Here is a 72089-nt window from a genome sequence, read left to right on the forward strand (position 1 = left end):
TGTTCAATCACTGGCCCAGGAACTTCCACATGCTGTGGGTGCAACAACAAAAAAACCTTGAAACCCTAATTGTGAAAGGTATAAATACGTACATAGATAAAGAAAGAAATACTTTGTACTCATGTGGGTTTTTTTTAATTGCAAAATACAAACTACCTCAAAGGAGGCACACAAAATTTAAAACTATAAGGAAAAAAAGAGCTTTATTTATGTACCAAGGTAAACTGGATCTGGAGAGAAAGAAAAGAAGGAAATGTCGAATTTTTCACTTACATTGAAGAGACAATAAGGCAAGACTTCAGATTCTGGGCTCTTCTTATTTTTCTAATTAAAAATATTCTAAAATAGAATGCCGAAAAGATGTATATACCAACTTGCTGGGGAAAAGTTTAATAAGGAAAATTATTGGTGGTGGCTTTGCTTCTGCCTTAGATAAATAGACTACTTCTCTCTGTGTGCTCTCCCACACTGTGCTGTGTCTCTAATAATAAACTTTGCACCTGCTTTTAGAGTCTTTGCCTCCGTGCAATATTCTTGCTTTTAGTGAGGCCAAGAATCCCGGCAATTCTGCTTTGAGCCTCTAGCTGGTCTAGAGGCTAGGGCTCCTGGTTTTCATCCAGGCTGCCCAGGTTCGATTTCTGAGCAGAGAATTAAGCTCTCGCTCCAAGCCATTACTCACTGCTGTCTTTCCCGGAGCAGGGGCAGAACGGACGTTGACGAGATGCAAGAGCAGAGGCGGTACAAAAACCGGTGTGAATCAGAATCAGATGGGAAAGGACGAAATATTCCAGAGTCCTGTGACCTGAAGTTTGGCACCTACCATCAGCCTCTACATGGATTCAGCTATGAGCCACTGCAGCTGCCGCCCCGCAACACCCCTGGAAGCAGAGCTCAGGGTGAACAGCCGGAGCGAGGCACTCTGTGCTCTGGGAAAAGTGGAAGAACAGGTCTTCAGAGAGTTAGGTATTTTTAGAAGATGTTATGTGCCCAATTCTTGCATTTCTTCACATGTAGAAAAACATTAAAATCCTTCAGGCCGATGTCTGCTCCTTGCACCGTCAGGTGATCAGCAACAAACTGGTGTAAAATATATGTGCGCTGCATGCACCTCCCCCTCACCTGTATCATATCCCAATAAGTCCCCCTTTTCCTTCATGGGTGGGATTTCAGCCCCGTCTGTAGTTAAGGATAAAGAGTGTCACGGTCATCTGTGAATGGAGCCACCTCCAAGGGTGAGAGCCAGTGAGTCCTGCTGGCTGTGGAAACTCGGGATACTGGCCCTGACAGTGGAGGTGGATATCGATGGAGTGATTTCAGTGAGCCTAGGCCTGTTTTGTTCCTGCTCCCTGGCCTTTGCTGCAAAAACTCCTATGTATCCTAGCTCCCCTCTCAGGGCTACCTGAGATACTGTCCCAAGAGCTTAAGTCCTAATTTTGCCCCAATAAAACGTAACTCTCAACTTTCAGGTTGCGTATTTTTTTTTCAGTCAATACTACCCACCTCTTACTTCTGGCCTGGCCTGCAGCTCCAGGAGGCATGCAATACCCTCCTATGAAATCATGACATCATGATATTTCAAAGAGTAACCCCATGTCTGCAGGGAGAAGTTGTCTGCGCAGGTGGATTGTATATAAGTGGCAGCCTCTCTGTAGGGCTAGTAGGAATTATACACACGACAACAGAGACATTGGCAGGCCTTTGACTTTGAGGAAGGGACACTGGCTGTAGCCACTTCGCACTGAACTCATGCCAATGGGTTGTGTCTCTTTCTCTTTTTTTCTAGGGGCATATCTGTGGCATAGGGAGGTTCCCGAGCTAGGGGTCGATCAGAGCTACAGCCACAGCAACACGGGATCCAAGCTGCATCTGTGACCCACACCACAGCTCACAGCAATGCTGGATCCTTTACCCCATTGAGTGAGGCCAGGGATCGAACCCACATCCTTATGGATATGAATAGGGTTTGTAACTTACTGAACCACGATAGGAACCCCTGGATTGTGTTTCTAAGGGACCTCACTCTAGTCAGAGCTGGGGCACCCCAGAGAGGAAGGAGGCAGGGAGGGGGGAGTATATGTCTCACTAAGCTTCCAGCCCTGCAAAGAGAAAACTAAAAGAAAAAACCTAGAAACTTTAAAAACTCTCTTCCCCCCTCTGAAAGAAATAACAAAGTCAAGTGGATGAGATGAAATAAACTATGGACAGTTCGGGGGTGGTGGGAGATTGAGGAGGAAGGACAGAATAGGTGATGCAGAGAGCCTTGGCCCATTCAGCCACCCACAGGTCCCAGAGGCATTGGTCAGCCTAACAATCAAGCAGAGAATAAAGAAATAAAAAAGTGCTTACTGCTGGAAAATGACATCCTTGCAGGGCCTCTGGTTCCCTCTGTCCAGGAAAAATGTGTAAAGGGGGAAAAAGCCACCAATAACCACATCTCCATCCTTGCAGATGCTGGGTTTCATTCTCAAACAGCAGGTGGGATCAGCCAAACTGCCCACAAAGGGAGGAAGCTGCAGGAGCAAGAAGATAAAAATCAAAAGGAACATGTTAGACGCATTTGCAAAGCCCTAAGTCTGCCTGAGCAGAGGAGGAACCCACAGCCTTAAGCTGATAGACATATGTCATGTACACATACACCCCCGCACGCACGCACGCGCACGCGCGCACATACATTATTTTTGTGGACTGGCAAAGACACTCTAATATCCATCCCCCAACTCCTTTTAGCAAAGTCTCTTCTCCCTGGAAAGAGGCAGACCCGCTTCTGCCCCAGGGCTCTGCACCTGTGTCCCGGCGACAAACAGAAGTTGGAAAGTAAGTCTGAAGATCCTCCAGCTCCCCGGCGCTGTGATTTCCTCTGCGTCCCAGGATGGCAAGCCCCAAGGGAATACCCCGTCTTGTGAGAACTTGGTTCCAAGCTGGTGTCAATAAACCACTTGCACAAACCACCTGCGATGACACAGGGGAATCGAAGATGTGATGTAAGATGTAAAGTGAGAGAGAGAGAGACAGGCTGCGACCTGGGACCCTTTGCTGCAGTGGCTGTAGTGTTTGCACTTGGACAAACATCTCCAGCAACAAAATACAAAGAAACAATAAGGGACTAAAAATAACCGTGGACATGCGCAGTTGGGGCAAATTATAGGCAAGAAGATACAAAAAAACTAAAAAACCCAACCGCCGCTTCGGAAGAGCAGAGAGCAAAAGCAGGGTACTAGGCATGGCCCCCGGCACACCTCACCACCAAAGGGGTGGGCAGACCACCTAAACCACCCCTCTGCCCGACCCCCTGGACCCGCCCCTACTCGCCCAGCGGAGGGAACCAGCGGCCCGCCCCTGCCTGAGCTGCAAGAGTGGGAGCAAGTAAGGGAACCTGTTGTTATCGCATCCCCTGCTGCAGAAGGGGCCCTGATAAAGCCTTGCCTGAATTCGCCTGTCTGGCCTCTTACCAATTTCCATTGATTAAGAAAGTCAAGGAGTCCCCATCGTGGCTCAGCGGTTAACAAACCGGACTAGGATCCATGAGGATATGTGTTCGATCCCTGGCCTCGCTCAATGGGTTAAGGATCCGGCATTGCCGTGAGCTGTGGTGTAGGTTGCAGACGCGGCTGGGATCCCGCGTTGCTGTGGCTCTGGTGTTGGCCAGCAGCTGCAGCTCCCATTAGACCCCTGGCCTGGGAACCTCCGTGTGCCTCCGGAGTGGCCCTAGAAAGAGACAAAAAAATAAATAAAACTGGGTTTAAGCCCCAATCTGAGTTTGGCTAGGTTCAAGTCCTGGCATGTGGGTTCAAGTCCCAGTCTGTGTTCTGGCTATGTTCAGGCCGTTAGTGCTGTCAGTTTCACAACCATCATCACCAAGTTATTTTAGAGCATTTTCATCCAAAATCCCCCCTCCCTGCCACCCCCTGACACACACCTGTCCCCTTTGGTAATCATAAGTTTCTTAAAGTCTGTGAGTCTGTTTCTGTTCTGCAAATAAATTCATTTGTATCCTTTTTTTTTAGATCCTACATACAAATATCATATGATATTTGTCTCTGTCTAATTTCACTTCGTATGATAATTTCTAGGTACAGCTATGCTGCTGGCAATGCCATTATTTCATTCTTTTTTATGGCTGAGTGATATTCCATTGTATATATGTACCACATCATCTCCATCCATTCCTCTGTCATGGGCATTTAGGTTGCTTCCATATCTTGGCTATTGTAAATAGTGCTGCAATGAACATTGGGGCACATGTATATGAGTTCTTTTAACCATGTTAAACCCAGGTATCCATATCCATGGTGATCTATCTCTACACTTAGAAGACTCGTTTGTTCCATTACTAATGCTGTTGTGATGTTAGGGTATCATTGACTGGAACCACCCACCTTGGCCAGGCACCATGATAGTCACTTACATGAGTTGTCTCAAAATAAGAGGCCCAGATAAGGAGCAAGGTGCTGCCCCGAAGACTAACTGGGAGGACATGGGAGGGGCCGGTAGAGGGGAGGAGATGACCAATGTCCCAGAATCCTTGGTGCTGGAATCCATCTTGGCCGAGAGATGCACGTGCATCTCCAGGAAGGACCCTGGGCCAGACCAAGTATGGCTGAGCAAGACGATGGACAGTTCAGCCTGGAAACTAACCCCACTCCCATAAAACCAGAGACTTTGAGCCACATGGCAAAGCAGTTCTGGATTCCCTTATCCTGCTGCTCTCTGCCCACCACGGCACCCCTTCCCAATAAAGTCTTTTGCTTTGTTGGCACGTGTGTCCCTTTGGACAATTCATTTCCAAGTGTTAGACAAGAGTCCATTCTTGGGCCCTAGAAGGGGTCCCCCCTCTGGCAACAGTGAGAAAAGGTAGCTCTAGGGGAAATACATTTATGTTTTCTTTCTTTCTTGATGCTTTTTAGGGCTGCACCAGAGGCACATGGAAGTTCCTAGGCTAGGGGTCGAATTGGAGCTGTAGCCGCTGGCCTACGCCGCTGTCACAGCTATGCCAGATCTGAGCCACATGTGTCCTACACCACAGCTCATGGCAACACTGGATCCTTAACCCACTGAGTGAGGTAGGGATCGAACCTGCATCCTCATGGATACAAGTCAGATTCATTTCTGCTGAGCCATGATGGGAACTCCCTATTTTCTTACCTTAAAGCGGAGGATAATACTTAGAAAGTACTCCTCTGTTCCCCGTGACCCTAAACGTTGATGGCAATGGTCACACCTATAAATATATATATGGCCCTGGAGCACAGGGAATTTTTATGACAACAAAACAATTATTCTGTATGATGACATCATGGTGGGCACAGGATGTCTTTCTCAAAACTCGTAAACAGTACAACCCAAAGAGTTAACCCTAATGTCAACTATGGACTTCAGTTAATAATAATGTATCAATATTTTTTCATTACTTATAGCAAATATATCATGCAAATGAAAGATGTTAATCATAGAGGAAACAGTGGGGGGTAGGGTGAAAATGGAATGTGTGAGAAACCTTTGTACTTTCCATTTTTGTGTAAACCTAGAACTGCTCTAAAAAGACAGTGTATTTTAATGTCTTTTCCCAATCTGGTAGACACTAGCCACACATTACTACTGAGCATTTAAAATGTGTCTTGTCTAGAGTTCCCGCTGTGGCACAGTGGGACCGGCAGCATCTCTGGAGCCCTGGGACGCAGGTTCGACCCCTGGCCTGGCACAGTGGGTTATAGCATCTAGTGTTGCCGCAACTGTGGCTTAGATCTGATCCCTGGGCCGGGAACTCCAGAAAAAAAATAAAATAAATAAAATAAAATAAGGGTAATCCTCCACTTCCAAGGATGAGCCGATAAGCTCTGAGGGAACTCAGGAAGGACACAAAAGAATACCTGCCATCTGGCAGCCATCAGACTGCAGCCACTCCTAATGGCAGGAGCCCTGAGGAAACTCAGGATGTGAGAACACAGATACAGGCCCCAGAGAGCTGAGGTGCATCTCAAGGGAATGAGGTCAGTTGAGCCCCGTCTTTTGCATCTTCCCATACATGGAAAAGTGCTAAATTCCTTAGCTTGAGATGCCGAGTTTTCTGTTATTACCAATAATCCTTTGTTCCTACTACCTTCCCTTCATTGCAAAATTCCTGTATATCCTACCTCTGCACCCCCACCTCCTCAGAGCAGTCTTAGGGTCACTGAGTCCTCAGTTTTGTCCATGGAATAATACATAACTCTCAGTAAATAAATAAATAAATAAATAAATAAACTGTGGCTAATCCTAATAGTGATGGGCAGTGCATGTAAAATAGACAATGGCTAATTAATATGTATTAATTAGATGAAAGGATGAAGAGAAGGGATAGATGGAGGGATGGAGAGAGAGAGAACGATAGAGAGAAAGTGGGACAATGGGAGGAGTTGATGGATGGATGAATGAATGAATGAATGAAGGGAAGGAGGAGGAAAGGGAGTGGATACAGGAACAAAATTTTGAGATCGAAGGACCGAGTAGGGAGATAAATGGCAACCCTGGGTGTAGAAACAGATCGTGACACTGGACAAACAGGGAAATAACTGAATAGATGAAAGAATGTCCGTGTCACTGTTGAGTTTTGATATAAAGATAGACCCAGGGACTGCTCCATAAATACTAGTAACTACAGAATTATTATATACTTTGGGTTTATTTTGGTTGTACATAACAGAAAACCAAACTTAAATTGGCTCAACAAAAACAAGACCTCTCCAAGTTATCATGCATTCTGCACAAACCATGGAATTTAATCTCTTCCATGGCCCTAATTGGGTCACATGCTCCTTCTGGATCCATTCACTGCCCCAGGTAGAAAGGAATCAGGTTAAGGCGGAAGAGCTCCTTAAGGATGTGGTCGGTCACACACGAACCACATCACTTCTACACGATGAGAAAGAAGTAATCCTCCACTCAAAAATCTGGAAATCTACTCAATACTCTGTAATAATCTCTATGGGAAAAGAATCTGAAAAAGAATGGCTATATGAATATGTGTTACTGAATCACTTTGCTGTATATCTGAAACTAAAACAACATTGTTAAGTCAACTATATTCCAATGAAAAAATCTGGATGTCCTAAGTGGAATAGAAGGTAGATGACATGTAAAGAGACATTTAACAATTGTAACCACAACTATGTTTCTCTATTCTAAAATTCTCACCACATCAGAGTTGCCTTGGGGCGCAGCAGGTTAAGGATCAGCATTTTCACTGCGGAGGTTTGGGTTCTAGACCTGGCCCGGGAAATTCCACATGCCACAGGCATGGCCAAAAAATAAAAATAAAACAAAATCCCACCACGATATTAATGTCACATACCGAACGTAACTGAAGTATAGCATGTCATACATAGCTCGTCTGTCATATCAGGACCAAGTCCACTTTGCAGAGAGAACTAAAATCAGAACCAAAGACACCACATAAAATAGGAGACTGTTCCCAATCTAGGGGAAAAGGCTCTCAACGAGTGTACCCAACAAAGACTTGTATGCATTCTATATGCTCTTTTCCCCAAAACAACCCAAGTAAGTGTATAATGAACTCGAACAACTTCTGACAGGTGATATGAAAATGGAATAAACACAAGGAAAGGTGCTCATTTTAAAAATGACAATGAGATACCTCATTTTACCTACAAAAAAAAGAGCTAACCATCAAAGAACTGATACTATCAAGTGGTGTCGAGGATGTGAAGGAACTGGAACTCTTGTATATTTCTGGTACTTATAAACTTATAAACATTTTGAGGATCTGTTTGTCAGTTTCTTTTCAAGCAGATCATTAACTTCATATATGACTTAGCAACTCCACATCGAGGTATTTACCCAAGAAAAATGAAAACACGTGGCCATATATACACATACAAATCTTATATAAGAATGTCTGTAGCAACTTTATGATAGAAAAAATGGAAATAACTGAAATATATATCAACAGGACAATGAATAAGCAAATTTTGGTATACAATAGTGTGAAATACTACTCAGCAATAAAAGTAACAGATTGGCAACATATGCTTGAAATGGATGAATTGAAAAATCATCATGATGAGCAAAACAGGACAGACACCAGAAGAACATACTGTATGATTGATTCCATGTATATGTATTTAAAGAACTGGCAAAACTAATCTGTTGTGATAAAGTCAGTACCAAATGATTTTGGGGTGGAAGACCAGGAATACATGATTTAAAAAGATCATGAAGGAACCTTCAGGAGTGATGCAAGCATTCCATATCTTTGTTTTTTTTGTTTTTTGGTTTTTTTTTTTTTGCTTTTTAGGGCCATACCTGCCACTTATGGGGGTTCCCAGGCTAGGGGTCTAACAGGAGCTACAGCTGCCAGCCCATACCACGGTTACATCAGGTCTGAGCCACGTCTGTGACCTAGCCCACAGCTCATGACAATGTCAGATCGTTACCCACTGGGATCGAACCCGAAACCTCTTGGTTCCTAGTTGGATTCATTTCCGCTGCACCACGACGGGAACTCCAAACATTCCATATCTTGACTTGACTTGATTGACATAGTTGATAGATATCCATGTACATATATTTGCAAACTCATCAAATATAAAACCTACGTGTCTGTGTGTAAAATACTTGAACTGAAAACATAGAAGGCTGTTAAGCATAACACTGCACAAAAAAACTACTCAACAAAAGCCTACATTCTGCTAACAGTTCTACTAATATGATGAAGCCATTCTCATGGATATTTGAGTCAGATGTCTTATTCTTTTTCCAGGCTAGTTGGGATGATGGACATGGAGCATCCTGTAATTTTCAGAGTGAAGTATTGCTGCTGCTTCTTGGTAAATAGGATGATTTTTCCATCTACATATGTGAGTTTGTGGGAGAGAAATAAAGAGAATTAATGCTGAAATATTAATTAAAGCCACTTAGAAGTCACTTGTTGGGAATTTCCCGGCAAAAGGATAAGATTCATATTAAAGTGTGGATCCCAGGGTAAGTCTGAATGTTTTTCTTCCACATTTAATGTCCTTAAGTTTGCTTTTTGTATCAGAACATCCAAGATCTCAAAGTAAGCATGGAGCCTGGCTTCCTTATCTCAGAGATGATGACGCTGACCTCAAAGTCATCCCAAATTAATTGCATTAGTAGGACTGAAACCTAGGTCTCTCTCCCTCTCTTTTTTTTTTTTTTGGCTACGCCCATGGTATACAAATGTTCCTGAGCTAGGAGTTGAACCCATGCTATAGCAGCTATTGGGACCACTATAGTGACAACACTGAATCCTTAACCCACCATGCTACAAGGGAAATCCTAGGTCTCCTAATCTTAAATCTTATCTAAACCCATCTTATTTATCCCTTCATTCATTTTTCCTTCATCATTATCAAGTAAAAGAAGAGAAATAGTTTGAAATGTCTTATCTCTTTCTTCCTGTACAATTTTGCCTATGCCAACAACCCTTAAAGTTTTTTTTTTTTAAAAAAACACTAATATTCCATAAAGTATCAAGATGTTTTCTACAGGAAAAAAATTCTCAACCAAAGTGTTTGGTGAGTTCTGAGTCCTGTGGCCTGGTTGGAGGGTTACAAAGCCCATGCATGTTGAAGGCTCAGAACAAAGCAGCAGAAAAACACCTGTTTGGCAAATTTGTGAAACTCATGAACCAATATCATTTAACTAAGAGAGAGTTTCATTCATGTTTCTATAACTCTTCAATTTGGACTCAGAAACCAATAATTCCTAGAGTTCCCCTGTGGTACAGTAGGTTAAAGACTCAGCATTGTCCCTGCAGCAGCTCAGGTTCCTGCTATGGGGCGGGTTTGATCCCTAATTTGGGAACTTCTGTATGCCACAGGTGAAGCCAAAAAAAAAAAAAAAGGCAACCAATAATTCCAGAAAATCATTTGGTGTGCAGATAGTACATGGGTCTGTGTAGGATCACCCTGCCCTAGAGATGCACTTTAAGCTGAGACAGAAATGCTAACAGGTTAACCAAGAATCACTGTGTGGTTCCATCACAACTGGGGAGGCAGACCTTGTTGCAGGCAAAAGAGAATATCTCAAACTAAGACACAGCAAGGATGGGGAGAGTGATCATCTTACCTCCTGGGTGTGGGTGGTAAGGGCAGAGACTGTAGAGATGTCAAATCTGGTTGCTTTATTCATCGCCCTAAACCACTTTATATATTCTGCTTTCACCTGAAAAAGATTAACAATGAAAATCTTGCCTTCATTTTATATATATATATGTGTGTGTGTATATATATACATACACTATATATATATATATAGTCTTTTTGCCTTTTCTTGGGCCACTTCTGCGGCATGTGGAGGTTCCTAGGCTAGGGGTCGAATCAGAGCTGTAGCCACCAGCCTACGCCAGAGCCATAGCAACATGGGATCCGAGCTGCATCTGCAACCTATACCACAGCTCACGGCAACGCCAGATCCTTAACCCACTGAGCAAGGCCAGGGATCGAACCCGCAACCTCATGGTTCCTAGTCGGATTCGTTAATCACTGAGCCACGACAGGAACTCCCATTATTATTTTTTTAATTTAATTTGATTGGATTAGAGTGGGCTTACCATGTGGTACTAGTTTCAGGTGTACAGCAAAGTGAATTAGTCATGAATATAAATATAGCCATTTTTTTCCATGTAGGTTATTACAAACCATTGAGAAAACCATCCTGGTGCTGGACAGTAGGTTCTTATTAATCATCTATTTGATACAGTAGTGTCTATATGTTATTTACATCCTCCCAATTCTTCCCTCCCCCACCACTGTTTCCCCTATGGTAACCATAAGATTGGTTTTGAAATTTGTGAGTTTATGTTTCGTAAATAAGTTTTTTTGTACTATTTTAAATTAGATTCCACATATAAATGATCTCATATGATATTTGTCTTTTGTCTGACCTACTTCACTTAGCATGATACTCTCTAGGTCCATCCATGTTGCTGTGAATGGCATTATTTCATTCTTTTTAATGGTCAAATAATATTCCATTGTTTACATGTACCGCATCTTCTTCATCCATTCCTCTGTCGATGGATATTTAGGTTGTAAGCAACCTGAAAATCTTGCGTTCAAATGCTTTCTGGCTATCTGCACAAATGCTACAGAGGATGCCACCCCAAATAGGGTTTTTTTCCATTTATATTTGCAGATCTAGATCTAGGCTACATTAAAGAGATTTATCTATGAGTGTTAACAGAGATATTATTTATTGATCAGCTCATTAATAGTCATGTTAACAACAACACAGCATTTCTTTATCACTAAGGGCCTGAGAAATTTTCTGTAACCATTGAGAACTGCTACCTCTTTTTTTTTTTGGCCGTGCCCTCAGAATATGGAAGTTCCCAGGCCAGGGATCAAGCTGGAGCCACATCAGTGACCAGAGCTTCAGCAGTAATGACGCCAGGTCCTTAACACTTTGGGCCACCAGGAAACTCTGAGAATTGCTGCCTCCTCTTAATAAAGCAATTTTAATTGAAAGATAAGTAAGTAATGATTATAAGTTAACAAAAATTTTTGGGTCATTTTGCTGTACAGCAGAAAATGGCACAACACTATAAATCAACTAAAAATGAAAAAAATAAAAATTTAAATCTTGCATAGTGAAAACACTGACATGAAAGATGAGATCTGATTTTTTTTTTTCTTTTTAGGGCTGCACCCACAGCATATGAGGTTCCCAGGCTAGCTGCCAGCCACAGCCACAGCCACAGCAACGCAGGATCCTTAACCCACTGAGCGAGGCCAGGGATCGAACCCGAAACCTCATGGTTACTAGTTGGATTTGTTTCCACTAAACCACAACAGGAACTCCTCCAAGATCTGATTTTTTTCATTGCTTTCCTTCTGAATCTCATGGAACCTGGTCAAATGTATGGCCATTATTATTACGGAACCTTCATTTACTTTTCTATGAAATGACACTATGAGTTTAACTCCTTCAATTTTTCAGAGAAAATGCTTTATATGCACAGAGCCTGGAGCACAGCAGATGTCAATCATTTCATTGAATAGATATTGACTAAATGTGAATTGTAGTATATCGTGACTTTCATCCTTCATTCTGTATGCATGTATTATTCAAAGGGCCTGCACTAGTGTATTTTGAGTGTTGGGTTCTGTGCAGATCCTGGAAGGGTCCACTAACATGCCGCTTTGGCATAAGGATAAATTTGAGCTGAAGACAAGTGAGAATCAATTGGTGCAAGAGGAATTTTCTGCCTTCCTCTCATTTGCCTACAATTGGGGCATAAATCTCCTGTGTGAAGGTGGCCAATTTCCTATCCATCTCCAGTACCAGGAGGAGGAAAATGACCCCTATTACTGGAGATGGAGAGTCAGCACCAAGATGAGCTGAATGTATTGGGTTTTTTGGGAACACAAGTGGCAGGCTGTTTCTATGTAATGATTTTGAGCTAGTTTGACCAAGCTACTGACCTTACCACTCCTACATTTCCACTGTAAGATGCATTAATATTTTTGGGGTTTCTTGTTTGTTTGTTATTTCTTTTTACATCCGCTCCTGTGGCATATGGAAGTTCCCCAGCTAGGTGTCGATTTGGAGCTGCAGGTGCTGGCCTACACTATAGCCACAGCAACACCGGATCCCAGCTGCATCTGTGACCTACCCCACAGCTTGAGGCAATGCCAGATCCTTAACCCACTGAGCAAGGCCAGGGATCAAACCTGCATCCTAATGGATACTAGTTGGATTCTTAACCCACAGGAACGTAACAATGGGAACCCCCAGTATTTATGTGGTTTCTTGTTTCTCATTTCTCCACTCTTCAGAAAGCAGCTACTGGATCCTCTTCAGAAAGCAGCTACTGGATCCTCCCAAAGGAATAACCATTAAAATACAATTTGAATATTAAGCAATGGAAAACATCGTCCCCCAGACTTTAGTCCTATTGCTGTCAGACCCCATATGTGTGATCTGAGATGATGAAGGAGAAAGCTACTATCCGGTCCTCATGGCAGATTCATGTCTGGAAAACCAGCTTGAACTCCCTTGACTCAGAGGAGAAGGCTAAGAAGGGGAAACATGGGAACAAAGCATCCATTCAGTAGGTGACAGAAAGGAGGGCACAACTGTGGGAGGAGGATCAGCCATGCAAACAACCTGAAAGGACCTCAGGTGGGAGCTGGGGAAAAAGACACAGAGGGTACGTTACCTGCTGATTGAAAAGGCAGTGGACCAGGAAGATGTAGACCCCTTGCAGGACATTGGTGATGGTGAAAGCGTAGGCAATGATTGATATGAAGGGCTCCTTTACAACTTCAACGAGAAAGAGGCCTAAACACCAGGAGCAGCCCAAGAGGAAGAGCTGGGCAATGGCTTTAAACGTCAGCATCCTAGTAACACCAAGGAGGAAAGTCACCAACCTCATCACCTGCCCTCCTGAGCCGTGCATGGTCCTGCTTTCAGATACTCAGCTGCCTTTCTCCCCAGCGACTGGTGGACCTTCTCAAGCTGGACTGGACTTGGAGGAACTATGGTTCTGAGGGCAATCCTTGGAAGCAAGGACTATTGTTTTAAATGTAAAATCTCTAGTAACAGATAGATATGTGTTTATTCCAAGAGGTGTTCTTCTCCTTTTTTTTTTTTTTAATTTGGCATAAGTTTTCTTTCTTTCTTTTCCTTCCTTCCTCTCGCTCTCTTCCTCCCTTTCTTTCTTCTTTCCTTCTTTCTCTCTCTCTTTTCCTCTCTTTTTCTTTCTTTCTTTCTCTCTTTCTTTCTCCCTTCCTTCCTTCCTTTCTCTCTCTCTCTCTTTTTCTTTCTTTCTTTCTTTCTTTTTCTTTCTTTCTTTTTCTTTCTTTCTTTCCTCTCTTGCTCTCTTTCCCTCCCTCCTTTCTTTCTTCCTTTCCTCACCCATGGCAAGTGGAAGTTTCTGGGCCAGGGATTAAACCTGTGCCATGGTAGAAACCAGAGCCACAGCAGCGACAACACCAGGTCCTTAACCCTCTAGGCTGCCAGGGAACTCCCCATCATGTGTTCTGATACGAATGTTTACACTAGGATGGTATTTTACATCACTTTTTTTAAATGTGGAAAAACACACACACAATTTATGACACTTACATTTAAGAATACAGTTCAGAAACATTAAGCACATTAACACTAGTGGTGCCCCTATCCATCTACAGTACTTATTTATCCTGATGAACTAAAACTCTGCAGCCATTAAACAATAACTCCCTATTCCTCTCTCGCCCCAGCCCTTGGCACCCACAATTCTACTTTCTGGCTCTATGAATCTTCTCGTTAATTTTAAAGTTGCAAATACACATGATTTTAAGGTAGATCTTAATATGTTTTTGGCCATGCCCATGGCATGCAGAAGTTCCAGGGCCAGGGATCCAACCTGCGCCATAGCAGCAACCTGAGCCACAGCAGTGACAACACTGAATCCCTAACCAGCTGCACCACCAGGGAATTCCAGGTTGATCCTCATTTGACAAGTGGTTCCTAATATTAGCCAAGACTCTACAAAAGACTGTTTATGGGAGTTCCCGTCGTGGCGCAGTGGTTAACGAATCCGACTAGGAACCATGAGGTTGCGGGTTCGGTCCCTGCCCTCGCTCAGTGGGTTAAGGATCTGGCGTTGCCGTGAGGTGTAGGTTGCAGACGCGGCTCGGATCCCGCGTTGCTGTGGCTCTGGCGTAGGCCGGTGGCTACAGCTCCGATTCAACCCCTAGCCTGGGAACCTCCATATGCCACGGGAGCGGCCCAAGAAATAGCAACAACAACAACAAAAAAGACAAAAAAAAAAGACTGTTTATGAAGTTCATATACATGTCAACTAAACATATACACATAAATAGATCCACAAATTTTACCTTGTTCTTTAGAGCAGGGTTTAGCAAATTTTTGTCTAAGGCCAGATGGGACATTATTTTCAGCTACAAGATCTTTGTCTCAGCTATTCAACTCCACCATTGTAGGGCGAAAACAGCCATAGATCACACATAAATGAATGATTGGGGCAGTTTACCAATACGACTTTATTCATGGATGCTGAAATTTGAATTGCATATAACTTTCACATGTCATTAGATGTTCTATTTGTTTCCAACCATTTGAAAGCACAGAAATTATTCTTAGTTGTTTTGTTTTGTTTTTTTCTTTTTATAGTGCACATACGGTGTATGGACATTCCTGGGCTCGAGGTCAAACTGGAGCCACAGCTGCCAGCCTATGCCACAGCTTCGGGCAACACCAATGCTTAACGCACTGAGCGAGGCCAGGGATCGAACCCGTATCCTCACAGACACTACGTCAGGCTCTTAACCTGCTGAGCCACAATGGGAATTCCTCATTTTTAGTTTAAAGGCTGTATGAAAACAGATAGAGGGTCAGATCCAGTCCATGAACTGTAGTTTGCTATACATGAACTTAAAGGACTTTAGAGGAAAAAGGAAGACTCTTTATATAAAGTGGAAACCATTCTCTGATACAGATTGCTGTCATCCTTACCTGTCTTCTATCCCATCTGTACAATAGGATAAATATATCTACTTCCCATGTTTCTGATACAGTGCCCGATGCATACAGTAGGTGCTCAGTAACTCTTCCCTCCCTCCACCTATCCCCACTTATACTTGTCTCTCTCCTCAGACGCACACTCAGTTTCATGGATATCTGGAAAATACATATTGCATTGCCTACTTTGGAAAAAATCCTGTAGAATTGCAACTCATGGCAAACTCTTCTCACTACCCAAACCTATCTTACCTTGTGTTTTGTATCTTGGACACTTCTTTATTGAGGGACGAAAGTCGATCTCTCAAAATCCATAAGGTTACCAAATAAAAAACTAAGTTAATCTAAAAAGAAAAAAAAACCATAAGAACAGACTCACGGACATAGAGAACAGACTTAGAGAACATAGAGAACTTGCCAAGAGGTAGGAGTTGGGAGTGGGATGGACTGGGAATTTGGGGCTGATAGAGGCCAACTATTACATTTAGAATGGATAAGCAATGAGGTCCTGTTGTACAGCACAGGGAACTACATCCAATCTCTTGGGATAGAACATGATGGAAGATGGTATGAGAAAAAGAATGTACACACACACACATATATATATGTCTGGGTCACTATGCTATATGGCGGAAATTGAAACAGTATTGAAAATCAATAATACTTTAATAAAAAATAAAATAAAAAACAAGATACTGTAGAACAATATATACAGTTAATCTAGAGAGCACTTAAAGCCATGGGGAAAGCTGTGAGTTTTTATAGGTAGAATATGTCGAAACTCATTTGGACCAGACTGGAGATACTTGTACGATAGATACCACGTGCTGAAGGCTCCTGAAAGCTCACAAAAAAAGCATGGGTGGATAATTAGGTGGCATAGGGACTATGCAATGTGATGGCCCCATCAATTCCATTCCTTGTGCATGTGGCCCATGGGAAGACATTTCCCAGGCTCTTTTCAGATAGTCTGGGGCATGTGGCTGAATTCTAATAAGTGAGATGTTGGTGGCAGTGATGTATGCCTGAGGCCTCCACAGCTATAAAGAGCTACACTCTCTTCCTCTCCAGAAACAACCAAAGAGGCCCTGTGTCAAAATAAGAGAGTCACAAATTTAAATCTAAATCCCACATGGGGGAGAGCATCTTGATCCACATTGGACTTTGCAAGAACGACACACAAGAAAAATATTTGTCATGTTGAACCAATGAGAAACCAGGACTTATTTGTTGCTGCAGCATCTTTTAGCCTATACTGACTGATCATTGGACTAGATTCTAAGTAGAACAGGCATAAGAACTGAAGAAAATTTAAGGATACTTGGTGACATGACTTCCAAATCTCATTAATATTATCACATTAATACTTATCTTATTCCACATCAACTCATTCCTTTAATCAACAAATATTTATTAAACACATATGATATGTTAGATACATATGGAGATACAGAGGTGATTTCCTCTCTACTCATCAGCATTTAAATATGCTTGAAAAAACATTTTAAATACATAAAGAAATATGCTCAAACATCTGCTATTTAAAGAAAACAAATGACTGTTAAAAGAGTACCTATTTTTCCCTCCAAACTGTTGGTGAGAATGTAAATTGGTGCAGCCCCTATGGGGGACAGTATGGAGGTGCCTTAAAAAACTAAAAATAGAACTACCATATGATGCAGCAATCCCACTCTTGGGCCTATATCTGGAGAAAACCCTAGTTTGAAAAGATACATGCACCCCAATGTTCCTAGCAGCACTATGTAAAATAGTCAAGACATGGAAGCAACATAAATGTCCATAGATAGATGAATGGATAAAGAAGATGTGGTACATATATATAGTGGAGTATTACTTAATCATAAAAAATGAAATAATATCATTTGCGGAAACCTGGAAGGATGTAGAGATTATCATCTTAAGTGAGATAAGCCAGACAGAGAAAAAAAATCATATATCTCTTATATGATATTTTTTGATATATGATAGATTATATGTGGAATCTAAAATAAATTGATACAAATGAACTTACATATAAAACAGAAATAGACCCAGATATAGAAAACAAATTTATGGTTACCAAGGTGGAAAGAGGGGGAGGGATAAATTAGGATTTGATGATTAACATACATTACTATATATAAAATAGATAACCAACAAGGACCTACTGTATAGCACAGGGAACTATACTCAATATTTTGTAATAATAAATGTAATAATAAATGATAAATTAGGATTTGATGATTAACATACATTACTATATATAAAATAGATAACCAACAAGGACCTACTGTATAGCACAGGGAACTATACTCAATATTTTGTAATAACCTATATAGATACAGATATAGGTATGGATATAAATAGATGTATAACTGAACTGAATCACTTTGCCGTACACCTAAAATTAACACAACATTGTAAATCAACTTATCCTCCAATATAAAATAAAAATTAAATTTAAAAAATAAAAATAGGAGTTCCCGTTGTGGCTCAGTGGGTGGTGAACGCGACTAGCATTCATGAGGACGAGGATTTGATCCCTGGCCTTGCTCAGTGGATTAAGGATCCGGCATTGCCGTGAGCTGTGGTGTAGGTCGAAGATGCGGCTCAGATCCTGAGTTGCGGTGGCTGTGGCCTGGGCCGGTGGCTGCAGCTCCAATTCGACCCCTAGCCTGGGAACCTCCATGTGCTGCTGGTGTGGGCCTAAAAGACACAAAGACAAAAAAAATTAAAAAAAAAAAGTCATACCTACTTTGATCTTCAAAGGAAGCTGAATACTACATACTATACACACATAGTCTGTATACACACAGTGCCCATAGCACACACAAAATACAAACCTACCAAGATGACTGCAGCTATGGGTCCTAAGAAACTAAAGATAAATCCCTCCTGTATCCTGATCCAGCAACTGAAAAAAGAAAACAGTACTAGTAGCACTTAAGAAGGCAACGCAATACAATAAATGATGTTAATAGAGACTATTTATATAGCATTTACATTGCAGGCACAGTCCTGTGAAGTAGAGGGGGTCACTATCTTTATTTTACAGACGAGGAAACCTAGGAAAGAATGGAATTAACCTTCTCCCAGAGTCGCCCTGCTGGTAAGTGTGGGACCTTAACTTTGGAACCAGGCAGTCAAGCCCAGCATTCACGCTCCTTCATTGTGTTACTTCAGACTAGCTGTTCACCCTTTGGCTAAACCTCAGTTTGCTTGGTATACAAACAAAACGTGGATAATAGGACTTCCTTCCCCGAGGTCTCTTTCGAGAGAGATGAAAAGTTGTGCCTATGAACCGCCTCACACGGGGGCTGGGGGAGTAACGGTCCAGCCTTGTTATGATTTATGTTGTGTTTTCTGTCCTCCCTCCATGGACGCAGGTGTGTACACCTAGCCCCTCTGGCATGAGCTCAGCACCGTACTCACTGCGTAGGTGTGCCATATCCATGGGGTTTGAGTCCTGCAGACACAGCCACTATCACCGCTGGGACCCCATAGCCGAAAGGGTATATAAACCTCTTCTTGAATTTTCCTGCACTGGTGTAGTTGGCCACCTTGAGGTTCCGGACAGTGAGGAAGAGGTGGAGACCTTCGAAGAGCATCCAGGTGAAGGCGGCCAGGTAGAGATAATGCAACACACCTGCGATGATGGAACACAGCACCTGGAGGGGAGGGGGGAGCCATGGAGTGTCGATGGACAGAGAGATCTCACCATCTGCTCTACCCTGGGGTTGTCTCCAGATATGCTAGGTGGGGATGCTTGCTTAGCCTTCTTTGCCTGTCTTTCTTTTATTGAGAGCCTGTCTCCAAATGGATTGGAGGGCCCTCTTGTCTATTCCCATGCCTTAGGCTGAGTGTTGTTTGGGCCACCCAAGAAAAAATGAAAATGTATCATGTCTAAAGTTCAATGAGATCGTCATGTCTTATAAACCATCTTAAAATGAAGACAAGATTTGCCGGGGGTTGAGCACTCCAGAAGGTAAGGGATCCCTTTGCCGGGGGAAAGAAGGAGAACAAATTAGGAGTTTGGGATTAGCAGATATACACTGCTATACATAAAACAAATAAATGACAAGGACCTACTGCATAGCACAGGGAACTACACTCAATAGCTTGTAATAATCTGGAATGAAAAGGAATCTGAAAAGAGGAGTTCCCTTATGGCACTGTGGATTAAGGATCCCAAGGTGTCACTGCAGCAGCTCGGGCCACTGCTGTGGTGCAGGTTTGATCCCTGGCTGGGGAACTTCCACATGCCACAGGTGTAGCCAAAAAAAATTTTTAAAAGAGAATGTGGAGTTCCCATTGTGGCGCAGTGGTTAACGAATCTGACTAGAAACCATGAGGTTGCGGGTTCAATCCCTGCCCTTGCTCAGTGGGTTAAGGACCCAGCGTTGCCGCGAGCTGTGGTGTAGGTCGCAGACGCGGCTCGGATCCTGCGTTGCTGTGGCTCTGGCGTAGGCTGGCAGCTACAGCTCCGATTTGACCCCTAGCCTGGGAACCTCCATATGCCGCGGGAGCAGCCCTAGAAAAGGCAAAAAGACAAAAATAAAAAAATTAAAAAAATAAAAATAAAAAAGAATGTGAAAAGAATATGTATATAACTGAATCGCTTCATTGTATGCTTGAAATGAATATAACATTATAAATTAACTATACTTTGATTTTTAAAAGTCTGAAAGAAAGAAGAAAGAATGAATGAATGAATTGTGGCTAACTCTCTCACCTTGGGCTCCGTCCAGTCAATGCCTATGAGGAAGAGGAGGTGGGCCACGAAGAGGCAGATGGAGAGCTGCAGGTGGAGGGAGGTGCTGATGTTCTGGATGGGTCGACACAAGAGGAAGGTGAGGGCGGCCAGGAGCAGGCACAGCAGAGAGAGGCTCAGCCCCAGGTAGGTGATCACAGTCAGCACAGGATCCTTCTGGATCTATCAGGAGAAAAGAGATGCCAACACATTTTCATTTTGGACACTATGGTTCCTAATAATCCAGGCCTTAGTCCCCTCATTGCATGGTGTTCATTTCTTCCTGAGAGACTGAGTATCCAGAATGTGGCCAGATCACCTATCAATAGAGAACCTAGGGAGTTCCCTTGTGGCTCAGTGGGTTAAGGATCTGGCATTGTCACTATTGTGAGTTGAGTCACTGCTGTGATGTGGGTTCAATTCCTGGTCCAGGAACTTCTGTATGCTGCCAATGAGGCCCCAAACCCCCTCATGATGAGATACCACCACACACCTCCTAGAAACGCTAATTATTTTTAATAAGAAAAAAAGAGTAATTTTTAAAAGGAAGAAAAGAAAAGAAGAAGGGAGAGGGAGATATACATATATTACTCTGTAATAATTTTTTCGTCTTCCTTTTTTAAGGTCCCAGTCCCCTCACCCCATGCCACGCTGCAGCAGAGCTGATTTCAGTGACAAATGTGTTTATATACATACCTCCTCCAGCTCGACTGAGGCCACGAGGATGGCAAAGGTAGACAGATGGCTGCAGCTGCATATGGTATGATTTCTGTCATAAAAGATGTTTTGGCACCCTTCATTCGACCAGACCGTCTCATCCCAGTAGACACAGACAGGCTTCTGGCTTTCCTCTAGCATCTGGAAAGAGAATTCCTCCTTCATGAGACATTATTATTTATTTATTTATTTAGTCTTTTTGAGATTTCTTGGGCCGCTCTCGCGGCATATGCAGATTCCAAGGCTAGGGGGTCTAATTGGAGCTGTAGCTCGGCCTACACCACAGCCACAGCAACGTGGGATCCTTAACTCACCGAGCAAGGCCAGGGATCGAACCCGCAACCTCATGGTTCCTAGTTGGATTCGTTAACCACTGCGCCACGATGGGAACTCCGAGACATTATCATTTAAAATCAGAAGCTAAGCAACCTAAGTGCCCATCAACAGACAATTGGATTAAGAAGACATAGGGGAGGAGCTCCTGCTTTGGCGCAATGGGATTGGTGGCCTCTTGGTAGCACTGTGACTAAGGTTCAATTCCCCCACCCAGCACAGTGGGTTAAGGACTCAGGGTTGCCACAGCTTCAGCTTAGGTTCAGACTGCTGCTTGGATCTGATCCCTGGCTGGGGAGCTCCATACGCCATGGGGTGGCCAAAAACAGAAAAAAAAAAAGAGAAAAAACCAAAAAACGGCCAACCAAAAATGAAAAAAAAAAAAAAGATGTGGGGAGCTATATATATATATATAATATTTATATATTACATATTCCATTATATGTAATAATATTCCATCATATATAACAGAATATAATTATATGAAATTATGTATATTACATATTCCATTATATAATGGAATGTTATTATATATAATGGAATATGTATTATATAGAATGGAATATAATTTTATATATTGCAATATTACTGAGCCATAAAAAAGCATGAATACTGCCATTTGCAGCAACACAGATGGACCTAGAGAATATTATGCTTAGTGAAATAAGTCAGACAGAGAAAGACAGACACTCTATGTCATATCTTATATGAGGACTCTGAAAAACAGGAGTTCCCACTGTGGCGCAATGGGTTAAGAATCCACTGCAGCGGCTCTGGTTGCTCTGGAGGCACAGGTTGGATCCCTGGCCTGGCACAGCAGCTTAAAGGATCTGGCATTGCTGCAGCTGCTACATAGGTCGCAGCTGTGGCTCAGATTCAATCCCGGGCCTGGGAACTTCCATATGCCATGGGTTCAGTGTTAAAAAAAATAATAAAACAAATGAACATATACATAAAACAGACACAGACTCACAGGCCTAGAAAACAAACTTGTGGTTTACCAAAGAGGAGAGAGAAGAGGGCAGGGACAAATTAGGAGTATGGGATTAGCAGATACAAACTACTATACATCAAATAGATAAGCAACGAGGACCTAGTATATAGCACAGGGAACTATACCCATTATCTTGTAATATCCTACCATGAAATATAATCTGCAAAAATACTGAATCAGTATGCCATACACCTGAAGCCAACACAATATTGTCAATCAATTACATGTCAATAAGAATTTTTTTTAATTTTTAAAAATAAAAAATAGGAGTTCCCGTTATGGCTTAGTGGGTTAAGGACCCAACATAGTCGCCATGAGGAGACTGGTCTTGCTCATTGGGTTAAGTATCTGGCGTTGCCGCAAGCTACAGTATTCATCACAGATGCGGCTTGGAGCTGGTGTTGCTGTGGCGGTGGTGTAGGCCTGCAGCAGTAGCTCTGATTCGACGCCTAGCCCAGAAACGTCCATATGCGGCAATAAAAAAAAAAATCAGAATCTTGCACTCAAGGTCCTTACCATCCTGATTCATGATAATATTTTCTGAACTTTGACAGCTACCTCCTACCACGTTGCACATGTTACTTTTTTTCCCTTGACATTCCTGGATGTTTTGTTCTTGTTCTATGTGGAAGTCCTATAGCCAGTACTTCAAAAGGAGACTGTGTTTGGAGATGAGGTCTTTAAAGAAGTATTTAAGGTAAACTCAGGTCACCAGGGGTGGGCCTTCATCCAATATGATTGGTGTCCTTGTAATATGAGAATATCAGACACACACAGAGGGCGACCAAGACAGGAGAGGTCTTCTAGCACAGAAGGGAGGCTACAGAGTCAGAATAAGCCAACCCTGGCACCCCTTGATCTCCATTTGGCCTCCAGAGCCTTGAGAACATACATTTCTGTTCTTGAAGCCATCCAGTCTGGGGTCCTTTGTTATGACAACCCTGGAAAACTCACTAAGCTTTTCCTCCCACATTGGTCTTCGCTTAAACTAGAAGACTTTCCCAAGAGATTTTGTGGCAGGTGATCCAAGGACCAGGCCATGCAAACACAACTTGAAACCGTTTGCTGAGAAGGCTCCTCCAGACAACGACACTTGCCATCTGGGAAGGAGCAGTTCTGAGAGCTAAGCTGAGCCAAGTACAATCAGATGACACTGCCAGAGGACACGTCTACCGCCTGCCTACCTCCACAATTTAATCTCAGAACCATCTTATGGCATAGGGACTGTCCTTGTCCCCATTTCATGGATGAGGAAAGCTGAGGCTCCCAGAAGGAAAAGCATTCATCAGAGGTCCTACAATAGGCAAGATGAAGCTTCTGGCAATGGACCCTGTGCTTAAGTAGCTCCCCATCTATCATCTCTCATGACCCCTGCTCCATGGTAAAGGAGGTGTTGGTCATTTGCAGAAAGTCAGTGGAATGAGAGGTCAATTTTTGAGACTTTTAAAAAATTATGGCAACAGTTTGTGATAACCCAGATGGGAAAAAAAGAATGGCTGTATGTCTATGTAGAACTGATTCGCTTTGCTGTCCACATGAACCTAATACAATGTTGAAGTCAACCCTATTCCACTGAAAATTTTAAAAAATGAAAAAAATTATGGCATTCTGTTTTCTTTTTTTTTAGCTTTATAGTTGATGTACAAAGGACTACACGTATTTACTACGTACAACTTGACAAATTTGGACATTTGAAACATTGTGATAGTATTTCCACTGTCAAGGTAATAAACACAGGAGTTCCCATCATGGCTCAGCAGTTAACGAATCTGACTAGCATCCATGAGGATGCAGGTTTGATTCCTGGCCTTGCTCAGTAGGTTAGGAATCCAGCATTGCCATGATCTGTGGTGTAGGTTCCAGACACGGACCAGATCCTGCGTTGCTGTGGCTGTGGTGTAGGCCAGCAGCTGCAGCGCTGATTTGACCCCTAACCTGGGAACCTCCATATGCCGTGCACCCCTAAAGAGTTAAAAAAAAAAGGTAATAAACACACTCTCACTCAACCAAGAGTTTCCTTGTGTTCCTTTCTTTCTGTTTTGTTTTTTTGTTTGTTTTTTGTGGTAAGAATCCTTAGCATGAGAGCTACCCTCTTAACAAATTTTATAGTGCACAATACCGTATGAACTATATGCTTTGTTATAGAAAGTATTTTCTACTTAGAACTGGAAGCCCAGGGAACACATTTTAAAATTCTTCTTCAGTTAGTTGGAGGCTCATTTCTTAGAGGCCCCAGAAATCCATCATAATGTAAAAAAAAAAAAAAACTTTTAATATGACAAGCAATTTTTTTAAGGTCATTCTTTCATTTCCCCCATCTTTATTGAGGAGTACTGGCCAAATACAGTTGTCATATGGTGTGATGATTTGACCTAAAAATTTCTTACTGGGAACAACTTATGCATTTTCCCTTCCCAACAATAAACATGGCTACAGGTTGTATTGCTTCTTCGTCTGTTGAAGGAACAATTTCCAACATGTAATATTTTGGAGTAGCCGTTAATCAAGTACCTGGCTTGATTCCAAATCATAAGAGGGAAAAACAGCAGAGAAAGAAAGAAACGGAGGGAAAGGAGGGAGAGGGAGGGAGGAGAGAGAGGGGAGGAGGAGCGAGGGAGGGAGGGAGGGGGAGGGAGGGAGGGAGGGAGGGAGGAGGGAGAGAGAGAGAGAGGGAGAGAGTGGAGGGAGAGAGAGAGAGGGAGAGAGAGAGAAGGGGGGAGAGGCGAGGGAGAGAGGGAGAGAGGGAGAGAGAGCAGAGGGAGGGAGAGAGTGGGAGGGAGGGAAGAGAGAGAGAGGGAGGAGAGGGAGGGAGGGAGAGAGAGCGAGAGAGCGAGAGAGAGGGGAAGAGAGAGGGAGAGAGAGCAGAGAGGCAGAGGGGGGAGATGAGAGAGCGGGCGGGAGAGAGAGAGCGGGGGAGGGAGCGAGTGAGAGAGGGCGGGAGAGGTGAAGGTAGTTCTTATTGAGGAGTGGGGAGGGAGGTATGGCGATCGCATAGCTCTTTTGTATTCCGTTCTTCGTATCCTCTATCTAGCGATGTCTTGTCTGTCTATCTAGCCTCTCTCTCTCTCTCTCTCTCTCTCTTTCTTTCTTTCTGCTTTTTAGGCTGCACCTGCGGCATATGGAGGTTCCCAGGCTAGAGGTCGAAGCAGAGCTACAGCTGCCGGCTTATACCACAGCCACATCAATGAAGGATCTGAGCTGAGTTTCCCACACACACCACAGCTCAACGGCAACACCAGGTCCATAACCCACTGAGCAAGGCCAGGGATCGAACCCGCAACCTCATGGTTCCTAGTCGGATTCGTTTTTACTGCACCACGACGGGAACTCCATGATACTTTTCTTTTTCTCCTATTATTTTCCATCATGGTCTATCCAAAGAGATATGGTTCCCTGTGCTGTACAATAGGACCTCATTGCTTCTCTATGTATGACTGGGTCACTATGCTGTACAGCAGAAATTGACTCAACACTGTAAATCAACTATACCCTAATACAAAATAAATGTACAAAAAATGATACTTTTCCATTACTGGGTTTAAAGATGTCATAAAGAGAAATTTCCAGGTGTTCAAACAGCTTGATTTTTTTGCCCACCTGTACATGCTGAAACGTGAAGTTCACAGGTATGGTCAGAGAGCATTTCTCCTTACATCCTATGGAGGTGCTTATCACCTTGGAGTTCAGTTGAAAGTGATTCCAGTTTTCATCAAGAACCAGGTTTTCCTTATCCACAAACGAGCCATCTAAGATGGGCCCAATAGAATCATAAGAAATAAAGACCACAGCACCTGAAAGGAAGCAAGGAACCAATCAACCTAAGGAGGAAACTGGGGAAAGTCTACTTAGAAATAAGTTAAGAGAGGCGTTCCCGTCGTGGCTCAGTGGTTAACAAATCCAACTAGGAACCATGAGGTGGTGGGTTCAATCCCTTGCCTTGCTCAGTGGGTTAAGGATCTGGCGTTGCCGTGAGCTGTGGTATAGGTTGCAGACGCGGCTCAGATCCTGCGTTGCTGTGGCTCTGGCATAGACTGGTGGCTACAGCTCTGATTTGACCCCTCACCTGGGAACCTCCATATGCCTCGGGAGCGGCCCAAGAAATGGCAAAAAGACACACACACACAAAAAGAAGTAAGTTAAGGGAGTTCCCACTGTGGCTTGTGGCTTAAGGACCTGACATTGTCTAAGTGAGGATGAGGTTTGATCCCAGGCCCCACTCAGGTGGTTAAGGATCCAGTGTTGCCACAAGTTGCCACATAGGTCACAGATTCGGCTCAGATCCTGTGTTGCTGTGGCTATGGTGCGGTCCCAGCTGTGGCTCCAATTCGACCCTTGGTCAGGGAACTTCCATATGCTTCAGGTACAGCCCTAAAAAGAAAAAAAAAAACCTTAAGGACTTAACTTTAAAGTCTCTTATGAGTCTAACACAGAATGTAGGATTCTGAACTCTGCTTGACTAAACCACTAATCCATGAAAAATTGATTTGTAGTAGATTTCTTTTTTTTTTTCTTTTTGCCTTTTTCTAGGGCTGCTCCCATGGCATATTCAGGTTCCCAGACTAGGGGTCTAATCGGAGCTGTAGCTGCCAGCCTACGCCAGTGCCACAGCAACGCGGGATCCGAGCTGCGTCTGCGACACCACAGCTCCCGGCAATGCTGGGTCCTTAACCCACTGAGCAATGGCAGGGATTGAACCCACAACCTCATGGTTTCTAGTCGGATTCGTTAATCACTGAGCCACGACAGGAATTCCTGTGGCAGATTTCTGAAGTGTTTCCACTTGTAGGATGTTAAGGCTATTTCTAGATTCTATTAAAGAATTCCACTCTGGTCCTTGCAGCAGGATTTACAATAGCCAAGAGATGGAAGCAATTTAAGTGTCCATCCATAGACAAATGGATAAAGAAGATGTGGTATTTCTCCATAATGGAATATTAGCCATAAAACGAATAATGTCTTGCCATTTGCAGCAACATGGATGGGGAGGGAGACAAATGAAATAGGCGAAGGGTATAAACTTCCAGCTGCAAAATATATGTCACAGGGATGTCATTACACACAGGGAGTATAGTCGATAACCCTGTAACAGTTTTATATGATGAGGTGATCATTCCTAACGTGTAAAAGTGTCACTATGTTGTACCCCCGAAATTCATATAACATTGTATGTGAATTATAATTTAATTTTAAAAAGTGAAGTGCAGGGAGTTGCCTGTGACTCAGCAGGTTAAGAACCTGATGTTGTGTCTGTGAGCATTTGGGTTTGATCCCTGGTCTCGCTCAGTGGGTTAAGGACCTGGCGTTACTGCAAGCTGAGGCATAGGTCGCAGCTGCAGCTTCAGTTGGACCCCTGACCCAGAAACTTCCATATGCTGCAGGTACAGTCGTAAAAAGAAAAAAGAAAAAAAGAGAAAGTACATTTCCCCTTCCCCCCAACTCTAGAGACTTCTAGTAATCTAGGTAATTTCTGTTACCTCTGGTTTTTCCTCCAGTGATGACGGTGCAATCGATGTCCATGGATGCCTTTTCAGTTTGAATGTTAAATGTCACATTTTCTTCTTGGCAGCCATTCTTGATGGTCAGCGCTTTGATAGCTAAACAACAACAGCAAAGCAGAAAATCTGTGTGAAGACTGGATATCCTTTTGTCATTTATTTTAAAACAGAGTTTCATTGTCAGTCTTATTTAAAAAGTGACAAGAAGCTTCAAATAAAAACTGGAGCTTGGGTGATGGACGTGGAATGCACACATGGAGGGTAGGGTGTTGGCTTTGTTTGCAGACCCAGGCTCTCATTGGAGGGAAAAAAATCCAATATGGTGGAGTTGAGTGGGGCTGGTATGGGAATTTGTCACCTCTTCCAGCCATGAGACCCATGCTCTTTCTTTTTGACCATGCTGCCATTCAAGCGGAGTGTCTGCACTAGAGTTTGAAGCCATTACTTACTAATCAAACACTTTTCTACTTCTGATGCATGAGAAAGAATCACAAGGCATCTAACTCAGTCGCTTCATCTCCCCGACCCCCCCACTATTTCGTCTCTTCTGTTTTGAATGTCATCTACATATGAATCCACTTTTAGCTTCAGCCTCCCTCTTTCTCTCCACCTCCACAAAAATAAGGTTAAAAACTAAGATTTAACCTGGCAGCAAATCCAGACTCTTGGCCAGAGGACACACCCAGAATCTGATCTCGGCCACCACCCTGGTCTGAAGGGCCTATGGTCAAATCTCTCCTGGCTTACCCCATTCACCTCTAACTGTATTCATTGTTGCCCCAGAGCAGCCAGTGGGATCCTTTCAAAATGTGAATCAGATCACTAGTAAATCCTCTGCTCAGAAGCCTGCAGCATCTCCCTGAATAAAGGCCAGTGTGGTTACAATTCCCAGGAAGGCCCTACCTGACCTTGTCCTGCATTAACTTGACCAGTCACCTCCAGCCCCTCTGCAGGTATCTCCATTACACCAGAAATGCTCTCCTCAAGGCCTTTGCACTGGCTTCCCTCTGCCCAGGATCATTTTCCCCCAAATATGCACACAGCTCACTCCTCCTCTCCCTTCCGGTCTTCTTACAAATCTCACCTTCGCTCCAAACCTACTCTGATCACCCCAGGTAGCATCACGACCTGCTTCCCTGGCATTCGCTAGCTCCCTAACCTCAGCTCCAAGACGCATACATTCGATTCCATCAAGAGTGAAAACTTCATCCAAAAGTCTTTTAAACCAAAAATTGTTTCAATGAAAACCTTAGTATTTATTAAGTGAGAACCAAATAAAGAGTAAAATAAATTTTTAACTTTTAAAAAAAGCAAACCGGAGGTGCCTAAAACATCAATAGTCAATTTTAAGAGAATTCAAAATGCAAGACTAGAAGAGTACATATTGCTTTAAAGCCACAGCAAATCTTAGGATTTGGTGCTTTCACTGCTGTGGCCTGGGTTCAGTTCCTAGCCTGGAAACTTCCAAAAGCCGTGGGTAGAGCTGAATTTAAAAATAAATAAACAAAGCCACAGAAAATCTCAATTTCATAATATAAGCTTTTTCTAAGTGTTTCAATGGCATCGAATGTACCAAAACATTTTAATATGATAATTATGAAGACGGGAGATTTTATGGTATAAATACTTAAGTCCAGGTGGTTCCTTATATTACATAATAAGCAAGCCTTAATAATTCAACCAAATGACCAGTTAATTACTTTTGCAAGAATAAGCAAATATTAAGTGACATAAGAATTAAGATTTAAGGAGTTCCTGTCATGGCTCAGGGGTAACGAACCTGACTGGTATCCATGAGGACATGGGTTCAATCCCTCACTTCACTCAGTGAGTTAAGGATCCTGAGTTGCTGTGGCTGGGGAGTAGGCTGGCAGCTGCAGCTCCAATTCAACCTCTAGCCTGGGAACTTCCTTATGCTGTGGGTGCAGCCCTAATAAGACAAAAAACATATATATTAAGATTTAAAACCAACTCTTTTTAAAAAGTTTTCCTTTAAAGGGACTTTTTTCTGTAAGTCCTTAGATCCAAATTAAAAACACTTTTATGATATTTAAACAAAATTAAATAACAAACCACAGTAGGCAGAGGATGTTTAGAAACATAAATGGCATCCATAATATATAAAGAGCTCCTAAAGATCAATAAGATAAAGACTAAAAATACAATGGACAAGGAAAAATGGATAAAGAAAAATGGAAAAAGAATATGAATCAGAAAAACAACAGAAAAGAAACCCGATGGCCAGTATAAAATAATCCACTGGTAATCAGTGAAATTCACATACAACTATAGCAAGATAACATTTCTTATTCATCATCAGCAGCGGGGAAAAAGCCTGAAAACTCAAGGGTTGGAAGGTTGGCAACTGGAATGCTAATCCACAGAGTCAGAGTATAAACTGGTACAACTACTAGGGAAAGCAAATTAGCAAAAACCACAACGGTCAAAAATGCAAGTTCCTGGATTTCTGCTGTGGCGCAGCAGGTTAAGAAACCACTTAGTGTCCATGAGGATACAGGTTTGATCCTTGGCCTTGCTCAGTGGGTTAAGGATCCAGCATTGCCACAAGCTGTGGGGTAAGTCACAGATGCGGCTCAGATCTGGCGTTGCTATGGCAGTGGTGTAGGCTGGCAGCTGAAGCTCTGATTCAATCCCTAACCTGGGAATGTCCATATGTTGCAGGTGCAGCCCTAAAAAGAAAAAAGACAATAATGCAAGTTCCTAATATCCAGGAATTCTGACTATAGAATTTCCTAGAAAGAGTCTTCCACGTGTACACCAGAAGCACATATGATAATGTCCATTTAATAACTGTGCGCAACAGCCATTCAAAGAGCATGTCCAGGTCTAAAAGAGTAAAAATCAGCTTAAATTTAAAGAGAAAAAGGAAGCCCCACTCTCAGACACAGAAAAAGGCAGCTTCCATGGGAACAGGAAACATTACTCCTTTTCAGTTTGTGCAATAGCTGAAAAATGCCATGATGACCATTCCCTTGAATGACCACTGTCTTCTGACCAATGACTCCTCAGACCTGCTCTGCTATGTTCACTTATTACGAGGGACACGCATTTGCTAAGCCGTCCTTGCCTTACGGCAGCAACCGATCCCTAGTTAATCCTCCCTTCTCCAATCCTGCCTCAGAAATAGCAAGCGATCCAGGACTGACCAGTGCTTCACTATGGCCTCTTTAGGTCTCTTCAGCAGGAACCCCAATCCTGCAAAAGAGACTCCTATTCTCTTGCTGATTCAGAGGCATTCCACTCATCTTCTGGAATGTCCTCCCTTGAGTAAAATCTGACTGTCCCTGTTGATCTTTGGCTGATGAAGCTTTAATAGCCAGATACTAAAACGATCAAATAGCCAACAGGAGAAGAGGGGAGAAATAAATTGGGATTCGATCATGAGATGGACTATTACAGAATAAAAAAGAATAAACTAGGCAAGGAAGATAGATTGTTGACAACGAGTAGAGAAGCTAGAGTGCTTGTACCCTGTTGGTGGGAATGCAAAATGGTGGAGCGCCTGTGGAAAACAGGTTGGTAGTTCCTTGAAAGATTAAAAATAGAATTGCCATACGATTTAGCAATTCCACTTCTCAATCCAAAAGAACTAAAATCAAGATTGAGAAGAGATATATGCACATGTTGGTTGCAGCATTATTCACAACAGTTGCCATATGGAAACAATGTCAATACACCCTGACAGATGAATGGATAAAGAAAATGTGGTATATACATGCAATGGAGTATTTTTCAGCCTTAGAAAGGAAGGAAATTCTGCCATATGGGACAGCATGGATGAACCAGGATGACTCTGCCAAGTGAAATAAACCAGCCACAGAAGAACAAATACTGCATGTTGCCACTTATATGAGGTATCTGACATAGGCATCAAGAAACAGAGAATAAAATGGTCATTTCCAGGAGCTGGGTGAGGGGTACATCAGGAGTTGAGGTTCCATGTATGCAAAATTTCAATTATGCAAGATGAGTAAGTTCTAGAACTGTGCCCTACAATGGTGTGCCTATAGTTAATAATACTGTACTGTGCACTTAAAATTTTGTCGAAAGGACGCATCTTCAGTTCACTGTTCTTATCACAATAAAAAATGCAAAAAAAAAGGAAGTAGACTAATGAAAGCAACTTGGAGAATCATACGGAAATCTTATTTACAGAAAGTTATAAGCACTCCTAAGTAGTACCTATTGTTCAGGGAATATAAACATAAATATGTAATAAAAAATATCAACACACAGACTCAAAGGACACACACAAAATTGATGAGACTACGTTTCTATATGATAGGGCTGGAAGAAAAATATTCTGTAATATTCTATAACCTTCTACTTCATATATAGAAAATAGTATAGTTAAATATGGCAAAAGGCATAGTAACATTTGCTAATTCTGGGGGAGGTCAAATACATTGTTATAGTATTCTCTGAGATTTACTGGGATTTTTTTTTTTTTTGCTTTTTTTTTTAATCTTTTTTAGGGCTGCACAGGTGGCATATGAAAGTTCCCAAGCTAGGGGTCGAACTGGAGTGCAGCTGCTGGCCTACACCACAGCCACAGCAATGCCAGATCCAAGCCGTGTCTGTTACCTACACCACAGCTCATGACAACACTGGCTCCTTAACCCACTGAGCAGAGCCAGGGATCAAACCTGTATCCTCAGGGATACTAGTCGGGTTTGTTTCCACCGTGCCACAATAGGAACTCCCTACTGTGATTTTTTTAACCTAAAAAGGTGAGATCTTCTTCACTAATTGATGATAGGACCACAATTTTTTCCCTGTCCTTATGTTTAGCCATGCATTCATTCGTTTGACAATTACCAAGCCCTTCTAGGTACCAGACACTTTACTCACTAGGCGGTATTGATTTATTTATTTGTTTTTATTTATTTTGGCTATGCTCACAGCATGTAGAAGTTCCCTGGCCACTGACTGAACTCACACTACAGCAGTGATGAGGGTGGATCCTTAACTGCTAGGCCACCAGGGAACTCCACTAGGTGCTATTTATATCTTTTTTTGCCCATGGAAACCTTGTTGCCTCTAAGAGTAAAGACTGTTTTATCCTTCAATGTATCCTTGTTAAAGATTTGTACCTAACAACTACAAGGTGACACAGACTGAAAAATGACAGTACTATAGCTACAAAAGTTTCACTATGGAAATAGGTTAGACTTGACTGATGGATGGATGATTCAGCCAAATGAACTTTCAAGCCTCATCCAGTGCAAGCTTAGGATTCTAAAGAGAAACAGGAGGAATTCCATGGCAGCCTAGGAGTTAAGGACCTGGCAATATCACTGCTTTTGCTTGGGTCTGTGCTATGGCAAATTTTTGATCCCTGGCCTGGGAACTTCCACATGCCAACAGCATGGCCAAACAATAATAATAATAATAATATTTTTTTAAAAAAGATAAATAAAGAAAAACAGGATATTTTGTGTCAAGTACATACACAGGTCTCGCCAGTGTAAGAACAGAGAAAGCCATTTCCTGCCAAACAGTGGCTCTTGAATTTTAGCTCCACCAGCATTTCCTAAACCCAAATTAAATTCAAATGTCTGGCACTGCTATGTTCATAGCAGCACTATTTGCAATAGCCAAGACATGGAAACAATCTAAAATGTCCATTGACAGATGCATGCATTAAGAACATGTGGTACATATACACAATGGAATACTACTCAGCCATGAAAAAGAACAAAATAATGCCATTTGTAGCAATCTGGATGCAACTAGAGACTCTCATAGTGAAATAAGTCAGAAAGTGAAAGACAAATACCATATGATATCACTTACATGTGGAATTTAAAATACATCACAGATGAACCTATCTACAGAACTGAAAGAGACTCATAGACCTGGAGAACAGACTTGTGGTTGCCAAGGGGGAGGGGGAGGGAGTGGGATGGACTGGGAGTTTGGGGTGAGTAGATGCAAACTATTACTTTTAGAATGGATAAGCAATGAGGTCCTGCTGAACAGCACAGGGAACTAAATCCAATCACTTGTGATGGAACACTATGGAATATAATGTGAAAAAAGAATGTGTGTGTATATATATATATATATATATATATATATATATATATATGTATATGTATAACTGGGTCACTTTGCTGTATAGCAGAAATTGACAGAACATTGTAAATCAACTATAATATGATTTTTTTAAAAGAAATTCAAATGTCTGCATGAGTATCCATGACCATGGCTTACCCATGTATGATGATTGTACATTCACTGTCCCTCCAGTGGGTTGCTCCAGGGCAGCTTTATATGCAGCCAACTCCACACTTTGAAGATAATGCTTTGCTAAAAAGTTTGTTTCTTCCTTGCTTCTCAGAGATGACTCGTTCAGGATGTTGCTGACTTCAGGGTAAGAATTAGCCACTTCCTGCCACAGAAAATAGTGAGTGTGAAAACAGCTCTTCTTTGGGAGGAAATCATAAAAGGAAACTGAGTACAGATTCACTTTTCCAGACTGTGGGACTTCAAGGCCTCTTCAAGGAGGCTGAACTCAAAGCCTCTGGCCAAGACAAGAATTACCAGACCTAAGACACATGCGCCCGCATATTCATTGTAGCACTATTTACAATAGCCAAGACAAGGAAACAACCCAAGTGTCCATCAACAGATGATTGGATTAGGAAGATGTGGTATATATACACAATGGAATACTACTCAGCCATAAAAAAGAATGGAATAATGCCATTTGCAGCAACATGGATGGAACTAGAGACTCTCATCCTGAGTGAAGTAAGTCAGAAAGAGAAAGACAAATACCATAGGATATCACTCATATCTGGAATCTAATATGAGGCACAAAGGAACCTTACCACAGAAAAGAAAATCATGGACTTGCAGAACAGACTTGCGGTTGACTAGGGGGAGGGGGAGGGAGTGGGGTGATTGGGGAGCTTGGGGTTAACAGATACAAACTATTGCCTTTAGAATGGATTAGTAATGAGATCCTGCTGTGTAGCAATGGGAAGTATGTCTAGTCACTTATGATGGAGCATGATAATGTGCAAAAATAGAATGTGTACATGTATGTGTAACTGGGTCACCATGCTGTACAATAGAAAAAAATTGTATTAGGGAAATAACAATTTTTTAAAAATTGCAAAAAAAAAAAGAATTACCAGACCCTTATCATCGGCTCACCCGTCTCATTGCAATGTCCCCTCCCCAAACTTGAGTGACATGGCCCACTCCTTCCAACCCACTACTAGGAAAGATACATGGCCCACTCCTCACCCTGCCCTTACGGGGCCTTATATGCCCCCAACCAACAGCAGGGGTATCCTAAGACCCCCCCTTCCCCCATCCAATCAGCAGGTCAGCAGGTGTATCGTGAGACCTCTCCTCTCTCCCTGGGCTATAAAAACAGACAAGACCACACGCTGGTGGTCAGCTCTCCCTGATCATCAGCAAGTCGTCCCAGCTAGCAGCATCTTGTCTCTTCTTTCTCGTCACCTTGCTATGCCGGAAAATCCTTTTTCCAACCTAAGTGCACAGACCTTTCTTGAAAGCTTACTGCAGCTATGACCTTTCCATTTCCTAATCGTCGAAGAAGGGAGTGATGCAAAGCGTAGGGAAAGGCTTAGGAAATGAGGTGTGAATGTTTAAACAGAGGCGGAAGGAAACTCAGATTGTTTCCTTCCATGGTGAAGTAATTGAGTATTTTTAAATCACGTTTTTTTGCTTCACTTTCTGCCTTATTTCGCTTTTGCTTTTCTTCCTAACTCATTTGTGCTCTCTCTCCCAGCTTTCTAGTGTACCTCTGCAGAAACAATCAACTGTCATCCAATATAAAAAATCCAATTTTCAGAGTTCCCGTTATAGCGCAGTGGTTAACCAAACCGACTAGGAGGTTGCGGGTTCAATCCCTGGCCTCGCTCAGTGGGTTAAGGATCCGGCATTGCCGTGAGCTGTGGGGTAGGTCGCAGACACGGCTCGGATCTTGCGTTGTGTGGCTCTGGCATAGGCTGGCAGCTAACAGCTCCGATTAGACCCCTAGCCCGGGAACCTCCATGTGCCGCGGGAGCCGCCCAAGAAATGGCAAAAAGACAAAAAATTAAAAAAAAAAATCCAATTTGCATCCAACCCTCCCCCATTCCTACCCTCCCCTTCCTCCTTAGAGAAGTAGGAAGGGACAGGTCTATGGCTAATAGACTTAAGACAAGGAGTTCTGTGGTGTCTTAGCAGTTAAAGGATCCAGTATTGTCACTGCTGTGGCACAAGTTCAATTCCTGGCCCAGGAATTTATGCATACCCAGGGGAAGCTGAAAAAGAATTGAGGTAAAGGAGTTCCCATGGTGGCTCAGAGGGTTAAGAACCCGACTAACATCCACGAGGATGAGGGTTTGATCCCTGGCCTCGATCAGTGGGTTAAGGATCTGGCATTGCCACAAGCTACAGTGTAGGTCACAGATGCAGTTTGGATCTGGCATTGCTGTGGCTGTGGTGTAGACCAGCAGCTGCAGCTCTGATTTGACTCTTAGCCCTGGAACGTCCATATGCTATGGGTGTGGCCCTAAAAAGAAAAAACAAAATGAAACAAAACAAAATAGAAGAGAAGTTTTTTTTTTTAAAAGAATTGAGGTGAAAATCTACCTGTATCTACCTGTGAAGCAGAAGTTGGCACAACATTGTAAATCAACTATAATTAAAAAAAAAATCTGCATGTGAGGTTTGCATTTCTCCCGTGATGAAGAGACAGAAAGGAAAAAATCTTGTCCCACCTAAGGATGATTAGTTCCCTCGGGTGTATTGGAGGAAGGAAAAGATGGAGAATCATCTAGCATGAGAAAACATTCACAAAAACTGGGAACGGTCTCAAACCTTTAAAGAAAGTGTACCATTTCTTCCTTCAAACACACTTTTTATCTCCTCCAAGTCAGAGCAAATCCTCTTGCTGTTTTTCTGGTCCTTGGGGGCGTCCAAAGAAGGAAAGAATACAAACATTTGATTGGTTTCCGTTAAGCTCAAAGCATCCAAAGGTTGGTCTTCAATTCATGGATGCTTTATTGAAATAGTTGGTCCTGGCAGAGAAATACTCTTGCATATATGTGAATGCAAGACTGCAAAATTAAACATTTGTTGGAGCTTAACGTAATAAGCAAAGGCTTTTAGAGTACACACACACACACCACACACACACACACAATGTAAATAAAGTTCAATACATTGTTTTGAGGAGTTTCTGCCGTGGCATAGTAGGTTAGGAATCTGAATGCAGTGGCTCAGGTTGCTGAGGCTACACAGGTGCAATCCTCACCCCTGCTCAGTAGGTGAAAGGATCTGGCGTTGCCACAGCTGAGGCATGGGTCACAGTTGCAGCTTGAATTCAAGTCTTAGCCCGGGAAATTCCATATGCCATCGTCGTGGCCATAAAAGAAAAAAAATATATATATATATGGTTTTGAGACAAGTGTATTCATTTGAAAAGAGTAAATTAGTTCAATAGCCTCATTATCTTCAAAAATAATTTCAAGAGAGCTAAAGTGCCCCTAATGCTTAAATATAATAAAATCCCATCTCTCAGGCTATTCGCTATTTTCCCACTGAGAAGATTAAGACAAATTAAAATTGGAGAAGGAGCATTTCAAACATAACCTTGGGAGACAGAGGCAAAATATTCGAATGCCTTTCATAATAGTCAAATATTAAATTTTATTTGTTTGTATGAATAGATTTCTATAACATGTTCGTATTTAACCTAACATCATTTCTTTTTTGTTTTTTGGTTTTTTTTTTTTGTCTTTTTAGGGGTGCACCTGCAGCATATGGAGGTTCCCAGGCTAGGGACTGAATCGGAGCTGTAGCCACAGGCCTACACCACAGCCGCAGCAACACCAGATCCGAGCCCCGTCTGCAACCTACACCACAGCTCATGGCAATGCCAGATCCTTAACCCAATGAGCGAGGCCAGGGATTGAACCTGCGTCCTCATGGATGCTAGTCAGATTCGTTTCCACTGAGCCACGACAGGAACTCCTCAGTTTTCATAGAAACAGTCTTCATAAGCATATTCGTCTTTACTCTCGGCCATACTAGAGTTACTCTATTTTCCAAAAGCACACTTTCACTGAAATTGTCTGGAAGACAGCATTTTTAAGTCCTGTACGACGTTGGCTCTGAACAATTTAGATCAGAGTACAAATGACTCTTAAAGAAACAAAAGACTGGATTTTGAAAATTCATGTGGATGTTCCCAACATAGGTTTCTTTTGTAAGTCATCTTTAAAAGATTTGTTTACAACAACAGACAGCACTTGCGACAACGAAGTTACAGCTACCATAAGGATGATTCAATTGAGGTGGTAGGGTAGGGGCTGCCTCTTTTTTACGATGAATTCTGTACAAAACTAATGTTGACTGAGGATATTTTTTGGCTCCCATGTACTCCCCCAAATAATAATTTGTTGCTCAAAATGAAAGCAATTGAGAGCACATAAAATACAGAAGACATATGAGAGGAGGTAAAAATATTAATTATCAAGAAGCTCCTTTTCTTCCCAGAGATCATGTGGGGGTGTGTGTGTGGAGATTTGAACCTTTGTTTGATATTTAGGCATATTCCATTTGGAGAGTATTTTGTTTGTAATTATTGCTTCCTTCTGCATATTGAAGGTAGGCACGGTACACAAATTTACAAAGATGGGAGCTTACCTGTTGTCTACAGTCTCCTGAAAATGTACTTTGGGTGGGGACAGCAGAAATAGGGTTGATTCCTATAAATAGAATGAGAGTTCAGGGAAAAAAAGAGAGATTGGGGTTAGTAGATGCAAACTGTTACATTTAGAATGGATAAGCAGGAGTTCCCGTCGTGGCTCATTGGTTAACGAATCTGACTAGGAACCATGAGGTTGTGGGTTCAATCCCTGGCCTTGCTCATTGGGTTGAGGATCTGGCATTGCCGTGAGCTGTGGTGTAGGTCGAAGATGCGGCTCGGATCCCGAGTGACTGTGGCTCTGGCGTAGGCTGGCAGCTACAGCTCTAATTACACCCCTATCCTGGGACCCTCCATATGCCACGGGAGTGGCCCTAGAAAAGGCAAAGAAAGACAAAAAAAAAAAAAAAAGAACGGATAAGCAATGAGGTCCTACTGTATAGCACAGGAAACTATATCCAGTCTCTGAGGATAGACCATGATGGAAGATAATATAAGAAAAAAATGTATATATATGCATGGCTGGGTCCCTTTGCTGTACAGCAGAAATTGATTCAACACTCTAAATCAAGTATAATAAAAAATTGTTTTAGGAGTTCCCGTTGTAGCACAGTGGTTAACGAATCCGACTAGGAACCATAAAGTTTCGGGTTCAATCCCTGGCCTTGCTCAGTGGGTTAACGAGCTGGCGTTGCCGTGAGCTCTGGTGTAGGTCACAGACGTGGCTCGGATCCCGCCTTGCTGTGGCTCTGGGGTAGGCTGGCGGCTACAGCTCCAATTCGACCCCTAGCCTGTGAACCTCCAAATGCCACAGGAGCATCCCTAGAAGAGGCAAAAAAAAAAAAAAAACACACACAAAAAGACAAAAAAAAATTGTTTTAAGAGAATCCATCTATATGTACGACTGGGTCCCTTTGCTGTACAGCAGAAATTGACATAACACTGTAAATCAACTGTAATAAAATAAAACAAACTTAGAGTTAACAAGGCGGACAGGTGGAGGATGGGAGGGATGGGCTGGGAGGTTGGGACTGGCATATGCACACTGAGGTATATGGATTGACTGGCTAACAGGGACCTGCTGTAGAGCATAGAGAACTCTGCTCAATTCTGTGATAATCTATGTGGGAAAAGAATCTGGAAGAGAATGGATGTACATGCATGGCTGAGTTGCACGGCAGAAACTATCTCAACGTTGTAAATCAACTATACTTAAATAAAAGTTTAAAAATGGGAAAAGAAAAAGAAAAGTGTCTATTCAGGTTTTCTGCCCTTTTTTCAATCAAGTTGTTTTGGCTTTTTTGATATTATATGACTGTTGAAATATTTTGGATATTATTCCGTATCTGTCATATCACTTGTAAATATTTTCTCCCATTCAGTAGATTGTCTTTTCAGCTTTTTGTGGTTATTGTTGTTGTTGTTGTTTGCCCTTGCCTGCAGCATGTGGAGATACCTGAGCCGGGGATCGAACCCACACCACAGCAGGGGCCCAAGCTGCTGCAGTGACAATGCTGGATCCTTAACCTCTGAGCCACCAGGGAACTCTCCTAACCAATTTTTTAGAAAAATATTTTAAAATTTTGGACTAGATCATTACTGAAGACAGGTCTTTTTTTCAGGTTTTAAAGTTTGTACTGCTGTTGGGGAAGAGATTTCTCACAATAAGATTTGTTATAACTAAGAGCCAGGTAGGGTAGTTATATCCTGTAACATGAGAACTAACAGTCAAAATGCTATGAAAAGGAACACTCAATGAGAGGGAAAGAACAGGATGACACTTTTTTCTATCACAGGAAATTTGGGAGAAGAAGAAAAAGACACTATAAGCAATGTACAGCCTAAAAATGAAGGCATGATTTAGATAAACATAGAAAGCCTACATTTTCAGTACCTCTATTTTTCAAGGTATCTCAATGCCTCTTTTTTTTTTTTGTCCTCTCTGTAAAAAATCATCTTGTTTTGTTTCACTATAATTAATTGAGGCAGTGGTTGGAGTTTCCTGGTGGCTCTAAGGGTTAAGGACCTGGGGTTATCACTGCTGTGACTTGGATTGCTATTGTTGCACAGGTTAGATGCCTGGCCCGGGAACTTCCATATGCCGAGGGGATGGCCCCAAAACAACAGAGGCTGTGGTTGAAGGGATCTCATTAGGTTTTATAGAGAGAAAATTTTGCTGACTCCAACTGGATAGCCAGCCTTGAAAGTTAGGCGTAACATGGACGTAAGTCTTAATCTCAACCTTGGGGAGTTCTGAAGAGAAAAAGGGGAACTGGGGGTGGGGATGGATCTCCATCTACCGAAGAGGATTTAACTGCCAAAACCTCACCAGCTCCAGACACAGCTCCAACCACACAATGGCGCAGGGGTTAACGAATCCGACTAGGAACCATGAAGTTGCAGGTTTGATCCCTGGCCTTGCTCAGCAAGTTAAGGATCCGGTGTTGTCGTGAGCTGTGGTGTAGGTTGCAGACTCGGCTTGGATCCCGTGTTGCTGTGGCTGTGGTACAGGCCGGCGGCTACAGCTCTGATTCCACCCCTAGCCTAGGAACCTCCATATGCCACAGGAGCAGCCCTAGAAAAGGCAAAACGACAAAAAAAAAAAAAAAAAGAAGAAGTTCTTCAAAACAGAGGGACAAGTCACTGAAAGAAGGTCCACTCCAAGAATAAGAATCGTTTGACTACGGAAAGAAGAGCCTACTGGCTTCCAGTTGCCAGGAGGCAACCAGGCAAGAACCCCTCTCACTGCAAGGGAGACAATGGGAATCCCAAGATCAAGTCCCCTCTCTGCAGACACTCATCAGTGCCTGGGAATCAGGGAGCAAGAGACCATCGGTTTGGAAGCCCCACAGCCAGGGACAGATGGTCGCCACTGGGAGGAACCACTGGCCTTACTGTGATGAAATCTGCACATCTGGAAGGGAACTCGGCTGTTAGGAATGCAAGACTGTGTAGGACTAAAACGATGCCCTTAACCATAACATTCTAAGGCATCGATCTCACATCCATTCAGATGGGTATATATATATTTCTTAAAGAGAATAACCAATGTTGATGTTGGTATGGAGCCACCAGAATCCTTGTGTTCTTGCTGGTGGAAACGTGAAATGAGGCAGAGCCTAGAGAAAACAGTATGGCGGCTCCTCAGACAAATGAAAAGAGAATTACCATATGCTCATTCACTATAATGTATCTGGGAATGTTATGCCTTAGAGTCAGAATTATGAAGCAAGATTTAAAATAAAGACTTGATTTTTCAAAATTTTTTGAAGGAGTTCTCTTGTGGCCCAGTGGGCTAAGGATCCAGAGTTGTCACTGCGGCAGCTTGGGCCTCTGCTTTAGCATGGGTTCAGTACCTGGCCTGGGAACTTCCACATGCCTCAGGCATGGCCAAAAAGAAAAGAAATAATGTTTTTTGGAAACTAAGACTAGTAGGAAAATGTAATACGTGATCATATTTAATGGAAGAAAACATTAGGCTTATAGATATCATCAACAGGTTGTATATAATTTGCTCTGTTTTGTTTAAATCTTTTTTGGCCTTGTCTGCATCATACAGAAGTTCTCCAGGCCAAGGATAGAACCTTCAACCACAGCAGGGACAATGCTGTATCCTTAACCACTAGGTCACCAGGGAATTCCTGTTTTATATATTGATTTTTTCTTTTTAGAGTTGCACCTTTGGCATATGGACGTTGCCAGGCTAGGGGTCGAACTGGAGCTGCAGCTGAGGCCTACACCACAGCCACAGCAACGCAGGATGGCAGCCACTTCTGTGACCTATACTGCAGCTTGCAGCAATGCTGGATCCTTAACCCAATGAGCGAGGCCAGGGATCAAACCCACCACCTCATGAAGACTATGTCAGACTCTTAACCTGATTTGCCACAAGGGGAAGTCTCTATTACTTAGATTTGAAACATCTACACACCCACACACACACACACACACCCCAAATACGGATGTTCGGGAACTGAGGAACTGAATTTCAAGGTTATTGGAGTAATTTAAATCAAACCCTTAGTGATGAGTTTTTTGTCTGTTTGCTTGTTTTTGTTTTGTTTTGCACAACCCTCGTATAAGAACATTTTCATCTGATGCAGGTGGAGAGAATCTGCTCACCTATGCAAGTTGCTCCAGAGCCAGTGAACCGATCTCTCCCATCAGTTGACACAAATCCAGGATTGCAGAGGCAGTAGTAGCTTCCTGGGGTGTTCCTGCATTTGGCTGTAGGTGGGCAGATGGAGGGGTTCTTGCATTCATCGTCATCTGTGACAGGAAGGGGTAAAAAAGCCTCCATCAGTGATAGGCCTCCATGGGGTCCCTCTAGCCTGAATTCACTTCTTTTTTTTTTTTTTTCCTTTTCGCCACGCCCTCTGCATGTGGAAGTTCCTGGGCCAGGGATTAAACCTGTGCCACAACAGTGACCCAAGCCGCCAGAGTGACACTGCTGGATCCTCAACCCGCTGGGCCACGAGGAAACGCCATAAAATCCCTTTTGATGTGTAAGGTCATTGCTATAGATAGGACCTTGGTATCCCCTCAAAACATAATTGTTGGAAACCTAATTAATGCCCAAGGCAATGTTATTAGAAAGTGAGGCCTTGGGGAGGTAATTAGGGCCTGAGGGTGGAGCCCCCATGAAGGGGATTGGTACCCTTACAACAAAGATCCCAGAGAGCCCGCTTCCCCCTTCCCCACATGAACTGATAGCTAGAGGATGCCATCTATGAACCAGATATCCAATCTGCTGCTGCCTCGATCTTGACACTCAGCCTGAAAATGGTGAGAAATCCATGCTCACTGTCTATAAGCCACACGCTATAGGATATTTCATTAGAGCAGCCCAAACAGACTGAGATAGTAATATGGTCACAGGTTTGAAGGATTAGCCTGTGGGCATTTGGGGACGTTGTCCACGCTGGCAGAGTGATGTCCTCAGCTGGCACAGTGCTGAGGGCTGCCTTCTAGGAAGTTGAGAATCTCCAGGGAAAGAGGATTTGCAGGGATGGAAAAAGATAAAACTAGGTATCCAGAGAGGCTCCCTTTAGGGTTATTTGGCCACACATACAATGCAAACATCTTCAGTTCACCAAGAGTGGCACAAAATTCAATGTCCAGATCTGAAAATCAAACCACTTTATTAAGCTGATGGCAGAGGGGAAAGACCTGGAAATGACAAAGCATCCTTGGCTCCACCCCCCTCAACAGCATGTGTCTTACTTAAGTATAGTTACTAGGAGTTCCCTGGAGACCTAGAGGTTAAGGATCTGGTGTTTTCACTGCAGCAGCTTGGGTCACTGCTGTGGCCCAGGTTCCGTCCCTGGCCCAGGAACTTCTGGATGCTGTCAGCACAGCCAGAGAGAGAAAAAGATAAAAGAAATGGTACTACTGACATTTGCGTTGAAACCAAGTAGACAAGACTGGATATTTGCTGCCTCTTGTCCAACTTCATTCTGGAGGTTTCAGTCAATAGACAAAGAACAGGAAAAAAAAAAAAAACTTCTAGAAAAATATTAAAAGATATAATGATTCTTTTAGCATGATTGGATTTTCCCATGTGAAAAATTCAGGAGCAACACTTGAGAAATCCCTCGTGGGCTGTAGGAGTTGAGTTCTAGGAAAACACTTTTTAGAAATTATTTTTCTAAACGCCAGCACTAGCCTGGTAGAAGATACAATGCAAACAAATTCCCACACCCAAATCTTTGTAACCTCTTCCTTTATTGCTTCCAATCAGTGTATATTTATGCACTGAGAGAGGGTTTTTGAAACCCCTAAAATGCAAAATGTGAGCAATAACATTTTGCCATGAAGTATAGTTTTGAACGTATCAGGAAGCTTTGGCTAGAACCCCTCTCACTGCAAGGGAGACAATGGGAATCCCAAGATCAAGTCCCCTCTCTGCAGACACTCATCAGTGCCTGGGAATCAGGGAGCAAGAGACCATCGGTTTGGAAGCCCCACAGCCAGGGACAGATGGTCGCCACTGGGAGGAACCACTGGCCTTACTGTGATGAAATCTGCACATCTGGAAGGGAACTCGGCTGTTAGGAATGCAAGACTGTGTAGGACTAAAACGATGCCCTTAACCATAACATTCTAAGGCATCGATCTCACATCCATTCAGATGGGTATATATATATTTCTTAAAGAGAATAACCAATGTTGATGTTGGTATGGAGCCACCAGAATCCTTGTGTTCTTGCTGGTGGAAACGTGAAATGAGGCAGAGCCTAGAGAAAACAGTATGGCGGCTCCTCAGACAAATGAAAAGAGAATTACCATATGCTCATTCACTATAATGTATCTGGGAATGTTATGCCTTAGAGTCAGAATTATGAAGCAAGATTTAAAATAAAGACTTGATTTTTCAAAATTTTTTGAAGGAGTTCTCTTGTGGCCCAGTGGGCTAAGGATCCAGAGTTGTCACTGCGGCAGCTTGGGCCTCTGCTTTAGCATGGGTTCAGTACCTGGCCTGGGAACTTCCACATGCCTCAGGCATGGCCAAAAAGAAAAGAAATAATGTTTTTTGGAAACTAAGACTAGTAGGAAAATGTAATACGTGATCATATTTAATGGAAGAAAACATTAGGCTTATAGATATCATCAACAGGTTGTATATAATTTGCTCTGTTTTGTTTAAATCTTTTTTGGCCTTGTCTGCATCATACAGAAGTTCTCCAGGCCAAGGATAGAACCTTCAACCACAGCAGGGACAATGCTGTATCCTTAACCACTAGGTCACCAGGGAATTCCTGTTTTATATATTGATTTTTTCTTTTTAGAGTTGCACCTTTGGCATATGGACGTTGCCAGGCTAGGGGTCGAACTGGAGCTGCAGCTGAGGCCTACACCACAGCCACAGCAACGCAGGATGGCAGCCACTTCTGTGACCTATACTGCAGCTTGCAGCAATGCTGGATCCTTAACCCAATGAGCGAGGCCAGGGATCAAACCCACCACCTCATGAAGACTACGTCAGTTCCACCATCTGCTGAGCCGCAATGGGACCTTCTTATTGTGTAGATTTTAAACACACACACACACACCCACACACACACACACACACCCCAAATACGGATGTTCGGGAACTGAGGAACTGAATTTCAAGGTTATTGGAGTAATTTAAATCAAACCCTTAGTGATGAGTTTTTTGTCTGTTTGCTTGTTTTTGTTTTGTTTTGCACAACCCTCGTATAAGAACATTTTCATCTGATGCAGGTGGAGAGAATCTGCTCACCTATGCAAGTTGCTCCAGAGCCAGTGAACCGATCTCTCCCATCAGTTGACACAAATCCAGGATTGCAGATGCAATAGTATCTTCCCGGAACATTCTTGCATTTGGCTGTAGGTGGGCAGATGGAGGGGTTCTTGCATTCATCGTCATCTGTGACAGGAAGGGGTAAAAAAGCCTCCATCAGTGATAGGCCTCCATGGGGTCCCTCTAGCCTGAATTCACTTCTTTTTTTTTTTTTTTTTCCTTTTCGCCATGCCCTCTGCATGTGGAAGTTCCTGGGCCAGGGATTAAACCTGTGCCACAACAGTGACCCAAGCCGCCAGAGTGACACTGCTGGATCCTCAACCCGCTGGGCCACGAGGAAACGCCATAAAATCCCTTTTGATGTGTAAGGTCATTGCTATAGATAGGACCTTGGTATCCCCTCAAAACATAATTGTTGGAAACCTAATTAATGCCCAAGGCAATGTTATTAGAAAGTGAGGCCTTGGGGAGGTAATTAGGGCCTGAGGGTGGAGCCCCCATGAAGGGGATTGGTACCCTTACAACAAAGATCCCAGAGAGCCCGCTTCCCCCTTCCCCACATGAACTGATAGCTAGAGGATGCCATCTATGAACCAGATATCCAATCTGCTGCTGCCTCGATCTTGACACTCAGCCTGAAAATGGTGAGAAATCCATGCTCACTGTCTATAAGCCACACGCTATAGGATATTTCATTAGAGCAGCCCAAACAGACTGAGATAGTAATATGGTCACAGGTTTGAAGGATTAGCCTGTGGGCATTTGGGGACGTTGTCCACGCTGGCAGAGTGATGTCCTCAGCTGGCACAGTGCTGAGGGCTGCCTTCTAGGAAGTTGAGAATCTCCAGGGAAAGAGGATTTGCAGGGATGGAAAAAGATAAAACTAGGTATCCAGAGAGGCTCCCTTTAGGGTTATTTGGCCACACATACAATGCAAACATCTTCAGTTCACCAAGAGTGGCACAAAATTCAATGTCCAGATCTGAAAATCAAACCACTTTATTAAGCTGATGGCAGAGGGGAAAGACCTGGAAATGACAAAGCATCCTTGGCTCCACCCCCCTCAACAGCATGTGTCTTACTTAAGTATAGTTACTAGGAGTTCCCTGGAGACCTAGAGGTTAAGGATCTGGTGTTTTCACTGCAGCAGCTTGGGTCACTGCTGTGGCCCAGGTTCCGTCCCTGGCCCAGGAACTTCTGGATGCTGTCAGCACAGCCAGAGAGAGAAAAAGATAAAAGAAATGGTACTACTGACATTTGCGTTGAAACCAAGTAGACAAGACTGGATATTTGCTGCCTCTTGTCCAACTTCATTCTGGAGGTTTCAGTCAATAGACAAAGAACAGGAAAAAAAAAAAAACTTCTAGAAAAATATTAAAAGATATAATGATTCTTTTAGCATGATTGGATTTTCCCATGTGAAAAATTCAGGAGCAACACTTGAGAAATCCCTCGTGGGCTGTAGGAGTTGAGTTCTAGGAAAACACTTTTTAGAAATTATTTTTCTAAACGCCAGCACTAGCCTGGTAGAAGATACAATGCAAACAAATTCCCACACCCAAATCTTTGTAACCTCTTCCTTTATTGCTTCCAATCAGTGTATATTTATGCACTGAGAGAGGGTTTTTGAAACCCTTAAAATGCAAAATGTGAGCAATAACATTTTGCCATGAAGTATAGTTTTGAACGTATCAGGAAACTTTGGCTATGAACGTAAAATAGCTTTTGAATCAATGGGGATGTGTTGCGAAATGAGCAAAAACTCATTTTGATAAACATGGCTGATCTTCCCTTATTAATATTAACATTAAGAACATTCCATAAGTTCCGTGGTGGCTCAGCAGCTTAAGGATCTGGTGTTGTCCCTGCTGTTGTTCTGGTTACTGCTGTGGCACAGGCTCAATCCCTGGCCTGCGAACTGCCACATGCTGCAGTCGTTACCAAAAAAAAAAAAAAAATCCAAATTGAGGCATTTTATATATCCCTTTTATATATCCCTGGCTACCATCTCTTCCTACGAAGAACAAAAGAGAATAGATCCAGGCTGCTCCTATCTAGTATTTGCAGAGAGCTCCTGAGATCAAAATACTATGTGATCTTAACTAAAAAGATCCTCAAGCTAAAGAATTTCAGAACGCTTTATGCTCCTGAACAAAAAATATTGGTCACGCAGAGCATGTAGATCTCCCATGATTTGATCAGTTATTATCAAAATTTGGGTCAAAGCCCATACACTTCCTTTTTTCTAGAATGTTCTTACCTAAATAACACTCACCTAGGCAAGTCACTCCGGAAGAATTAAAATGTTTTTCCCCAGTGCTGGATGTGTGCCCGGATTTACAGGTGCAGTAGTAGCTTCCCACAGTGTTAGTGCAAGTCGATGTTGATGGGCAGGTCCTGGTATCCAGGCATTTGTTCACATCTGAGACTAAGGATGAAGCAAAGGTCAGACTGCTGAATTCACTCCCCGTCACCATCCTGTCACACAGGCATTCAGTCATCAAATACATACGGAGTATTCCCTGGGGGCCAGGCACTGGTTTAATATTCTCTGTGCTATCAGTTAACAAATATTGTAAAAACACTTTCTAAACTGTGACAATATTAGGTAAAGGAATACATACACAATTACCTGTGTGTAGATGTCAATGCATATACATATTTTATGTACATACTCTTACATACTCTTTAACAGTCACAGGCTACTGGGAGTTCCTGTGGCTCAGCGGATTAGGAACTCAGGCAGTATCCCTGAGGATGCGAGTTCGATCCCCGGCCTTGCTCAGTAGCCAAGGATCAAGCCTGAATCCTCCCTAGCCTGCAGCTCAGATCTGGGGTGGCTGTGGCTGTGGTGAAGGCCAGGGGCTGCAGCTCTGATTGGACTCCTAGCCCGGAAACTTCCATACACTGCAGGGGCTGATCTAAAAAAAAAGAAAAAAAAAGTAACATACACAGGCTATTTGCAAAAAGAACTCACAAATCTTAGGAAAAAATTATATGGAAATAATAAAAAATGATCACTTTTTATTATGACTTTTATAGGTTCATATATACACAAATTTACCTATTTATATATAAAATATATATTTATATAGGTCTATACCTATATACATGTAATATATACTTATATATACCTATTTATCCATTTGTATTTATATAAATAGATATTTACTTTTTTTGTTTTCTTTGTTTCCTTTTTTAGGGCCACAGGTGCAGTATATGGCAGTTCCCAGGCTAGGGGTCAAGTCGTAGCCACAGCCACAGCAATGCCAGATCCCAGCTTCGTCTGCAACCTACACCACAGCTATCAGCAATGCTGGATCCTTAACCCACTGACCCAGGCCAGGGATCAAACCCACATCTTCACAGATACTAGTCAGGCTTGTTTCTGGTGAGCTACAACGGGAACTCCTATATTTACTTTTATATATGTATATAAATAATCAGTATATGTATATACATGTAAATACATATTTATATCTATTTAAATATATACAAATAAATACATATTTTATATATTTATATGTGTAAATAGATAAGTATCTGTAGATATATGTATATATTTTTCTATGCCTTTATATCTATGCTTATATACACATATATGCATATATACATATAGGCATGGAAATATGGAAATATTTATAGATCTAGGTGTATGTATATGCAAATAGGTAAAAGATTATGTATATGCATGCCATAACAAAAAGAGTGGTTTTCTCTTCATTGTTTCTCTATCACTGTTCTCCTGATTTTTGTGGAGTCTTTGTGTAAATAGCCTATGTAAGTTAAACAGTAAGAATCAAGCAGTAATTCTATTTCTTTTTAAATGTCATAAGTATAATGTGGTGGGAGAAATCATGAGGGTAGAATGACCTGGCTAGGTACACGAGTCGGAACAAATGCCCACCATGTCCCTCCTTCTCTTTCTAGGTCTGAATCTGGGGGACTGCAAGATTTGTTCTGCTTATTTCAAAATTGCTTTATAAGTTAAATACCTGTAGAAACAAGGCTACACTCTTGTCTCCTCCCTTCACGCACATACCTTGGAATGATGAATTATGAATGTTCATGAAGAAAATCAAGCAGGAAATCCCTAGAGGAGAAAACAAAAGAGGGATTTCATTTTTTTTTCCCTAAAGATCTGAATCTTTTGAAGCGTTGTTCCCACCCTCTCCCCCCGCCTCCCCTGGTCCCCCCCACCACCTCCCCCTGCCCACAGCTCTTGGATGCTTAGTTCCTCCAAACACATTGGGCACACCTAATAGGATGTTGGCCCTGTAGCAACTGTTTTACCACTTAGAGCTTAAAGTGTTCACAGTTCCACAAGCATATTTGAGACCCCAGGGGGAAAAATAGATTAAAACATAGGGGGAATATTAGAAAACCGAACAGTAGCCACGAACAGAGGGTCACTTGAATGTCTGTAAAAGGTAACAACAGCGGTGACTTAGTCAGCTGTTGAATTTAATTTAGTCTCATTAGCAGTCTATTACATAGGTTAGGTTTTCTGCCTTGGCAAGTGTTTCGTGAAAGTCCTAGGTCTTGGGTAATTAATCCTGGGCCAGTAAATTAAATAAAATGATATAACAAGGACCTCCTGTCCAGCACAGGGAAATCTACTCAATACCCTGTAATCTCCTCTATGGGAAAAGAATCTGAAAAAGAATGGAGAGCTGATAAACTAACACAATACGGTACGTCGACTAGACTGTAATACAAATTTTAAAAGTCCATAATGTCATAGAAATCCTCTTGGATTTTAGAGCCAAAACATTAAATAATCAAAAAAAAAAAAAAAAACCAAAAAAACAAAAAAACCCAAATCAACAAAATGAAATGAAGAACAATTTTAGTGTGTTTTATACGATATAGGTTGGGCCTTCCAAAATTAGGAGCAGGATATGAAACTGCACCTTCTCTGGAACAGACGAAGCAGTTCTATCCATTTTCAGTTCCAACCATGGCCTGTTCAGACCGAATGAGAATTGCGGCACTTAGCTCTTTGGACGCCAAGGTCAGCTCGAAAACCTGGAGGACCCACACTGTGGAAATCCTGGCTTGCTAAGTAAATGGATCCAGAAGAGGGAGAATCCATGTCAGTTTCAGCGAGAAAATGAGCCTGGGACAGCCTTCCACGCCAAAAGTCTGCCCCTGACATAAAAGAATCCATTCTTAGAAGAAAGAGATTCATGTTTTGCAGAGTGATACCCGGCGGCTCGCTGAAACACTATCCTGGTATAACTGAACATAAGGGTGTGCAAGCTTTGAAGAACCCTGTTTCCTGATGAAAGCATTCTGAATTTGCTGCCTTTTGATTCCTCCAGGTATTTCCATAGGAGCTGTACCTCAGCCATGGTTTAAAGGAGCAAACCAGGGGAGTTCCCGTTGTGGCTCAGTGGGTTACAAACCCCACTCGTACCCATGAGGTCGCAGGTTTGATCCCTGGCCCCACTCAGTGGGTTAAGTATCGGGTGTTGCCCTGAGCTGTGGTTCAGGTAGCAGATGCAGTCCTGTGTTGCTGGGCCTGTGGCCAGCAGCTGCAGCTCCGATTGGACCCCTAACCTGGGAACCTCCATATACCATGGGTTCAGCCCTAAAAAGCAAAAAAAAAAAAAAAAAAAAAAGAGCAAAAGAGCAAAGATGCCCCCCACCCCCCACAAGGTCACAATGTTGAAGACAAAATAAAATAGGTGAGATGATGTGGCCTCGCTCTTTATTTCAACCTAAAATATATGTTTTAAAGACTTACCTCCCCAAGGCAAGAAGCGACTTCTAGCCATGACCACAAAGGTTAAAATATAGGAACTTGCCTCGTCTTCTAGCTTTCTCTGGTGTTTCTCAAGAAGTACTGGGGATTTTGTAACAGCCTGCGTGGTACAATCTTCTACTACTATAATGGGCAACTGAAGAGACTAGCAATTATATTTTTGCTCTTCTTTTTTTTTTTTTCCCTTTTGGGGCCGTACCCACGGCATATGGAAGTTCCCAGGCAAGGGGTCCAATCAGAGCTACAGTTGCCAGCCACAGCCACAGCCACAGCAACGTGGGATCTGAGGTTCCTCTGCGACCTACACCACAGCTCACAGCAATGCCACATCCCTGACCCACTGAGCGAGACCAGGGATTGAACCCAAAGCCTCGCGGATCCTAGTCAGATTCGTTAACTGCTGAGCCACAAAGGGAACTCCCATGTTCTTCTTTTTAGTAGGGAAGCAGGGAAAATCTACTGAAGGCTGAAACTTACTCTGAAATGCATTTTTCAACCATTTCTCCTGGTTGAGAACCACTGTTCTAGATTATAATTGTCTTTCCATAATAAAATACGTATATACCAGAAGAAAGTGATAAAAATCAATTAAAGATATAAAATATGATTTAAACCAAAGGAAAGATGGTATGCTGGAATTGAATGATTTGATATAAACACATCTCTTGTACCAAAACTGATATAAAAAGTGAACACAATTACATTTAAAAACACAGTACTAAGTTTTCATTTTATTTTATTTTATTTTTTTCTGTTGTCTTTGTTTGGTTGCTTTTGTTTTGTTTTGTTTTCTGGTGCCAGGATAGGACAGAATTATTTTAAGTTCATTTAAGAAGATTAAATGCCTGAGACTCGCCAAGAAAATTAGAAGGAAAAACAGTGGGCCTGGGAAGAATATGATGTGTGAAACTGAGGTTATGAAATTATTTTTAAATTTATATTAATTTATGAGCGGTTTTTTTGGCCACACCCATAGCATGCAGAAATTCCAAAACCAGGGACTGAATCCACACCACAGCAGTGACCAGAGCCACCAATGATGACAACACCAGATCCTTAATTGCTAGGCCATGAGAGAACTCTTGAAATGACCTTTCTTAAAAGAGCAGAATTTAAGTGAAATAATTAAGTTATTAGGATAAAAGATAAATCTAGAGATAGAGTGCCATCTTTGTTAATGCAAAAATGTGCTTTGTATGGATGGTATGTACCATGTGATACAGGGAACTTAAAAAAAAATTGATGTACTAAGTAAAATAGAATTTCTTTTTACCAACACTGCATTATGTTAGGAGGAAACTGGTTTTGATTATTGCTATTTTTAAATCTTTTTCAAAAATAAAAGCATTGTTGAAATATTGGAAAATACCTAAAAACAGAAGTATTTAAATCATCACATGATCATCGTTTAGAGAAAAGCCCATGAGAACATTGTGGTAAACACATTTTTTCCTTGTCCTGTTTAATGAGTATTTGTTGGCTTAGAAAGAACGAGTTGAGAATCAGGCATGGAGAATTGAGGAAGCCTCTTAATAAATGGATCTTAGACGTGCATCTCAAAGGCAATACAAACATAGTCCAACCATTTTCCTTTAGAGTGAGGAAACTGAGGTTTATAGTGGACCAATGACTGATCCAAAAATCACACTGGAAGTAGGAGATCAGCTGGAGACTGAATCCAGCTCTCTAAGGGTTTGTTCCCCACTTTGCAAAACCAGGTCCACAAAATGCATTGTATTTTGCAAGAATCTATTTGCTCACTTGATTCTCAAATCAACTCTCATAGAAGGGTGAGTCCCATTTTATTTTGCCTCAGTAACTAGCTGATATGATAGATCCCAATGGAGAGCTGGAAATGCATACATCAGTCTCTGCTCTACAATGAGTTCTAGAAACAGATATTCCCATGTTTAAGTGATGTGTAAGACACCAGGTACTAAATGTTTGAATTAAGATAAAACGAAGTGGGAGTTCCCATTGTGGTGCAGTGGTTAACGAATCTGACCAGGAACCATGAGGTTGCCGGTTCGATCCCTGGCCTCGATCAGTGGGTTAAGGATCCGGCATTGCCGTGAGCTGTGGTGTAGGTCACAGACGTGGCTCGGATGCCACGTTGCTGTGGCTCTGGTGTAGGCTGGGGGCTACAGCTCCACATTCGACCCCTAGCCTGGGAACCTCCATATGCTGTGGGAAACGGCCCTAGAAAAGGCAAAAAGACAAAAAAGAAAAAAAAAAAACCCATAAAACGAAGTGATGTACAGCAGAAATTATCACAACATTGTAAATGAACGTAGTTCAATAAAACTTTTAAAAATGAAAAAAACAACACTGTAAACCAGCTATAATGAAAAAATAAAAATAATTCTGTAAAAAAAATGAAAAAAGAAAAGATAAAGTGAGTGAGGAGCATAGAAATAAAGAGGGGTGGTGACTGCAAAGGAAACAAAAAAAGGGGAGTTCCTTGGTGGCCTAGTGAGTTAAGGATCTGGGTTGTCACTACTGTGGCTCAGGTCACTGCTGTGGCACGGATTTGATCCCTGTCCCAGGAACTTCCACATGCCACAGGCACAGCCCCCACAAAATTTTTTTAAAGAAATAAGTTCCAATGGCTGCTATAACAGACTACCACTAACTGGGTGTCTTAACACAATATTACTTTATTATCTCAAGGGTCTGGAGGCTAAAAGCCTGAGATCAGCTGTCAGCAGGGCCACGCCCCCTCTGGAACCTGAAGGGGAGGGTCCTTCCTTGAATCCTCTAGCTTATGGTGACTGCCAACAATCTTTGGGGCTCCTTGGCTGGAAGATGCATCACTTCCATATGTCATCAGATGATCAGCTTCTCTCTTGTGTCTTTCCATCGTCTTCCCTCCATGTGTGTCTATGTCCAAATGTCCCTCTTACATAATGAATTAGGGGCCCACTCTACTCCAGGATGACCCTATTTTATCTAGCCACACCTGCAGCATATTTATTTCCAAAAAAGGTCATATTCTGAGGTCCTCGGGATTAGGACTACAACATATCTTTTGGAGGGAATGCAATTCAATCCACAAGAAATGTTTTCTTGCTTATTTTATTTTATTTTTGTTTAATCAAAGTATTGTTGATTTAAATGTTGTGTTAATTTGTGTTTCTTTTTTAAAAAAGATTTTAACGTAATTTTTTTAGGGCCACACCTGTGGCACATGGAGGTTCCCAGGCTAGGGGTCAAATCAGAGCGACAGCTGCCGGCCTACACCACAGCCACAGCAACGTGAGATCTGAGCCGTGTCTGCAACCTACACCACAGCTCATGACAACGCTGGATCCTTAACTCACTGAGTGAGGCCAGGGATTGAACCCGCATCCTCACAGAGACAACGTCGGGTTCTTAACCCACTGAGTCACAATGGGAACTTCCCAGTCTGTTATTTCTGATCAAAATAAACTTGTAAACAGATGCAGAGACATGGAGACTTGTGGTTGCCGAGGGGTAGGGTGAGGGAGTGTGATGGACGGGGAGTTTGGGGGTAGTAGAGGCAAACTATTACGTTTAGAATGGATAAGCAATAAGGGCCTACTGCATAGCACAGGGAACTCTGTCCAATCTCTTAGGATAGAACATGATAGAAGATAATATGAGAAAAAGAATATATATATATATATGTTGCATATGTATGTATGAATGACGGATTCATTTTGCTATTGTAAATCAACTGTACTTTAATAAAAAAATTTTTTAAAAACTGAATTTGACTTTTGTAGAGGCCAGGGGGGCAGGAAGGGAGGAAGAGAGAAGTCTCTTCTCTTCTGCTTTTTAAATTTTGGCCCACTGCTTTTTTTTTTTTTGCTTTTTGCCCACATCCTCACCTCAGCACATGAAAGTTCCCAAGCTAGGGGTCAAATCGGAGCTGCAGCTATACCACAGCTCACAGCAACACCAGATCCTTAACTCACTGAGCGAGGCCAGGGATCAAACCCACCTCCTCACGGATACTAGTTGGATTCTTAACACACTGAGCCACAATAGGACTCCGGATATTACTGTTTGTTACTGGTTTTTTTTTAGGAGTCAGTGGGCCTCCTCTGAGGAAGTCATTTGACCTGCCAGATGGTGCCAGATGGAGTCACATAGTCAATCCCCTGCTGTCCTGGGCAGGATCGAACTTCCTAATGCCAACGTGGGAATTGAGCCACATCTGTGACCTACACCACAGCTCACGGCAACGGCAGAGCCTTAAACTGCTGAGCAAGGCCAGGGATCAAACCCCTGTCCTCATGCATCTTAGTCGGGTTTATTAACCACTGAGCCACAAAGGGTTACTTGAATGGGAAAACGTTATACTTTGAAAGGTCAGAGCATTGAGAATGGGCTCTCCTGTTTACTTCAGGCTATAGGCAATGTTCTTTACTTGTAGCAAAAAAAAAAAAAATCACAATAGAATACAAAGATTAAAGTATAAGAAACAGATTCAATATGGACTCAGCTTTGTTCTTCACTATGACATAGCCTATCTTGGGGCTGCCAGAGGAAAGAGATTGGGAGGGAAAGGCCAATCTGTGGGTGGCAAAAGAGCAGGAGGGAGGCCAGAGGCAGGGGCTGAGGAGGGTCTTGGGACAAAGAATACAGCCTGTAGCCAGGACACCCCTGGCCTCTTATCAGCATTGGAACTGAGTGAGCCTTCCTGCTTGTGGCCAATGAGTGCCAGGTCTGGGCCAAAGGAGAGGTTGGCAAAGCCAAGGCTGTAGAGAGGCCTCCTCCATTGCTGCTTCCCTCACCTCTGATGGCCCTTCTGCAGTAGCCCCTGCACTCTGCTGGGAGGCACTGAGACTATGGGTTTCTGTGAAGGCCTGTCACCAAGGGCAACAATGTTTCCACTGGGACACACTCTGTTTCCCCAGTCAAGATATGGAATATTTCCAGGCTCTCAGAATATTCTCCAGTGCCCCCTTCTGGCCAGTACCATTCCCCCAACCCTGGAATTCACCACTCTCGTGATTTCCACTCCCATAGATCATTTTTGTCTGTTCTTGAATTTTATATAAATAAACTTATATCATATGTTGTCTCTTTGATCTGCCTTCTTTTGCTAATAATGGTGAGATTTATCCATGCTGGGGCATGTAGCTGTGCTTTTTCCTTTTTCATTGGTGTGTAGTATTCCATTCCATGAATATGTTCCAATCTGTTTAGCCATACATACCTATTGGTGTACATAGTTACTCATTTCTCTTGGGGTTATTAACAGGAATGAAATTGTGCATGCTCATGCACACACCCAAATATATATATATATATATATATATGTATGTATTTACATATATGTGTGTATGTATGTGTATATGTGTGTGTATCTATCTATCTATATATATAGATAGATAGATAGATAGACACAGCAAAATACATAAGCTAGCTAGTGATGGAAGTATAGAGGTAGAAATGATTAGGGATGGGAAAAAAGGTAACAGAGCTATCACAGATGTGCCAAATAACTTTCCAAAGATTTGTACCAGCCCTCAGTCTTTCCCCACATTTCTTAAATGATCTGCACCGAGAAATGCAGTGCTTTAATTACATACTATCTTGTTGCTATACTTGCTTCCTGGACACTGATGTGTATTTTCTCCTCTACTAGATTGTTTAGTTCTGATATATGCTCTTGCAAAAACCAACTTCCTCCATTCTCTTCCTGTGGGTAACTAGCCGAATACTGGGTGCAAACAAATAATCAGCATGTGTTTGGTTATTGATCATAATATGGAGCATGACATTGCCATTTTCACAGATTTCATCTTTAAAGACCAGTTTGACTTAAAAAAATAGGATGGGGTTGCCAGAGGTCACAGGTAGGAGCAGCATGGAGGACTTTTAGGGCTGGGAAAATATTCTATATGATAGCATAATGATGGATACAGGTCATTATACATTTGTCCAGATCCATAGAATGTACAACACCAACAGAGAACGCTAGTGTAAACTATGGATTTGGGGTGAACTATGATGTAATCATGTAGGTCCATCAGGTGTAAAAAATGTACCACTTTGGTGGGAGATGCTGATCATGAGGGGAAGCTGGGGGCGGGGGCAGGGAATATACGGTAAATTTCTGTAATTTCCTCTTCATTTTTCTGTGAACCAAAACCTGCTCTAAAATGCGAAGTTGTGTTTTTTTTTTAAAGTGACCCATATCCATAGAAAGGTAACTGATTTTTGCAGTTTCGCACATTTTTATTATATAGTCTGTTCATCCTCCTAAACATTTAATGTGGGGAAATAGAAGAACAAAGTAAACTGAGTATTTTTTTCAATAATGATTAAATGAGAGAGCTTCATCAATTCTAATATATATACTATATATATATATTATTATTATCACTCTGGCTATGATGATAACTTGCAAGATGACTTTCCAAAACTGGTACTAAACTTTTTAGCACTGTAATACAGGCAAGCTTCTCATACACACACACACACACACACACACCAATTCTGTGAGGTTTTGACAACAAAACACAACTTTAGATTGTAAATAGAGCTAAGAATATGAGGGCAGATCGGACTATGCAAGTAATTGGCACCCAAAATTTTGCCGTTAGAGAAAAACTGTAAGTCATTCAGTTCCCTTTGTAAATTATGGTCTTAAAAAAAAAATACATTGTTTTGAATCATGGAAAAAAGTTCATTTCAAATACCTGAATGCCAAGCCACGGATGTGTAAGTTCTACACTATAGATAACTTCAAATTCTAATATTATGTGAGTAACATGTAAAAGATGGAGTTCCCTGGTGGCTCAGTAAGTTAAGGATCCAGCACTGTAACTGCTGTGGCTCATGTTGATACTGTGGTTCCATCCGTGGCCCAGGAACTTCCAGATACTGTGGAGTGGCCAAAAAATAAAATAAAGGTAATTAGAGACAACATTTGCTAGGAGTAGCAATAATATCAGTATCAAGTATTTCCCAGTTGGCTTTATATGCTCCAACCAACCAGGGCTTTTAAAACATTCTCCCCCACCCCCGAATTTTCCTCTTGTGTCTCTGGCATCAAAGACCAGCCCTTCTTTCAAATTAGCAGACTATCTAATTCATGAGCGATAAGGTAGAATATAAAAATGAATAGATAAAACAGGCTAAACCAGACTAGCATGCTAGAAGAATCTGTAGACAGACAACACTATGCCCCAATATATATTTTTTTAAAGTAAACAAAGAGTTTGCTTCCACAGAGAAGAGGGTTTACGTAACAAGTGTGAGTTAGGCGTCAAGATTTTACGATAAAGCATCCCAAGCCACAATATAGAACAAAAACAAAATTTCTGTTCCTACATCCAGTGTATGAAGGAAAAGTTATCCGAATGCATTTTAACAAGGGGCTTGATTCTCAGTCTTCCTTTTTGCTTTCAGAAAAGCCAGGCGATGATGAATCTGGAGCTTTTGTTAAGTGATATCATGAAGATGCTTGGCTGCTTTTTCCAGGAAGGTCCACTGTTTTTCCTTCTTTTGGGGGGGACATGGATAGAAGGGAAAGAAAATACATTACTAACATGCCAATTATAAATGAAAGAATAAGTGAATGAGTACTTTCCAGATTAAAATCTGAAGCATAGAAATGTATCGCAGCCAAAAAGGATCTGCTGTGGGTTTCTGCTGCCACAAAAATAACTTCTGGAGTCCTTATGTGCAAATTAGTCCATGCCATCTTTCTGCTGACTGTGACCTCTCTGGTGGCAAGAACATCATCTGTCCTTTACTCTTGCCTTCTCAAGCCTCGGGACATCGGTGAGAACTGGTTAAAGGCGTAAAGGGCTTTCCTCTCCTCATTTGATGGAAGATGCTGAGGACCACAGAGGTGAAAACACCAACTGAAGGTTAGATAAACGGCTTGGATAAACCACAAGGTCCTACTGTGGCGCACAGGGAACTAGAGTCAACATCCTGTGATTAACCCCTGAGGGAAGAGACGATGCAAAAGAACGCATGTTGTGTGTATAACTGCATCGCTTTGCTGAACGGCAGAAATCAACACCACCTTGTACAGCAGCTATACTTCAAGACAAAGTTTTGAAAAAGAGAGAGTGAGGGCTGAGGAACTGAAACAGAAACCGTTTCACTTGCAATCACGTCTAGAGGTCGCTGAGGACCACAGAGGTGAAAACCATTCTGTGGAGCCGTCCACTGGTTTCTTACTCTCAATGGAAACACCTCACGTTGGACTCTTTCTTTTCTCCGCATGCTGCGTCCCCTGGATTTTGCTCTTCCACTAAACCACACTCTTCCAGATTGCTGCTAGAGATCGTGCTCATAGAGGATAATGCATATTGCCTCTGCGTGGCCTCATTCAAGCAGGCTGCTCATTCATCCTCACTGAGCTTTTTCTTTTTTCTTTTCTTTTTTTTTAACTTAAGGTATAGTTCACTTACAATGTTGTGCTAGTTTCAGGTGTACAGAAAAGTGATTCACTTATACATACATATATGGATCTATTCTTTTTTAGATTCTTTTCCATTATAAGTTATTTCAAGAGAGTGAGTAGATTTCCTGCCAAGACCAGCTCAGCAGGATGGGGCTGAAGAACGGGTGCTGTGAAACTTAAGAAAAAAAGCTAAAACAAGACACAGAAACATTTCTTAAGTAAAGGTGGGAACCGGGAGAGTCAAGGTCTCAGGGACAAAGAGCACCACCTTAAGAAACCACACTGCTTTTACTGTGTTCTTTAGGATTACGTCAAGTGAGAAGGGGGTTATAGGTGCAGGATATAGATTTTTTAAGTTATTTTACAAGTCACATAGCTGGTTGCTGATTAAGCTTTTACTCTGAACTTTAGGCATTTAACAATCATTAGCATTTGAGGAAGCTTGGCATCAGCTATCTATGCATAGCATCCAGAGAATCACCATTGAGCTTCTGCAGACCGTGTGCCTATCTGCTGCAACCCGGCATGCCTAGGTTTGCAGCTCCTTGCTAATGCATACCCTGCTAACGACCCCTCATAAACCCTTTAGGGCCATGAGGCTCCTCTTTTATTCTTAAGAGGACATATCATGCTGTGCAAACGGTGTGCCAATCTGCACAGGTCCAGTGTGCCTAGATCAAGGCATTAAGTCCTCATTCAGCTGACCCTATGAGTAATTTATGCCTTTAGGTCTTTGTTCTCAAGCTTAAGTCATTTACCAGCACTGTGACTGTTTTCCAAGCAGGAAGATGGGATAAAGTAAAGCAGGACAAGATGGAGTTTTCAGCAAAGAGGCTAAGAAAATATTGTAGAAACACGTCTCATGACAATTTCCCTGTGCTATAGAGTAGGTCCTTGTGGCTTATCTATGTTATATACAGAAGTGCGTATCTGTGCGTATCCCAAACTCCTCATTTATCCCTCTCCCCTGCCTTCCCCTTTGGTAACCATACGTTTCTTTTCTATGTCTTGTGAGTCTCTTTCTGTTTTGTAAATAAGTAAGTTCACTTGTATCATTTTTTGAGATTCCACAATTAAGTGATATCACATGACGTTTGTCTTTCTCTGTCTGACCTGCTTCATTTCGTATGATCATGTCTAGGTCCACCCATGTTGCTGCAAACAGCATTACATGGTAAAGACAAAGAAATGCCTGGCTGAGCCCTGAAGGGCTCTGGGACAAAAGATCTAAAAATGTATATAGTGTGGAAACACATTTTTGATCATGGATTTCAGGCACCACAGTCTCCCCGGCTTTATCAGAGAAAGCCATGGACAGGACTCCTGGATGGGCCAGATACATTCATACCCATAACCTCCATTGTAGAGATTGCATGTATCACCCAGTCTTATTTATTGATGCCGTTATCTAACAAACACTTACCTGGCTTCTATTGTGTGCCAGCATTATTCCAAATGCTTTCCTAGTGTTTACTCGCTGAATGTGAAGATTTTAATCTTCAGGGAAGCTTTGACTCCCCATGATTTAGCACAGTATGTGTCTACAGTCAACCACAAAAAACAAACAAACAAACAAACAAAAACAAACAAACAAAAACGCTGGTTGGTTTCTGTGTTTTTGGGTGAGTCACGTCAAAGAAAACCAAAAGCAACAGATTCTCGTTGTAGGTTTAATGTGCATTTCTCGAATAATTAGTGATGTTGAGCATTTTTTCATGTGCCTACTGGTAATCCATATGTCTTCTTTAGAGAAATGTCTATTTAGATCTTCTGCCCATTTTTTGATTGGGTGGTTTGTTTTTTGTTGTTGAGTTGTGTGAGTTCCTTGTGTATTTTGGAGATTAGGCCCTTGTCAGTTGCATCGTTTGCAAAGATTTTCTTCCATTCTGTGTGTTGTCTTTTCAGTTGTTGGTTTTGTTTTTTGTTTTTTTTCTTTTTGGGGTTGTACCCGTGGCATATGGAGGTTCCCAGGCTAGGGGTTGAATTGGAGCTACAGCTGCCAGCCTACACCACAGCCACAGCAACATGGGATCCAACCCTCATCTGTGACCTAAACCACAGCTCACAGCAACACCAGATTCTTAACCCACTGAGGGATAGAACCTGCAACCTCATGGTTCCTAGTCGGATTCATTTCTGCTGCACCACAACAGGAACTCCTTTTCAGGTTTTATATGTTTATATAATGTAAATTGGTCCAACCACTACGGGAAATAGTGTGGAGGCTCCTCAGAAAACTAAAAATAGAACTACCATATAGTCCAGCAATCCCACTCCTGGAGTGGCATGAAATCCCACAAGGAGTGGTGTGAAAAGGGAGAAGGGAAAAATCCTACTGTCTTGGTGTGGGTGGTAGAGCCAAACAAGTCGCAGCTCTCCGTTTCTGTCCTCTTCCTCTTCTTGAACCAGTTCCTGTATTCTTCCTGTAACTAAGCACACGAGAACACAGAGATGGGCATGGTTTCAGGGATTGTGTGAATTAGAGATAAGAGTTGGTGTTCCCATTGTGGCTCAGTGGGTTAAGAACATGACTTAAGTGTCTGTGAGGATACAGTTTCGATCCCTGGCCTCGTGCAGTGGGTTAAGGATCTGGCGTTGCCCCAAGCTGTGGTGTGGGTCACAGAAGCAGCTTGGATCCCGTATCGCTGTGGCCGTGGCGTAGTTTGGCAGCTGTAGCTCCACTTTGACCCCTTAGTCTGAGAACTCCCATATATAGTCTTAATAAAATTAAAAAAGACATGAGAGTTGTAAAATAGGTGCTCAAAGACATGAGCTCCTGCCTAACCTCTCTCCAAAGTTCTTTAGGTCACCTTGGCAGTCTTGGTGTCGGTGAGGAGGTGAGGAATTGGAACTCTTGTACATTGCTGGTGGGAATGGAAAATCGTGCTGCCTCTGTGAGAGACGGTCTCTCAAAATGTTAAACAAGGAGTTGACATATGGCTAAGAAATTCCACTTCTAGGTCTATACCCCAAAGACTTGAAAACAGGGATTCAAATCCATGCTTGTATATCAATGTTCATTGCGATCCTATTTCTTTCTCTCTCTCTCTCTTTTTTTTTTTTTTTTCGGGCTTTTGTCTTTTTTGGGCCACACCCGTGGCATATGGAGGTTCCCAAGCTAGGGGTCTAACTAATCAGCACTGTAGCCGCCGTTGCCAGATCTGAGCCATGTCTGCGACCTACACCACAGCCCACGACAAAGCCGGATCCTTAACCCGCTGAGCAAGGCCAGGGATCAAACACGCAGCTTCATGGTTCCTAGTCGGATTCATGAACCACTGAGCTATGACAGGAATGCCTTTTTTTTTTTTTTCTCTTTCGTTGGCTGTACCTACAACATGTGGAAGTTCCCAGAGCAGGGATGGAACTCATGCCACAGCATCAACAGAAGCCACATCAATGACAATGCAAGATCCTTAACCTGCTGCACCACAAAGTAACTCCAGCAATGCTAAATTTGAGAGAGGGTACTGCCTGCTCAATTCCCAGTAGAGATTCAAGCATTGGTTGAATAAGTGATAATACGTGCATATTAAAGAAATTATCTATGATTTTAGATGTTTAGTGTAGCATTGGAAACATCATGAAATTATAACTCATTTCGAATCATATATATTGTATTTGTACATCACATTTGTGTTATAATATGCTATATTTATATATCACGCTTCAGATGAGAAAATGTAGGACTTTATTTTTTTATTTTTTTTAATTAAAGTATAGTTGATTTACAATGTTTCAGGTGTACAGCAAAATGATTCAGTTATATATTTTTTCTTTTTCATATTATTTTCCATTATAGATTATTACAAGATATTAAATATAGTTCCCTATGCTATATAGTAGGTCCTTGTTGATTATCTATTTTATATATAGTAGTGTGCATATGTTAATCCCAAATTTCCAACTTATCCCACACCCTCTTTCTCCTTTGGTAACTATAGTTTGCTTTCTATGTCTATGAGTCTATTTCTGTTTTGTAAATGTGTTCATTTATATCATATTTTAGATTCCATATATAAGTCATGTCATATAATTTTTTGTCTTCCTCTTTATGACTTACTTCACTTAGTATGATAATCTCTAGGTCCATCCATGTTGCTGCAAATGGCATTGTTTTATTCTTTTTTATGGCTGAGTAATATATCATTGTATACATGTACCACATCTTCTTTATTCATTCATCTGTTGATCAACATTTAGGTTGCTTCCATCTTAGGGCTATTTTAAAGCTTACAATGTGAAAATAATTTTAAACATTTCCTTAAAGGAACATGACTATTCATTTGACCAAGACCTCATTACCATGCAGTGCAAATAACGAGGAGGAATATGAGGAGTGACTCTGCCAGGTGAATGTTTGTAATATGATGCCCTCCCACAATATTCCCTAATAAACAGAGCACTCAAGTTTATTGAGGGACCTCCCAACTCAGATGCCCCTGACTGCTAATACTTGCCCATCCTCCATCATGTCAGTGTGGGTTAATTTTTTGCCTAAAATGACTTAGTGGAAAACACATAAGGATTACAAAAAGGAAAAGGATTCAATTACAGGCATGGAAATTTTACTTGTTTTGTGGTTTTTATGATATATTATAATATGTGGTAAAAATGTTAAATATGTAAATATAAAGATATTGATATATTGATCTATAGGTTAAAAAAGAAGATAAACATTTTGATGTATAATCTTCAGGGGTGTCTACATGCATTCACACGTGATATATACACTATGATCATTTTGCAGAAATGGGATCATATTATACTTTTTATAGCAAAATTTGCTTTTATTTTTTTTTTTAATGCTGATAAATGCAGATTCTCACATTTTCGTTGTTAATGGCCAAGTAGATTTCTAATGTATGCCTACATCCTCTTTTAGGAACTAATTTCCTCTTTTTAATTTTTTTTGTATTAAAGTATAATTAATTTACAACGTTGTGTCAATTTCTGCCCTACAGCAAAGTGACCCAATCATACATATGTATATATTCTTTTTCTCGTACTAGTTTCTGTCATGTTCTATTACAAGAGATTGGATATAGTTCCCTGTGCTGTACAGCAGGACCGCATTGTTTATCCATTCTAAATATAACAGTTTGTATCTACTAACCCCAAATTCCCCGTTAAATTCTTAATGAAGTTTTAGTTGGTGTCCAGTAGTGGGTTTTGTTTTTTGTTTTTTTTTGATACCTTTAATGAACACCAAATGGTCACTTTTCCCCCCATTTTTCTTTAAACATCAATCTCATTAATTTCTTAGGAAAACATTCTAGAAATGTAACTGGTTGGAGACGTATTTATCATTTTAAAATCTCGGAAATTGTACACTATACCTTTTGTTTCTTTCTTTCTTCTTTTTTTTTTTTTTTTTTTTTTAAGGCTGCACCTGCAGCATATGGAGGTTCCCAGGTTAGGGGTCGAATTGGAGCTACAGCTGCCAGCCTACACCACAGCCATGGCAGTGCAGGATTTGAACCATGTCTGCGACCTACACCACAGCTCACAACAATGCCAGATCCTTAACCCACTGAGTGAGGCCAGGGATCGAATCTACCACCTTATGGTTACTAGTCAGACTCATTTCCAGTGTGCCACAATGGGAACTCCTATAACATTTTTTTAGATTACAACTTTTCTTGAAAAATGGCCTTTAAATGTTGTCTTATAAATCATATAGCTTTGCTTTTTTTTTTTTTTAAATGGCCACACTTGTGGTATATGGAAATTCCTGGATTGGGGATTGAATCTGAGCCACAGCTGTGACCTACACCACAGCTGTGGCAATGCTGGATCCTTTAATCCACTGTGCTGGCTGGGAATCAAACCCTCACCTCTGCAGTGACCTAAGCCACTGCAGTCAGATTCTTAACCCATTATGCCACAGCAGGAACTCCAGCTTTGCATTTTTAAGGAGAGGAAAATGGCTCAAATACCTTTGGAAGGACTCCCAAGGTTTACCACTGAAGTTCAAGCTGCTTAGATTCCTGCCCCCATAAGCAGGAAATACCACCAGGAAGCCTTGGGAGAAAACTTATCATAGAGACATTGGGACAAGTGTGTTTATTGAAGAGGAAATACAAGTCATGGTTGCCTGAGACTAGAAGGTAGATGGGTAGAAAGACTGGATGATGGTTGCTAAGGAATGCAGGCTTCTTGGGCAGAAAATCCTCTAAAATTTGTTCTGGTGATGGTTGTACAAATCTCTGAATAACTAAAAAAGCCATTGAATTGTACACCTTAAATGTTTCAGTCATATGGTATATGAGTTATATCTCAATAGAACTGATAAAGGAAAAACAAAAAGACATTGGCTGGATTTGGCTGACATGCTTCGTTGATCCTCTAAATGGAATCCAAGATTTTTGAGCCGTAAGACAGTGTAAAAACCATCTAGGAGTTCCCTTGTGGTGCAGCAGGTAAAGGATCTGGTGTTGTCACTGAAGCGGCTTGGGTTGCTGCTGTGGCTCAGGCTTAATTCCTGGCCCAGGAACTTTCACATGCTGTGGGTTCAGGCAAAAAATAAAATAAAAAAAATAACAAAAACCAAAAAACAAAAGACCATCTATTCTAACCCCTATGCCTCTGTTTTAAAATGGGGACAGTGAGGCCCAGAGAGATCTGAATGACTTTTCCAAGGTCACACCACTGGTTGGTGGCAAAGCTGTGTCTTGGTGGCCAGTTTTAAGCTGTGTTTGGGGCTCATCTACCAAAACTACTGAACAGGCAGCCCAAGCTGCTAAAGAAGAAAAAATAGACTGGGAGGCTGGGATTAATAGATGCAAACTATTACATTGAGAATGAATAGGCAATAAGATCCCACTGTACAACACAGGCAACTATATCCAATCCCCTGGGATAGACCATGATGGAAGAAAATATTTTTTTAAAAAAAGAATGGGCTGAGTCAATTGCTGTACAAAAGAAATTGGCACAACATTTCTTTTTTGGTCCTTTTTTGTCTTTTTAGGGCCACACCCGCTGCATATGGAGGTTCCCAGGCTAGGGGTTGAATCGGAGCTATAGCTGCCACCCTACACCACAGTCACAGCAACATGGGATCCGAGCCATGTCTGCGACCTATACCACAGCTCACATCAACACCAGATCCTTAACCCACTGAGCGAGGCCAGGGGTCGAACCTGCGTCCTCATAGATGCTAGTCAGATTCTTTTCCGCTGGGCCATGACAGGAACTCACTTTAATTTAAAAAAAAGAGGAAAAATAACAAATCTTCTATGTGAGATGGAACTAAATTCTAAAAGGAACGAGTTTCTGGCATTGAACTGTAAATATCAACATGAGCCCCCAAAATCCAACTTTCAGCATCACCTGGTGACCACTAGAGGGCTCCTTTGGGTGTGGGCAATTCCATACCTTAAAAGAAATTTTAGGAGGGTCTAGAATATCTCGCATCCAAGACACAAGGATGCTTTCAAAATATGACGATGGTTTGGAAAGAAAAAAAGAGCCAGCTTAAAGGAAATCCCACTGCAATATCTGCAATAATTTGAGCATAAAAAGGGAACAATTAGCTCCAGCCCTTTGAAACCCCTCTGAGTCTGCAAAAGTCTGTGAATCCATACTGCTTTTCAGAAGAGAAGAAGTTAATATAAAAACATGCAAAGAGAGCCAACTAGGAAAGAAGATGAGAGTTCCCTGGTGGCCCAGCAGGTTAAGGATCCCACACTGTCACTGCTGTGGCATATGTTGATCCCTGGCCTGGGAAGTTCTGCATGCAGAACTTATTTTCACAGCATAGAGTATAGGATTTTGATCTTTCCCCAAGATAAAATCCTAAGAAAGACTCTTTCAGTACTTACTATGTTGTGTCCATTTTTTATTCTTTTCTTATTGTCAGATAATGCGGACCGTACATGGCACCAAAGTTTCTATTCCTTTGGTGCAGATTCAAAGGACTGGAAACAAGAAAGGCATATCGTGAAAGGGTGGTACCTGGGGCACATATAAAATATGGAAGAAAAGAGTCTCCATCCTCACCCCCCAACCCCCAGCCAATATATCATCACCACCCAAGAAATGGAAAAACCCAAGAGAATAGAAAATACTGGTAAAGAATGACACCAGAGTTCCCGCTATGGCACAGTGGATTAAGGATCTGGTGTAGGTCATGCCTGTAGCTTGGATTCAGTCCCTGGCCCAGAAACTTCCATATGCCATGGGTGCGGCCACACCAAAGGTCTGGATGCGCAGGTTCGCTTACCTTGTGAGAAGGCCATAGACAAGGAAGATCTTGACATCCATTGATGATGGTAGAAGACTAGGCAATCACCGTTCTGATGGGCTCCGTGATTTCTTCCACCAGAAAGAAGCCAAGAACAGCCCCAAATGAAAAGCTGAGTGATGGCTTTAAATGTCAGCATCCTGCCAAATACATGATGCAGAAGGATGGCATTCATCTCAATGCCAAGTTCATCTCAATACCTCTCATCACAGAGGAGGATGCTTTTACAGTTGTTTCAAGGCTTGGGGACACGTTAAAATATCAGACTGTTAAACACGATTACTGTTGGCAAGCATATTAAGAAAGTGAACGGATATATTACGCAGGCAACGTGTGATGGATAATATCTCTCAAGTAATTATTTATAGAGGATAATACATTATATACCTAAGAAGAAATACATATATTTACTTATTTATTTATTTATTTATTCATTTTAAGGCTGCCCTTGCAGCATATGGAGGTTCCCAGGGTAGGGGTCAAATCAGAGCTGCAGCAGCCTCCCCTATGCCACAGCCACGGCAACACCAATCGAGCTACGTCGACAAACTATGTCACAGCTTGCAGCAACGCCAGAGCCTGATCAAGGCCAGGGACGGAACCTGCACCCTCACAGAGACAATTCGGGTCCTTAAGCTGCTGAGTCACAATGGGAACTCCGTGTATCTTTTATACAAGGAAATAGTATATGTTCCAGTGTTCATAATATTCACATGATGGCATTGTATTATCATTATGCATTATAAGTATAAGTGTATTAACTAAGTTTGTTGTGGTGGGGTTTTTTGTGGTGTTTTTGGCCACCTTCCCCCACCTCTACCCCCAACATTCAGAAGTTCCAGCAGTGACAATGCTAAGATACTTAATCTGCTGTGCCTCCAAGAGAACTCTTTAATTTTTATTTTATGATTAATTTTAAAATTTATCTTATTGCTTTGACATCTGGTCGGCCAGTGGAGGGACTGCACCTCCCAGGATTAGCCAATTCCAAGAGATAGTAAATAATTCACCCACTGCAGGACTCTCGAATGCAAACAAACGAATCCAGAGCCCACACCCTCTTTATGAGGCTCTCACACTCCAGGCCATGGTCGCCCTGCCCTAGTCACCCCAAAGCCAGGTACGAGACAACTCAAGACAGCCCCCACACCCCAGAGCCTGCTGAAATTATTCAAACCAGCCCACTTACCCTGCCTTACCCATCCCGTCTCACAGACACCAGAATAGAGGTTCTTACCCACGATTTCCCCTTTCCCCTCTGCCTTCCTCTTAAGATCTCTTGAATATAACAAAGTCTCTTTTCAATGGCAGCCAGCTCCTGTTCTATTGTCCTTATTCTATCTAATTAACATCTTCATAAAACAATAAAAGAATAATATTAATTACTATATATATTTCATAATATTAAGTGCTGAAAATGACTGTAGAAGTACATTTTCAGAGGTTCATTCAGTTTTCACATGGCCCATAGAATTCTGTGACTGAAAAATATTGCCTGCCATAGCAGTGGACAAAGGATGCTACGGCCATGAAGCCATCAGCCATCAAACCATCGAGCCACTACCCCCGCCCCGATAGTGAGCCCTGAGGGAGCTCAGGATGGAGACAAAAGGGTAACAGATGGCCAAACCCTCAGCCACCAAAGCCACCCCCAACGGCGCACCCTGAGGGTGGGAAAGAACAAGATACAGGCACTAGATAGTTGAGGTGCATATGCAAGGATTGATTTCCATGAGCCCACATTCTTACATCTTCCCATACAAAGAAAAGCCCTAAATTCATGAACCCGAGATTCTTTAATTAACTTATCTCTTGATGTGCCAATACCCTAGTTTTTGTTGCAAAAACTCCTCTATCTCCCGGCTCCTCTCTTAACTCTTTGGAGCAGTCTCAGGCTTAAGAGGCTTCAGTGCTCAGTCTTCCTCACCAGTAAAACAGAATGCGCACCTTTTAGGTGGTGCTTTTTTTTTTCCCCCAAATCATAAAAATAGGGGAAACTGCACAGGCATTATTCCCCTAATTTAGGGCTTCTCAACCTCAGCATTATTAGCATCTGGGCAGGATCATTGTGATGGGGGCTGTCCCGTGCATTGTAGGATGTTTAGCCGCAACCCCAGCCTCCACCCACTAGAGGGCAGTAGTAATAGGGAGGGAGTAGGCACAGGTAGTTGTAGAAGTCCCAATAAAGGATCATAGGTAGAAAGGGAAATCTTGGGGATTTTGGAGGTCACTGCAAGTTAATTGTTGCTCAAGAAAGGCATCAGAGTGAGGCAGGTTTGCTTGACTAATGGAGGCACGAGACGTTGGGTGGGGAGTGGGATGAGACCTGCATTCAGATTCAGACCCAGAACAGGAATCTGAGGACCTTCTGCTGATTTGAATACACATCTTACAGGATACTGAAGAGGGCTACTGCTCTAAGAAAGAGGAAGAGGCAGTCTTTTCTGACCCCCACTCCCCATGGATGATAAAACTGTAGCCCACTGGATCCTGGGGTCAGAGCATCCTTGCATGCCAACTTGCATCTCTCACAAGCATCATATCTCAATAAATCTATTTCCCGCCTATCACTTTCTGTCTCGCTGAATTCCTTCTGCGCAGAGGCACCAAGAACCTGAACCTCAGTAAGTCCAGATACCAGGTGAATGATTCTAATTTAAAACTGTGGGTTCAAGTCCCAGTCTGGGTTTAGACTGGGTTCGAGTCCTGGCATGTGGGTTCAAGTCCCTATCTGGGTTTTGGCTGAGTTCAGGCCCTCAGTGCTGTCAGTTTCAGTAGCAGCCTCTCCATCCCCCATCTGGAGTTAGGACAACCAAAAAATGTCTCCAGAAAATTGCATTAACTTTTTGTTTTGTTTTGTTTTTGCATTAACTTTTCATTGCCTTCATTTTGTGCAGGGAATAATTCTGAGGGGGAAAAATTCCTTCTTATGCATTTTATGGCTCTGTGCCTACCAACCTTGCATTGTGCATCCTGGTTACTTCATTATTAAGGGAGCCAAGTTGGTGTCTTAAAATCCACTGGGTGTTTAGATAGAAGGACAAGTTGATCTGCAGAAGTGATAGGAAGGATAGAGCTTAAGCTGACAGCCAATATTTATAATGAAATAAAAATATAGTGAGACAGAAAAATAACTCAGGTAGTTAGTGTAGAAACATGGGCTTCGATACACTCTTTTTTATAGTTGGTGATCAATATCTCGATGTATTCTTTGATATAGCTGTTGATTAATGTCTATGATTCAGGAGTTCCAGGAAACAGCATTCTCACGGGCCTTGTTTCCTATAGAAAAAAACATCTGCTTTACAGCTAGGTGAACATTAATCTCTAACTCACCCCTTGACTGATGGGGAGGGAATGAGAGGAATGGTGACTCCCAATCTAGGGAAAAGAAGGACAAAGTAGCCATGAAACTTAATGGGGCATATCCATCTCTAAAACCCCTATTGCATAAAGCTTGATTTAGGTGACCGGACAAGGCCAATGAGAAAAAGGAATGATGTTTAGATCCCACGTTGATACCCCCATCCGTCAGAAATAAAAACTCCATAAAACAACAGAAAGGGGGATTCTTTCTCCCCCTCCCAGTGTTTGTGCTGGGAGCTTTTTTGCTTTCCTGTAATGAAGTCTTTTGCTTACTGCCTGTGTGAGTGTGTTCATGAAGTTCATTCTTTGGTTCGGTGAACAAGAACCCAGATTTTGGTAACAATAGGAATTTCTTGGACCCCAAGCCTGGGAACTTCCATATGCTGCGGGAGTGGCTCAAGAAAAGGCGAAAAGACAAAAAAGACCAAAAAAAAAGTCCAAAAAAAAAAAAAAGGAATTTCTTCCAGAAATATAAAATATGCCTCAGATTTCTTTCTTTGTTTATTTATTTATTTATCTTTGGCCACACTTGCAGCATGAGGGAGTTCCTGGGCCAGGGACTGTGACCTGAGTCA

General features: G+C 42.1%; 1 protein-coding gene across 2 annotated transcripts; it reads right to left on the reverse strand.

Annotated features, from left to right (window-relative positions):
• Positions 1 to 8418: 8418 nt before the first annotated feature.
• On the reverse strand, positions 8419 to 51653 carry LOC125125790 (adhesion G protein-coupled receptor E3-like). Of its 2 annotated transcripts, XM_047777300.1 has the most exons (18): positions 51488 to 51653; positions 49781 to 49831; positions 48014 to 48166; positions 45718 to 45864; positions 42597 to 42743; positions 38474 to 38535; positions 36644 to 36730; positions 34016 to 34193; positions 27758 to 27877; positions 25881 to 26074; positions 20936 to 21097; positions 20222 to 20422; positions 18922 to 19157; positions 18337 to 18403; positions 15742 to 15833; positions 13181 to 13361; positions 10087 to 10182; positions 8419 to 8844 (listed from the first exon to the last, which is right to left on the reverse strand). In XM_047777300.1, exons 1-18 carry the CDS (start codon positions 51516 to 51518, stop codon positions 8794 to 8796), a joined length of 2256 nt encoding a protein of 751 aa, XP_047633256.1. In that variant the 5' UTR covers positions 51519 to 51653; the 3' UTR covers positions 8419 to 8793. The 2 variants fall into 2 exon arrangements, with proteins under 2 accessions (XP_047633256.1, XP_047633257.1); XM_047777301.1 differs by lacking the exon at positions 42597 to 42743 and having other exon boundaries at positions 8420 to 8844.
• Between the last annotated feature and the right edge of the window lie 20436 nt (positions 51654 to 72089).

This window comes from Phacochoerus africanus, chromosome 4 (assembly GCF_016906955.1).
Source record: "Phacochoerus africanus isolate WHEZ1 chromosome 4, ROS_Pafr_v1, whole genome shotgun sequence".
NCBI lineage: Eukaryota > Metazoa > Chordata > Mammalia > Artiodactyla > Suidae > Phacochoerus > Phacochoerus africanus.

What these genes read in the sequence shown, in the direction of transcription:
- LOC125125790 (XM_047777300.1), bottom strand. Translation starts at nt 51,518, where the DNA reads ATGGCTAGAAGTCGCTTCTTGCCTTGGGGAG. An exon ending in TCGCTTCTTGCCTTGGGGAG is followed by an intron (nt 49,832 to 51,487) that starts GTAAGTCTTTAA and finishes TTTCTCCTCTAG; the next exon opens with GGATTTCCTGCTTGATTTTC. An exon ending in ATGGTACACTTTCTTTAAAG is followed by an intron (nt 34,194 to 36,643) that starts GTTTGAGACCGT and finishes TTTCTGTGGCAG; the next exon opens with GAAGTGGCTAATTCTTACCC.